Source organism: Medicago truncatula, chromosome 2 (genome assembly GCF_003473485.1).
Source record: "Medicago truncatula cultivar Jemalong A17 chromosome 2, MtrunA17r5.0-ANR, whole genome shotgun sequence".
Lineage (NCBI taxonomy): Eukaryota > Viridiplantae > Streptophyta > Magnoliopsida > Fabales > Fabaceae > Medicago > Medicago truncatula.
Genome location: NC_053043.1, coordinates 41,287,794 through 41,359,462, shown reverse-complemented (window position 1 = coordinate 41,359,462; position 71,669 = coordinate 41,287,794). Strand labels below are relative to the sequence as shown.

Below are 71,669 nucleotides of genomic sequence, written 5' to 3'. Positions count from 1 at the left end.
TCTTGGAAACCCAAACAGAAACCCAAACCATCCCTGAGCAAACTGTTCAGGAGCAAACTGCTTCTGAACAAGTTGCTCCTGACCAAACAACAGAACAACAACAACAACCAGACTCACCCACTATAATAGACTTAACCTCTGACCAACCAACCACATCAAATACAACTCAAACTGAACCTTCACCCATCCCTGACCATATCCTAGAGTCTGAGTATATAGAGGAACAGCTGATTAGACTTAGTGATGAGATTCAGGCACTGATTCTTCGCAGAACAGTTCCTGCACCTCCTATTCACTATTATGATCAGTGGATGGATCTACAGAAGAGCTTTGATGAGCTGCTGGATCAACTCAGAACCAAATGTGTGTCATCTCACTCTGCAATGCTGAAGAAGCTTTTGGATGATATGCATGAAGCAGCTAAGGACAAAGAGCTGAATTATGTACCTCTTCTGGACATCACTCCTTTCTATCCTGAAGAAGAGTATATCACAAGAGCTGCAAGAATTCATGCTGGGCATGTAAGAAGAATGAGGGAAAAGGATGAGCTACTTAAGAAGAAAGATGAACAGATCAAGTATCTCTTAGAACAGTTGTATAAGCAAGCCCAACCTTAGTTGCACACCCAACTCTAGCTTGTTTTTACTTTTGTTCTGTGTAGTCTTATCTTTGTACCTTAACCTTCATTTATAAATATTATCATTGTTTCTGAAATATTATGTTCTATTTTTTTTAACTCTAATGATATTTATTGATTTTAATGTCATATGCTCTGATACTTCTTGCTCTGATACTTATTATGTTTTTATTTGGTTATATGCTCTGCTACTCTGTCTTTTGTTCTTATTCTTTTTGTTGATGACAAAAGGGGGAGTAAATGTATAGTATTTTTAAGGCACTGAGCCCCACTACAACCACTTCTAAATTTCTTTTAAATACTTCTGATTTGATTTTATAAGTATTTTATTGAAATTTAATTAATAAGAATAGAACTTAGGGGGAGCTTACAAACCTCACCTTAAAGAACTATTAGACTCAGGGGGAGCTTACAAACCTCTGTCCCAGTAGTCAACTTATTAATTAGATCAACAACAATTGAACATTTTAAATACTATTAGATCATCAAAAGGGGGAGATTGTTGGAACAAAATGTGTTTCACAATGAACCTTATTAAGTTTTGATGATAACAAGGTATTAAAAATTGTCAATTGGTTATTACTAATAATTGTTCAAGTGTACAGGACCAAAGGCTACTCAAGTTATTTCAATAGGTCTTGGAAGAACAATGGAAAGAAAAAGAAATTCTGAGCATCTGAAGAAAACTGCTCCTGAAGCTAAACTGCTCCTGAAGCTAAACTGCTCCTGAAGAGATGACGTCATCAGAAGCAGAAAGTCATCAGAAGCAATATTTTCATCAGAAGCAAAAGTTTTCATCAGAAGCAATATTTTCACCAGAAGCTACATTTGATCCTTTAATCAAACTGAAGATTCAAAGTTGCTGATTCTCAATTCAGTCTTATCAAAGAAGAACGAAGAACTGAAAGGGAGGTATCAACGGATATATGGATAACACTGAGCACTTGTCTCTCATTAATAGAGTTGACAAAGTACAAGTGTACAACCACTACCTCCACTACTCTGTTTTCTGTCTACGCTACAAGACAAAACAACAGCCATGCCTGCAGAATTTGTACAACTCAAGATGGGAATGAATTTGAAGTTTATTCTTCAAAGGACTACACCCAAATCAGGCAAAGGATCACTGGTGGATAATCAAAGGATTTCAAACGACTCTTTAGACGTGCTGATTATCTCAACGTCTCTTTCACGCCTCTATATAAAGGAGTGAAGACTTGAAGATAAAATAGAGATATACATAAGTTCAAAAGCGCCAAAACTCTGTCAATTTGATACTACAAAGCACACTGAATTTCTGCACTGATTTGATACATCTTAGAAATTCATAGTCTAGAGTCTTTTCTGTATTGTATTGTGAACACCACTGATTGTATATCAAGTGTTCAATTCAAACTCAATTCTCTGTATTTTTGTTTGATTAGAAGTCTCTTGCCTGCGTGCTTGAGCATTAGAAGTCTCTTGCTTAGTGCTTGAGCATTGGAAGACTCTTGCGTGTGTGCTTGAGCATAGTTTTGTGAAGTCTCATACTTAGAAAGTATTGAGCAGTTGTAATCTTGTGATTATAGTGAAATCTCCTTGGAAGTGCAAGGGGGACTGGACTACTTCCGTGTTGTGGAAGGAACCAGGATAACTGCTTGTGTCTTTGTCTTTCTTTTCTCTGCTCTGTTCTTTCCGCTGCATATCTGATTCTGATCATTTCATCAGAAGCACTCTCAAACTGCTTCTGAAGTTTTATCAGAAGAAGAATTTTTTTAGACAGAAAAAGAAAACACAATTCAACCCCCCCTTCTTGTGTTTTTCTCACCTTCACATATGTCTATCTATATTTTTTTCTTATTTCTCAATTGTAAACCTGTTTGGATTTTCAACTTAATTAAACACTTAGAGGATAATGGTTTATCATATAAATGTTTATGTATATGTTATTCCTTTAATAAAAGATAAAATAAAGTCAAATTGTCTATATAAGATATATCTTAAAGAGCTTATTGGAATAAGCTTATAAAAACTTATGGACGTATCTAAAAGGTTTTAAATAAGCTTTTTCAAAAACACTCTTCAAAATACAAATGCTTAGACAAGTTGATAAGTTTAATTAATTATGGTAGATAGTTATCCTGAATTGTTTAAAGATGTTACAAAACACACAAGCATGAAGGGGAAATGGAGTTACATAAAATAAGGCTATTACTTTTTTTATCCTATTACATTCTCACGCGTTTTATTTTTGACTTAATTACTCTTTTGGTCCCTTAACTTATTTTTTGGTTTCGTTTTGATTCCTTAACTATTAAAAGTTTCGTTTCGGTCCCATAACTTATTTTTGGGTTTTCTTTTGGTCCCTTAACTATTAAAAGTTTCGTTTTGGTCCCTTAACTTATTTTTTGGTTTAATTTTGGTCCCTTAACTTATTTTTTGGTTTCATTTTGGTCCCTTAACTCTAATACATTCATCCTAACATAAAGGACCAAAGTGGTTGACGGAGAAAGAGTTAAGGGACCAAAACGAAACCAAAAAGTAAGTTAAAGGACCAAAATAAAACTTTTAATAGTTAAGGGATCAAAACGAAACCAAAAAGTAAGTTAAGGGACCAAAACGAAACTTTTAATAGTTAAGGGACCAAAACGAAACCAAAAATTAAGTTAAGGGACCAAAAGAGTAATTAAGCCTTTATTTTTCTTTACAAAAATGTTTATGGGGTTTCGAATTCATATTTCAGCAGTTGCGAATTTCGCTTTTAAAAACAACAAAAGAAACAAAGTAAAAAAAAATGATAAATTAAATAAACCAATGCAAATGTTTTTCAGATTTTTTGAGAATATGAAAAATAAAAAAAATTAAAATTAAAATTAAAATGGGTCTAAACGATGAAATTTTGGATTTTAAGGGGCGGAGTTTCATAAGAAGTACTTTCTATGGGAGTCTTGATCCTTGGTTTTTTTCTCTGATTTTCTGGGAAAGTTTCGGAGCAATCTGATCAAGTAGCCCGAAAACCGGATTTTCGACTAAGAACAACTAACAATGACCTAAAATAGAAGGATAGGAGTTAAGAAGATTAATATGGTCCTTAAACTGGCTATCCATATTACAAACAAACTCAGAATTTGTGCTAATACAGTTTGGATTATATAATATGAATTGTTTTTTCCTTGAATAAGGGTGTTTAGCGGTGTTCGGATTCTATAATCTGAAGAGAAAAAAAAAGGAACGCATCCTATTTTTTTGGGGGTTCGGATTGTAAAATCCGAATTTGTGAAGAAAAAAAAAAACTCATTTTTTTCCACCCCAAAACAAAGGGGAAACTCAATCCGGATTATAGAGTCCGAAAATCTCTTGATCAATTTCATAAGTAAAAATAGGATGCGCAAGAAATAGGTAGGATGGAAAAAGTAATAATCATAAAATAAATAACTACAAATTTAAAAGCCCAAGCATAAAAAGGAGATCATGGCCCAATTAAAATAAAAATAGAATTTGTGCTTTGTTGACATTGGAAAAAAAATAAAGTAGAAAAGACTTCTAATGTGAGACAAACCTTAGTGCACAAGAAAACAAGGAATGTCAGTCTTTAGGTATCTAGTAATTGCTCACATACATTTTGAACTACCGAAAATATCTTTAACGATAATTAATAATCATTCATAGGAACAATAATTAGAAATGAGTTACAAAGAAAAACGCAGTGCAGAACTGAAATGCAAAACCAAGATACAAAGACGTGTTTAGACACATTCAACATACAAAAATTAAATCATTCAACAACAATTAAATCATCATTGATACACCATAACTTAAAATAGTTAAACAATACACCAATAATTTAAATTCAACAACAATTCAATATTACGAAAATTTAAAACATAACACAATATTATATCAAATAACTTAAAATTCCACAACATGACACCAAATCTGTACTGACAATTTGGACACTTTTAGTTCAAACGAACCCAATGATATGACTTATTATCTTCAAATATCATTAAGAAAAACATGGATACTACACCCCTATCATTCTTAAGCATCTTCGGATGATAAACGGTAGCTCCTTTAAATTATTAGCTCCCAATCTATGTGTGGTACCTGAACACCTACATGGCACGATTTATGATTTTCACCAACATGAACGAATTATTGGTTAAGTTGAGACTTCGACTTATCCAACTTGTCGGTGGGAGTTAAAATAAATAGTAACCGTCTTCTTGAAAGCTTCGTATCTGACATGAGCTTCCACTTGATCAACTTGAGGTATGATTCACTTGAGAGATGGACACTTGTTGGAAATCCCACCCCGAGCGTGAGGGGGTGTTGGTAATCTCATCTTTATTGTGATATGCCTCTAGTTGCCTTCTGTTGGCTTTGAGGGGTGAACTTAATCTCACATCGGTTAGATAGGACTCTTGATAAGAGTTTATAAAGATGAGGCACCCCTCGCCTTACAAATCGGTTTGGTAAGGATGAGTTTTCATGATGTTGTCAACTAACTTCATAGACTTTACCTTTTTGACTCCTTATCTTTCCCGTCCACCTCTTGAGAATATTTTCCTGTGACATTCACCGTTTTGGCATCCTTATATTTGACTCTTCAGTATATCTTGCATTTAGTTCTAACGTTTTTAGAAATATAAAACTGACAGAGTAAGGCAGTAGTTTTAAGGAAACTAGTGGCAACATCATTCACCAGTTTGATATCTCAGTCAATCACAATCATCTTTGAGATATTGCATACAGACTTTAGAAGATCATGACACATTTGTAGAACCCAAGTGGAGTTTTCCTCTTTTTTCAGACGTCAGAAGAATAAAATTAATAGAATATATATTTTGAAGTGACATGTTTTAGTTACTATAGAAAAATTTAGCATATAGTTTTAGTCCCTAATAAATTAAAATTTATCCAATTATACTAAAACTTTTAACTTTTTTAATGATTCTTTACAACCATTTCAAAAACATTATAAGAAACTCTTTCGTAAAAAAGATTATATTTGTTTAACATGTAATGAAACATATATGAATTTTTTACGCATCAAAATTTCAAGATAAAAGTAATAAAAAATTTACTTATCTCTCGGCCCAACCACGGATTATCAGTGCCCCTTTCTCCTAAGAACAGGAGGGTTAACAGAAAAAAAAATATTTAAGTATAAACAAAGTGTGTTTAATATTTTATTCTAAGTTAGTTGGTTTATTTTATGAATACCGATGAAAAGAAACTGTTGTAAACAAAAAAATCTAACATTTGTGATCGAAATTAGACATGGCAAAGGGGCGGGGTGGGGACGGATTTTACCTTCCCCGTCCCCATACCTTACTCCCAAATACTTACCCATTACCCTACCCATATCCAACGGGGATAAGAAATCGAATCTCATCTCCGTCCCCGACGGTTTGGATATACCCACCTCATCCCCATTCCCGAAATGGATAATTTTTTTACTAAAAATAAAAGAATTTTCCAGGCACGAGCACAATTTTGTAATGCATTATCTAGGAAAGAGACGATGTCGATCGATTACTATGGTGATGGAGAAGAGAGAGGCCAAAAGTGTGAGATATGGAAGGAGATAAGAGAGAACTATAATAAGCGAGTGTCATTTGAAAGACTGAGACTCTGTCTGTGTGAGTGAAATGATTTAGGGTTTCATTTTCTATTTATATAAAAGGGGTATATATTTTTCTACATTCAGGACGGGTTTGGGTATGGGTTCGGGGTGGGTACCTTTATCCCCTTTACCCGTCCCATACCCGTGTTTTGTAATCGTGGAAAACCCAAACCCGTACCCAAACTCAATCAAAGTGAGGAAAACCCATCAAAATGGGTTTGGTTAAAGATGACCGAAATAGCGATCGATTATCGGTCTCTATTTGGTTGCTATTTTGCTTTTAATCTTACCCTAAAATCCTCCTATTTTGCTTTTGATCTTTGCAAAGGCTTAGCAAATCGTGAAACATTCCATTTTGGTACGTCTTACTGATACATTGATATCATGTTTTTAAACCCTTTACTTGTTTCTTTCGTTACGTCTTTAATTAGTCATCACGTCACCAGTTTTCTATTGATCTTTTTGTGATTTTACCCACTGATTTCTTAAAAAATTTCTTGACAATATTTATCTTCTAGATGTTATCAATGCAAATTTATGGTACAATGTCGTTTCTTCCAAAAAAAAGTCAATACACGTTAAATAATGTCATTAATAACCGACAAAGACTATTTCACACAATTTAGATAATTACTTAAGGAAATGATAATTGAAAGTATTACAAGAACTCGTTAAAACTATTATTTATATACTTAACACAGATAACCATATATCAAATCTTTAATGGAAGAAGTGCTAAACTTTTAGTATTTGATAATTAAGTTTTAGAAAAAGATTGCCCCTGATGGAAGAAGTCTTGTGGGTTCACGGTTTAAACATTACTACATTATTTTATATATAAAAAATATATTATGTAACTTATGACTTAATGACGTGAAACTATAAACTACTTCTGATATTTCAGATTTGTATCAATTAATTTGGTCTCCACATTCCAAGTTTCAACTAATTAACATTATAATTACTTGTTGATTTATTGGAAGACTTCTAGGTGATATTTGTTTTCTTGTGCATCACAGTACTTACTCGTATAATGTCGTGCTTTCTAAAGCACAATATGTATATATAACATTATGATTAAAAAAAATATATAGATATTATATTGTATACATCACTTCATTATTTATTAAAGTACCTATGCATTTTTTCTATAACTATGAAGTAAAAAAAAAGTAGAAAATATTAATCAAATATATACTCTTGTTGATGATCTTAGAATTGTGTGCTTGAGTGACACTTGAATCCAGAATTATTACGCTTATCTCATTAGACTATTATGTACATATTTTGAGTGAGTTAAAATTGATCATTCTATACAATTGACTTAGACACTCATAAACCTCATATGTACCATATATAATATTAAATAAAATCTCTTAAATATCTTCCTTATGGTAATAATGGATGCCATCTTTACCTGAGATGAATTATAAGATCGAACGAGTATTCAACACGTGATTATGAGATTATTTCATTGATTAGTTGCGTTTAGCGACATAAAAATAAATATTCAAAGTTTTGTATCCACATGGACCGTGCTATGCTAAAGGTGTTCAATAATTAAAATTGTTTTGTGTACGGAAAGTAGGTTGATTTACACATATATTGTATTGTCGGGATCAAGCTTCGTTAACTAATTATTTAATTTCCTTCCTTAATCGATTATATATTTCTCCTATTTCAGTTATACCTTCATTTGTACCTCATCGTGCATTTCTATTGTGTCATATGAATTTTGATGTTAAGCAAAATAACTAATTGATTCAATGACATATAACCAAACAACGTGTGTGTGAATCCAAACCTAACCATATGTATAAGGACTCGATGTTTACATGATTTGGGGAGTTTTCTTGATATTACTTGAAAAGCAAATTAATAAGTGTTGTAAATAAATATGTAAAATAACTGAAATTTAACACTTATCATTCATTTAGTGTCAACCACACTTCATATTAGATGGAAAAAGTTTCAAGTACAAAATTTGTATTATGTTCATCATATGTGTAAATAGATGGGAAGTACTACCAATTGGTGTAAGCTCGAGGTACCATATACTTTTAATGCATTACCAATTTCATATTGGTGTGAGCGTGAAGTATTATGTGTCTTCAAATTTGTCTTTGTGTTGCAAGTTTCATATTGGTGCTTGGAAGTTTGATTTCTCAACAGACTTCTTAACATTATTGACCTTATAAACGCTTTTATGAATATTACTCCCCAAATCATCCGTTTAAATTTTAATAAAACATTAATTATTTTTTCTTAATTATACATTCTAATTAATACTATTTGTATCACTTTTAATTTAACATCTTTCACTTTATATTTATGATAAATAAGTAAATCTCATCTCTTTTATTTACATTTTTTGGGACAAATGGGGTACAATAGTTCAAAATAGTTAATAACTCAACATGTATTCAATTTAAAGTAGTCATTAGTATCACTTTAATTTAAAAATTATGTTTCCTTCATCATTATTTTAAAAAATGTACTCCATCCGTCGTAAATTATAAGAAAACAAAACTCATTTTATTTCTCTCAAATTATAATAAAAAAATCAACTTTTATCTTAGATCACGCAGTTTCAACAAATAATCTTTTCCAAAAAAAACTTATATATATATATTCTAATGATTTTTTTTTTTACCATATTTTCTTTCGTTCTTGTGAAATTAAATGCAAATAGTATTCGATTTGCCCTCTCTTCCATTTTCTCCATAATCAATGAAAATTGTTTTTACATTTTTTTGCGAAATGTATTTTGGTAAAACTATAAATCAAGTGATTGAACTCAAGTGGTTAATAAGTTTGACTCGTGAACAAATTGTTCTATGGAAATCAAAGGGTTAACAAAAAACTGGAGTATAGTTTTTCTGTATTTCTTTTGCTAATCATCGAGCTCTTAGAGGAAAATGATGCTGGTAGTCCAGCGTTCAACAATAAGGTAAATATAGTTTGGACATGCATTGTTCCATCCAAAAATCGAACTTGAATTCCTCCAAACAATCTATCCATTGAACTCATCCTAAACCACTTAAACTAAATTGAATTATTATCAAATTATTATCTCTTAATTTTTCAAAATAAGTGTGAATCTATTTTTTTTTCTTATAATAACATCATCAATAGCCAACCAAAGTTATCTGGTTATTTAAGGAAATACTAATACATCCTTAAAAGTTAAAATAGTCTGAAGCGAGATCATTTATTTTTTTATACTATTTATAGATACAACAAGATTATACTTTTTTTTTTATAGGAAGAATATACTAATGTGTTTTTTTTCCTACAAAAAAACATCAATCCTTTTTTTGAAAGATAAAAAATAATTAACTCAAAACTTCAAAATAGTAATTCATTCAACTAAAATACTCACTTCCATGCATAATGTAAGTATTTAATCCTATAAAAAAATAGTTTTATGAGTGTCATTGTGTCAATGTATTATTATTCAAATTTTCATTTATTTTAGGCAAAAGAAAAAATATATAAAAAAAGAGATAGAGACTCGAGGGACATTAGATCTAACTCAGGTAAAACCCAAAACAGGAATACATCTTTATAAATCAGACCAAGTGGATCAGTCTTAATCTATCACAATAAAAATTCATTGACCACGAGCGCAACCCAGCGAACCTGCATACGGGCAAAACCAGATTACAAAAAATATAAAAAGTGAACATCTGTCAAGAACAGTTAAGGGTTAATTTCAGTGAATGGATTGGCTGTAACACCCCGTTACCCAAAAGCAATTAAATAACAAATATTAATCAGAGTTAAGCACCAAACAGACATGCCACATTGCAAATTCAAAATTTCTTAAATAGAAAATAAAACTATTTAATTCAACATGTTTAATAACTTCAAAATCATGCAGCGGAAAGTTTGCATTTCAATAACAACAACAACAACGGTTAAATTCTCCAACAACATCTTGGCATAAGCCTAATCAACAATAAGTCAACCAACAAAGGGCCACATCAACAAGTTCCAAAAATTGATACATAGGAAGGAAAACAACAATAATATAATATAATAATTCCTATCCCACGTATCAGAGCCCTAGACACGACTCTTGAGCCACCACCGACTACTCAGGATCACCTGCAAGTTACCCATAGGAAGGGCAACATTTTCAAGCAGAAGAGGTGAGATTCACAACAATAAATATAGATATTAAAAATCTTCGATTGAATCTAACACCCTATAACATCAAATACATCATCTTGTAAATATAAATAATTTATTCACAAGCAACAACAACATCATCGGAATCCACCCATCAAGTATGTATATAAATGTACATATTCAGCAACAACTAAGACTCATGCAAATGACATGACAACACTGCTAAGACAACACCTTAGACTCCTCAATAGATACAATTATGCATGTGGTACCAAACAGGACCGAAGCCCTCACCGCTTTTGAATGGTTAAAGCATTCATCAGGACCGAAGCCCTCACCGCTGTTGAGCAACTAGTGCTCCAGGACATGAGTCCTCTCCGCTGTTTTATGCATATGCAATGGACCTACTTGTGTATATCTACATACAACTTGACCATGCATACAAACTCCATATGACTCCACTTAAACAACATGTATGGTTAATAATTACAGCATACATCTCAGTCATCAACAACAACATCAATTAGAGATCCAATCAATCTAGAAATATGCACAATTAAATATAACTATGCTTAAACAACAATATTCCATCACAACCATTCATGCAAGCAAAACAGCACTCAAACTGCACAAAACCCAAAATCCCCATTTTTCACCAAAACCTGTTAAACTCAAAATCAGAAATCAATAACTACACTATTGAAGTAAACCTCACCCTTACCTTAATTCAGAATGAAAAATGCTCAGCCAACGGATTCTCTTGGGTTCTACTTGCTCTTCTCTTCTTTCTCCCAAAACTGTCAGTTCTTACGTACAACTGCTTTTGACTCTATTTTCTAACTTCTCATTTACTTAACTCCCTTTATTTTCACTTAACTCCCCATTAATTTTAATAAATTCTATTAACTCCCCAAACACCAAAATAATTATTATTTCACACTTATTCTAATTATTATTAAAATAAACCATATAATAAAATATACACACCACATAAATCACCAAAATCATATATATATATATATATATATATATATAGACTCCACATAAATCAAATAATTAAATATGACAACTAGGGCGTTACATTGGCGGCCAAGACGATAACAAATCCCTGCACAAGCAGCATGCATAGAGCTCTTTCGAGCACGACAAACCAAAGTGTAAGCGGACAAGTTGCCTTGAAGCCTGTAGATCTCAACAGATCTGGAAACATCAGAGAGTCCAAGCAGACATGCCACCAAACACAACAAGTTACAATCTGATGTGTTACATATCAGATCGAGGGATGAGTCCATTACGCTAGTAACCAAACAGACCCTTTCGTATTTTTGAAACAAACCACGTCCAAAATAGACAAGTCTCCATCCATCCAATCTATGTAACATAACCAACAAAACTAAAAGAAAACAAGAACCAAATCTTCGAAAACACCGGTCATCAACAAACAAAACACAACCGGCGAGCAACAACACACAACCGATAACACAGCGACAACGAAGCTTATACGATGCAACAACGCCACCCACGAATGCCAAAAACCAGACCACCACCACCGTGAAGATCAGATTCGGAACAAACCCCCAAGCACAACAAGATGCAGCAAATCTTCTAACTAGAACCCCTATCATGGCAGCGACTGCGAGGTTACGACGACGAGGAAGGCTGACGAAGAACAGCTCCGAACCAAGACAAAAAGAATGAAAACAACAACTTTGACGGAATGGGAACAACCCGTTGGGATTGAAAGGTGATGCAGAGGTTAAAGAACTCATCGCATCACCATTATTAGTGTCTACATCGTACTGTAGAGGTTTGGATTTGGGGGAGGAGAAAGGGAGGAACGACTGTTTGTGTGGTGGTTTAGGGAGGTGAAGAGATTTCGCAGGAGAGATATTTATTTACTCTATACCATAAGTCTTAAAATAATTGTGTCTTTAATATTTTTTCTATGTCTGAAAATAGTTATAACTTTAGAATACCAATGCAATATTTATTATTAGTTTTCACTATTATACTTTTATTTATTGAATTTCATCCAACTTAACTACTCAACTAACTACAATTAATAAATATATTCTAGTAAATGATTCTAATTTTAACATTAAAATCAACACAATTAAACATCTCCTTAAAAATTGTGCATAAATCTTAGGAAAATGCTAACAAGCCTTACGAACAATGGTTAATGATCCAAACGAAACAGCTTTTACGTAGAAAATGATGGAATTATGATTTTTACATGTGTTTGACTTATATTTTAAGGCAAAATTTCATTTTTAATACTCCTTAAACAATGTCTTTAGGTACTTGTTAGAATGACATTAAATCTTAAACGACAAGAAGTAATCCTATGGTCACATTTATAAACAACTATTCTCTTTTTAGATTCATTAAATAACCAATGTATCAGGACAATATTATAGTCTAAACACATCAGTTATTCAACGAATCTAAAAAAATTATATTTATTTATAGGGTCATGCTAACCAGTTCCCCGATGCATTAGTTAAGGAAGCCAAAAAAGGAAATTTAAAGTCAAAAATAAAATTTTACAAACTTTTAATAAATTGATTACACAATTCTCAATGTAAAATACTAGGCACACATTGCCTTTTTTACATTTCATAAGAAATGTTGTCTGTGTAATTAATGTGTCTGTTTTGTTTGTTAATATTATCAAATTATCATTTGTTTGTATGCGTAATAAATTTGACTTTTTATACTTCAAGATAAGTCAGTAATATTAATTAAAGATATGTTTAGAAAAAAAATAATAAATGCATATAATAATGTAGGGAGCATCATAATTACCTCCTCAATTGATGCTCCAGAACCACTAATTATCATTTCCTTTATTTATAAATGGGATGGATGAAACATACATTAAACATTAAAAAGCATTAATATAACTAAGATTCAAACTCAATAAACTAAACTCACCAACTTCCAACAACACTGAACTTAAGAATAATTAAAAATTGAGTTAGTGTATTAAATCAAAGTATTTTATGTCTTGTTCATTACATCAGCATTATTACAAACTCCCAAATACGTATACATCTCTTTCATCTAATCACAAACATTGTCCCCATCCGAATCTCCACATCAACATTTCCCTACACCCCACCACACCAGATTCCACATCCCCATCATCATCACAAAAATCGAACCGTCATCATCAAACCGTGAATGTCACTCTCCAACAAACGCGCGTGAGAGAAAGTAAATTCAGACACAACACTCTTCTTCTCTCACTCCTTTATCTTTCGTTGAACCCAAAACACTATTCCTTCAAAACAGAGAGAGATTCTAGAGAGAGATTTTAGAGAGAGAAAGAAAGTGTTTTTTTTGAGAGAGAAACTAGAGAGAGAAAGAAAAAAGAGTGTGAGAGTGTAGCTTTCTGAAATGGCCACCATGCCGTTGGGGCCACATCACCACCATCAACCACCGCAACAAGCACCACTACCGTTACCACCGCCGTTACAGTTACAACAACCACAAACCGTGAATGAGACGGTGAAAACAACGGCGGCTAACGGCGGCTCCGGTATGGACACTGATAAGGTGAATTTTCTTTTCTCATTGTAATTAACTACAGTTCTCGTTGCTTGGATCGTTGTTGATCCGCCGTGTAAAGCTCCGGTTGAGCTTCCTCACCGGCGATCTGTTAATTTTCGTTAGTTCAGAAGCTGAGTTGCCTCGCCGGAGTTTGTTCTCCGGTGAAGTTCAAAGTCGTTCTCCGGTGACCTAGTAATAGTAATTATGGTTTCTTATTAAAGAAATGTAAAATTTAAACATAGACAATTTTTTTAATTTTTAATTTTAATTTTTTAATTTTGCTTTAAGGGTTGAGATCTTAGTGTTGAAAAATTGAAGTTCATGGAGTTTTTTGTTGAGTGGTTGAGAAAAAGAAAAAGGAAAAAAAAAATGAAATGAAAAATTGAAAATGTGGAATATTGTTCTTTAATTTAGGCTTTATTTTTCCACTATTTGAAAATTGTGTAGGAAAAGCTGAATATAATGTTGTCTTAACCTAACGTTTGTGTGTAATTGAATTTTTTATCACTCATATTGTTGTAGAAGTTTTTGATGTTGGAATATGTTACAATTTATCTCCTAGGTTGTTTAAGGAAAGTAGTGTTTTCAATTAAGGTAGTTTGTTTTAATTTGGAATTGTCTTGCAATGCCGATATTGATAGATTCTGAGTGGACACCTTCACTTGGGTTCGAACCCAGTATAGTTTGAGGTGGTGTTTGTCACTTCATCTATTGACCAAAAAAGAAGAGTGGATTTAGTTCTATAAGCACAACTTAGTTGGTAGCTACAGTCTACAAGGACAGTATTATGCGGGGGGCTGGGGTTTGAATCCCAAACTCCCCACTTTTCCACATTTAAAATGTGCGAGCCTCAGTCACTAGGCTACTTTTACAAAAAAATAAAAAATAATGTGGATTTATAATGACAATTGTAATATTGTAATTTTTGTGTTGGAGTTGGAATATATTGTTTTTTTATTGACAAAAAGGAAATAAATATATTGCTTGTAATGTTATTTTGGTATAGTTTCTATTTACATCATTGGTTCCTTGCTTAAAATGGAGTTTCCTTGATTTGTTGTTTCAAATGGTTTTAATATGCTTCAGGGAATTAGTGTCTTTAGATTCTCTCTCTTTGCATTGTCTCTTAATTGATTATTAAAGCTTTCCTTTCCCATGTGATGCTTTCTTGTGAATTGTGGTAACCTACTTTATTTGTGCATATACCTTTGAGCTCTTCACACTTAACCCATCTTTGGTTTTGCGTTCTGATTGGTGGCTGTTATCCATTTCTGCTGGTTAAGTTCTATTGCTGTGTTTCTCTTGTCATATAAGTTATAACCGTTCAAATTAATCCAGGATTTTAAGATACGGACGTGTTTAATTTTTTGTAGATAAACTTGCAACACCTTATCTTAATTTGTCATAAGTGAGTCCAAAGTTTTGAGTCTTGACTACTATATTGTCTGTGTATATATTCATGTCCATTAATGATTTTGCTGAGTCATACATGTGATATCTGATAGGCTTGTTAAGTAAATCTTTTTGAACTGACTTATTGATGATAAGTTATTAAGCCAGTTTTGGTAGTTAGTTATTAACTCGATAAGCAATTGCGGGTATTTTATAGGAAAGAGTCTGTTGATCTGTTTTTTATTTCTGTTTTAGGATAATTGATTTACCATATTAAAGATCTATTTATTGCTATTAATTGCAGGAAATGTCAGCTAGTGTCGTTGACAGTAATGATGCAGTCACCGGTCACATAATCTCAACCACCATTGGAGGCAAAAATGGTGAACCGAAACGGGTGTGGGCTTGTTTTAACCTTCTTCATTCTTAAATTCCAGTTTCTAAAAACCATCTTTGTACTTAAGTCTTGATATAAGTTAAAACTATCTTTTTTAATAGAGGATCCATCTAAAAATATGTAGTAGTCACTTTAAAGTTGGGTTATTCAAAATTTTTGCCCTTTTGCCTATTCAAAATTTTTGGTTCATTTGTTGAACCTCAAAAACTATAATTTTGAAGAAGTTCAATGTCCTTGCAATGCTATTTCAATAAAATATTGACAATAACAATTATGGGTTTTAATTTCTCCATTTGTTTCATAAATTTATGCTCTGTTATAACTTGCAGACAATCAGTTACATGGCCGAACGTGTTGTTGGCACGGGATCATTCGGAATTGTTTTCCAGGTAAAGATAAGTCGTAATGCTTTCTCTGATGTCAAGCGTCTCATATTTCTTCACACCCCCGGGTTGTGTATGATGTATCTACCTTTTTGATCTGAAACACAGGCAAAGTGCTTGGAGACTGGTGAGGCGGTGGCTATAAAGAAGGTTTTGCAAGACAAGCGGTACAAAAATCGTGAACTGCAGTTAATGCGCGTGATGGATCACCCAAATGTAATTTCCTTGAAGCACTGTTTCTTCTCTACAACAAGCAGAGACGAACTTTTTCTGAACTTGGTCATGGAGTATGTCCCTGAGACGATGTACCGAGTTCTAAAACACTATAATAATATCAACCAGAGAATGCCCCTGATCTATGTGAAATTATATACATACCAAGTATGACGTCTTCTCTATTTGCATTTTGGTGTGGTATGTTGTTTCTCAGTTTTTCATTTGAAGTCATGTAACGATTGTGTTGCATGTGAACTTCAGATCTTCAGGGGACTAGCATATATCCATACTGTGCCAGGAGTTTGCCATAGGGACGTGAAACCCCAAAATCTTTTGGTAAGTTATTTATTTGCTATTTTTTTTTTTTTGTCGATGATCTGCTTTCTTTTATTTTAAACCTATTGTGTTTTTGTACCATAGGTTGATCCTCTCACTCACCAAGTTAAGCTTTGCGATTTTGGGAGCGCGAAAGTTCTGGTATGTCTGTTTGCATTCTTTTTGTGCATGATTACTTATATATGTATGCTACCATTTTAATGTTGGAATATTGAAGTCATATGCTACCTAGCCGTTGATCATTAGAAAGCTCCTTAAGATCTGTCCATGATCACTTTTATTTTTGTATTAGTGATAATGACATTTCAGTTATTCATTAAAATGTCAATGTTGCTATCAACCTGGGCCCATTCTGTTTACCTATCATGAGATTGAGAATAAACCGGAATGATATTAGTTGGAATTAGATGCCAATTTTGATTTAATTTTGATTTTTTTAGGTAAATGTTAGTAAATTAGTGGTTATGTTAGTTCCAGATTTTAATTCTAGTCCTCCTAGTTAGAATTTTTTCTGTGTCTCAGCTCACCAACCGAGCTGCCTAATTTTGTGTTATTTATATGAAATGATAAAGTATAATGATAATACTTCTATATTAGGTCAAGGGTGAAGCGAACATTTCATACATATGTTCACGGTACTATCGGGCCCCAGAACTAATATTTGGTGCGACAGAATACACAACTTCTATTGATATCTGGTCAGCTGGTTGTGTCCTTGCAGAACTTCTTCTAGGCCAGGTTGTTAAATTTTCTTGGAAATTAATACACGAACATATCTTGTACATAATAAGTCTTTTCACTCTGTTATGAAAGATGCTACTTGAGTTCTCATAGTTTCAAATGTTTCTTTAGCCATTGTTCCCAGGAGAGAATCAGGTGGACCAACTTGTGGAAATTATTAAGGTAATGCCTTGTCTATGTTGATGGTGCCTTAATGAATCTAGTTACAGATATTTATTCTGGCTTCTGTCTTCTTGTAGGTTCTTGGTACTCCAACTCGAGAAGAAATTCGTTGTATGAACCCTAATTATACCGATTTTAGATTCCCTCAGATTAAAGCTCATCCTTGGCATAAGGTAATTGCATACTCTGCAAGTGCTCTATTTCTTTCTAACAACAGATTTTCTGGGTGCTATTTTGTTTGGGTGATTGATGGAGTTGGTTGAATGATCCATGTTTCAGGTTTTTCACAAGCGAATGCCCCCTGAAGCTATTGACCTTGCATCAAGGCTTCTTCAATATTCACCAAGTCTTCGTTGCAGTGCTGTAAGTAGTAGGAAAAACCCATATGTACTTTCATTATATCCTTCCTATTAAGGATGGCACATAAGTGTTTGGATATGAAAATTTACATGAACATAAGCATGCCATATTTTAGTATGATTATTAGTTTCAATTATGTAGTGTTTCTCACAATGGGGGTTTCATTATACTCATATTATTTATGATTTTAAAATTGCCATGATTTTTTATTATTCAGCTGGAAGCATGTGCACATCCTTTCTTTGATGAGCTCCGAGAGCCCAATGCCCGGCTTCCTAATGGCCGTCCTCTGCCTCCGCTTTTCAACTTTAAACAGGAAGTATGTATCTAGTTACCAAATTGGGTTATTCTATTGATAAAATGTTGGGAACTGCGGCAGAAGGTCCCCATTGCAGAAGATCTAAGTTTTAGTTCAAAACACACTTCATTGAGGGAAATGTCATTGCGGTTCCAAACATATCATAAATTTGATAAATATGAGGCTTTTAAATTAGCTAATAAATCTGACGTGTGTTAACTATGACTGCAGTTATCTGGAGCATCCCCCGAACTGATCAACAAACTCATCCCAGAGCATGTCAGGCGGCAGACTGGTCTTGGCTTCCCATATCCCGGCTAGCACATAATGTAAAGAGATAATGAAAGAATGAGTCAACCCTTCTAGTTATTAATGTTAAACACAGGTCCCCTTTATGGTCAATAGATTAGGATTCAGGCCTTATATATGAAGTTTTCCTCCAAACCCCAATCACCCTGTCCCTGAAGATGTATGTATACAACATGTACTGGCTGCTCAATGTAACATGAAAAATCTTGAATCTGTCTAAATATCTCATTCTGGTCATAGCATGCATACACCTTGCATTTATTCATTGTTTTCTGTAGATTTCCATTAAATAGGACAGTCGAAATTATACTGTTTTCCACATTGGTAGGGGTATGGCTAGCTGTAGTTCATAAAAAATTATGGGTCACCTTGGTAGTATTTTGGCTTACTTTTTATATGATCAGATTAATTTTTGTTTGTATGTCAATATGAATATGCTACAACGATGTATTGATTCGAAGCTAAATTTAGCCGTTAATTATTCAGTGGTCTACACTCACGTAAAGGTTCCATTCTGCAGTAAGAATCAGAATTTTTTAAAGGAGAAAGGAATCAGTCCAAAAAGTTGACAATGGAAGAGAAACAACTTATTCGTTGTACGTAGGCTGTTCGACGAGAGTGAAAGTTCTAAGGTTATTGAGGGAAATAACGGCAATGTTACAATGAGATAGGGGTGACAATGACTGTCACATAATATTTATGATGGCGTTGTTACTTGTTACACAAAAATAGGGGCTAGTCCAAAAACAACATCGTTCAAAGTACAAAGGCAACTTTTGTTATCATAAGAAACTTCGTTTTGTCCAATATCTTGATAATGTCAAATAGATATGGGACTTCAACACTTCTTTTTACCAAATTTTAGCTCATATGCTTTCCTTCTCTCAAAAAAGCTCATATGCTTTCCTCTTGCCGTGTCAAGGGTTTTATTTTTTCCCAAAACAATACAATGGGTAACAGTGATGTGAGTGTGGGACACCGAATAAATGTCCGTTTGTTTGAATTGACTTATTTTTGAGTTTATGAAAAATTGTTTATTAAATAAATAAGATTTTATGTTAATTCATAAGTTCTCACCAACGATAATTGTGTCTTCGTAAGTGGTTTTTTTTTTTATAAACAATGTTGTTTTTGGACTAAATGTTTTCACCAAAGAATAAATGTTTTTTTATAAAATTGTTAATACATAAAAACTTATTTATTTATAGAAGCTATTTTGCATAAATTCAAAAATAAGTCCGGATTAGAGGTTTAAACTTGGGACCCATGCTACTGACATTTTTCCCTTCTATAAAACTAACCACTAACATTTCACCATAAACAATACAAAGATAAAGCTAAAATATGGAACCGAACAAACATGAAATTGCAAAGAGGTGTGGCAGCTAACATTTTTTGTCAATTATGAGCTCCAAGCATTTTTTGTTCAGAAAAGAACATATATTATAAAATCAAAATAGTTAATAATACCAGGAAAACCTACATAATTGTTGTTTCGACAACGTTTTGGGATCGTTCAAAGTTGAATGGGATGAATTTTGTTCGAATCTCTAAATTCATCATCAATCTCTATACTTTTCATTCTTCATATATGTGAATGCTTGCAATGCAAGAAAAGTGTCAGTTGGGACAAGCGGAGGAGAAACATATAAAAATTATATTATAAGAAGAACTTAGAAGTTAAAACTACATTAATAATATCTTAAAACTCATCTAAAACTTCTTTTTTTATAGTTTTCATGATGCAATTCTATTTAAATAAGAAAAAACATTAGAAATATTTTAACTGGTCAATCAAAACCAAACTTTATGATGTTGAATTTTTTTGAAGTTAATTATTTTACAATGCCCTCTTGGGTTATTGCTAAATTATTTTGTATTTAATTAGTTTCCTATGCCAATACTAAAACGTTAAGTATGATAAAGACATTTTTATGGTTCATTTATTTTTAAAATAGAGGGATTAAAATCAATGTAAAAGAAATTAATGTATATGTTATTTGCTTCCTTTTTTTTTTTACATTTAAAGTGAAAGCTACAACTTGGTTGCTTTGATATAAACCCACATCCGTCCTCGTAACTTTAGCTCAGTTGATAGGGATAATGTATAATATATACAAGGTTGAGATTCAAACTCTGATCACCATAAAAAAAAAACTCACGTTCGAGTCTAGTACCCGCACTGCCAAACACATACATAGTATATTCTTTAATATTAACATGTGTTTCATAAGTATAAATATATTTGATCAAATGCTAATAATGTGACGACTTACTCAACTCAGCACTCACATGTTGACAAAGATAAACTCCAAAGTAACAAAATTTTCTTGCGTGATGTAATCAAAACACTTAGCAAAAGTACTTTAATTAGCTTTGCGCATGTAAATTAAGTACTAATTTCAAAATTAACACCTATAAAGGATGTTTATCCTAGCTTTACTACTTTTTCTACGGTTGGCTAGGTGTGGACATAAGGCTTTCATCAAAATATGTTTGAAGTTTTTGTACAATTTTGTTGGGTTGTTTGGGGGTAGTGGGACCAAATTGCTCATTCTACATTTCTAAAAGTGAAGGCTGATTTTAAGGTTACTAAAGTTTTTTAGGCCACTAATAAAAATTATTTTTTATTAGATTTTATAAGGAAAAACATGTCATACACATAAAAGAAGGTCGCGTACAAAATTATTTTATGTCTTAATTACTTTTGAAGATTATTGGATTGATTCTAAAAAAGGTATCTATTATTCTAAAAATGAATGCATGAATGACAAAAACTCTCCATTCGTATAAAAATATTCTTTCCGACAACATAAGACCATCTCCACCAAGGAGAGCATAACACAATAAACATTTTTTTTTGTTTTTGAGGGGAACACAATAAATATTAGTTGCCCACAAGAACCCCATCAGGGAGAAAATGTTACTTATTGAGTTGACTGGTTCAAATAAGTATTCACTTATGTGGGTCTATGTATTTTAAATATTCAAATAAATGAGTGTTTTTTTAGGGGTAAGATGAGTGTTTCTGAAATATAATGATATAAAATTATTTATGAGATTTATTTAACTTTCTTTACTCTCTTAGCTCAACCAACCGAGCTATTTATTTCGAAGCTAATTCAAAATTCAACTTAGTTGCTTCCAACAACGAGATTATTCTTGTCATAGTTAACCCAAGCAAACAGAATGAGGTTTCATTTTGATACTTTCAAGTGTTTGTTATTTTTTTTCTTTTTCATTTTTGAGGGGAAGATGGTTGTTTTCGTTGAGAGGTCTTCCATGTGTTTTCTTTTTTCTGATTGAAAAGTCTTTTAAGTTTTAGTTTTCGCTTTAAAATTATATTTGGTTTCTTAATAAGTGCCTCGTAGAAATTTATTTGTATTTGTATATAGGACACCTTCTTATACCATGCTTACAAAAAGAAAAAAGTCTCTTGAAAATATATTTTAGTCTCTCTCAAAAGGAAAAGCTGAATTCACTTCACATGTCCGTGACAGAATTTATCTGCAGATACTCGTGGGTACAAATATTTTTGACATCCCTAACTGAAGGGGGAATTTTTTTTTAGATGTGATAATTCAAGTATCTTCTGACTTAATTAGAAACCTTGGGTTTGAATTCAGGTATGAGAATACAATAAATATTAAAATTTTTGAGGAAAATCTTTATCATCTATTAGGGTCTTACTTGACTTGAGTTGAGTGATAGATATATGCAGCTGCACTTAAAAAATATCTAAAAAACGCAAAAATAAAAAACTTAAATAGTTTATCAATACGCGACAACTTGTTATGGTAGCACAATGTGTGTCCATAATCGAATCAACAAAAGGTTACAATATATAAAGTGATCAAATCAAAACAAAACAACAAAAGCAACATGATTACTAGGTTGATATCTCAAGACAAACAACAGAATTATGCTATCAAGAATTCAACTCAAAATATAAACTAGCATAGCTTTTAATCACAAAAATAACTAAAACTTTCACTTTATCCACATATTTGTTAACGATAACTCCTTGTTGCGGAAACTACGAAAATTTATCTCTTCTAAATGTTCTGCACACAAGTCAACCAAACCATATTCAGATTGGATCAAATCTTTTTAGAACACACAACAGAACCACCAAACTAGATACATAATCAGAAAAAGATATGGGAAGAATACAATTGTTTGTGCGAAATCTTTGAATGAAAAAGTTATAAAATCACACTCTTACTCTGAACTTTTTTTTTTTTTTTGTCAAACAGTCTGAGACTAGAAATTCATTTTTAGGATGAATAACTGGGGCTTGAAATTATATTGCAATAGTGGTATAAAAAGACTTATTTAACCCTTAAAAAAGACTTATTTAAGGTTATAGATAACTATGTTAAAATAAATTTAATAATTAAACACATAATGTTGTCGTAAATTTTTATTTCAGAAACTAATTTATTTCGATATAACATGCAGAAATTAAAACTATCATAAAATGCATGCAAATCAATTTACCAAGGAGAAAACATAAACTTTATGATTTTTTGTGATCTACATCATGTTGATCTATTAAAGATGATTGAAATACAGAGATCCATTGTTAATAGCTAACTTCTCGACAATAATCTTAAAATACTAATAGAAATCTTGGTATACGATTCATTGGTAGGATGATAGTGTATATGCATGATGATTGCTAGTTTATTTTTGAAATTAAACAGCAAAAAGATTTTATTTATATACTACTACTAAGTTAGACCAAAGAATGCTCAAACACATATACCAAGGAACACTCGTTGCTTTGGTACTCGTTTTAGATTTTAATGTAAATTTAATTTTTAAAAAAATTAAAACTATCAAACTTAAAATTTGAACTATCCGATATTGATCTAACAATCACAGATATATTGATTGTGTGATAGCATCAAAATTTTGACCGGAGGCAATCATGGTCCGTTAATAAACTTTATAGCTAATGTCAATTTTATTTTATTTTTTTAGTAAAAAATTATTAGAAACACTGAGTTCCACCCCTCTCTAGAAAAGAAAAAGGAAATAATTTTAAATTTTATAACATATTGCCATGGAATTTCCGGTTACCTTCCTTGTTCCTACTTATTTTCTTTGAAATGCCTTCCTAGTTCCTATATATATACCAGCCATTGCATTTGCTGCATGCATATTAGTTTTCCATATACATTGCATACATATTGATATTAAAAACTATATAGTAGTACCAATTAAATTAAAAGATGTCTTGCTTTAACCAAAAAAACCAGTATAATATTTTAACTTTGTTTTTCATTCTCACTTTGTGGACATCTCTTGTAATTTCTAGCAGGTTGTTGGAGAAACATGAGCAGTGGATGGAAGAACATGGTAAGTTTTACAAGGATGCTGCTGAAAAGGAGCAACGTTTCCAAATATTCAAGGAAAATTTGGAATTCATTGAATCATTTAATGCTGCTGGGGACAATGGTTTCAACCTAAGCATTAATCAATTTGGAGACCAAACCAATGATGAATTTAAGGCTAATTATCTTAATGGTAAGAAGAAGCCATTAATTGGTGTTGGGATAGCAGCAATAGAAGAAGAATCAGTGTTTAGGTATGAAAATGTTACTGAGGTTCCTGCTACCATGGATTGGAGAGAAAGAGGAGCTGTTACTCCAATCAAGCATCAACATCTTTGTGGTAAAAATTAAAAAATAATAATTAAGCCATGCATATATATATGTATGTATATTGTTATAAAACTTGCCATCAAATTATTTTTGCTCAAAAGAGTTTAGCCGCAAAATTCATGTTAGAAATGCAAAATTCCAAGCTTAAACTCGCATCTCGACATATCAAATTTTTTTAAGAACCTCGACATATCAAATGTCTCTACAATTATTATCTAAATTATATTTATGAGATGATTTAAATATATTTCTTGTCTCTGCGAAATGATTTGATCATTGTATTGATCAGTCTGTCCCCCACTAAATATTTTCTATGTTTGGTCTATCGGTTATTCTATTTTTTAAATTTGTCTTTATATAATGCTTACATTCAATTCTCTAATGATTATAGTAACAGAATTTAAGGTTAATACTTCTAAGTTCTAATATCTATGCTTCCAAATTGTAATAATAAAAAAAAAAATCAAACAATACATTTATAAATGGATTCTTTGATTTTTCTTTTTTCTATTGCTTTACATTTTTTTTAATGTTTTTTTTAAATGAGAGTAGCAAAATAGTTTAAAAAATAAATACCCTCAAAAGTTATAATTTTTTTTATAAATTAAATATATAAATTGTACAAAATTATTTTATAATTAGAACAAAGGGAACTTTTAATTACACGTTGTTTTTAAAAAGCTTTTTAATAAAAGTTATCCAATAACAAAAATAGGTTTGACCTCAAAAATTCAAGATCCAAACTAGACATGTTAATTGTGATATGTTTATTTTCAAGCTTAACTGCCGTTTTGAAAGTCTGAAATGGCATGTGAGCCTATTGACAAGCAATGTTTGGATAAACCGTTTATTTTTGCAGCTCATACTAAGTGCTTATGAATAAGATAATCATATATAGCACGAGATAAAATCAAATCAAATTGTTTTCATAAAACTTATAAATTGTTTTTATAACTATCATGGATATCTTATACAAATAAGTTGAAAAACAACTTATGAATACGTCATTAAACTATATTTTCACAAGTTCTTTGAAACAGTGTCATAAATGTTTATATCAAAAGATAAACTCAAATAAACTATTTCAAATATGCTCTTAAAGACTTAATGTTTTGTCTTGTTATACCTATGAGAAAGCCTAGTATAATGACATGTTTTTTTAAAGGTAGTATAATGACATGTTAACCAACTTAAAAATTTATTTCATATTATCGTATTTAAATAGACTAATAAATCAATACGATAGTGAGATTAAGTTATATTATGAAATTTAATTTCATCTTTTAAAAAACATTACTATATATGACATCATATTTTAAATCTATTTCACAATAATACCTTCAAATATGCTAAAAATGGATTCGTGTATGCTTACATAAATGAAAAAAATTCGCAAATGTATTTTTTACGAGAAAGTGCAAAATATAAAAATAATCATAATGAAAAGTATTATTTATATTTATTTAAGTAGAGAATTTTCGTAGGCCTAATGGCATGTAACCTAACTTTTATAGCAAAATAGGCTTATAAAAAATTATTGACTGTTGTCTAGTTAAAAAGGTTTGGTCTAATCCCCGATAGGCATTAAACCCAAGTTGGTTTGCTGAATTTCCACCCAAAACATAACCAATTATGAAAACATAGAATATGTTCTAAAAAAAAACTTAGAATTTTTTTCAATTCAACTTAAACAAAGTAATATTTTGCAGCGCAAAACCTTATTTAATTTTAGGAAAATGTTAACCAGTATCCCGTGACACTTTTTAAGACCTTTAAATGATTACTTTATATGAAAATATGTGTAATAAATGCATTAGAAATCGAAATATTTGATCTTTTTAGAAAATAATTTCTTCTTTTGAAATCCTTAAAGAATGTTTGAGAACCTTCGTTAACAAGACCCTTAATTTTATGGTGTATCATAGATAAATTATGCTAATTAAGATGATGTTGATTCTTGTTTATAGGTAGTTGTTGGGCATTTGCAACTGTGGCTGCAATAGAAGGTATTCATCAAATAACCACAGGAAGATTAGTATCACTCTCTGAGCAAGAGCTAGTGGATTGTGTCAAAACTAATACAACTGATGGATGCAATGGTGGTTATGTAGAAGATGCTTGTGATTTCATAGTTAAAAAAGGAGGAATAACAAGTGAAACAAATTACCCTTATACAAGGGTTGATGGTAAATGCAATGTTAGGAAAGGAACCTACAATGTTGCTAAAATTAAGGGATATGAGCATGTTCCCGCCAATAATGAAAAGGCGCTCTTAAAAGCGGTGGCAAATCAACCTATAGCGGTTTATATCGCCGCGACAAAACGCGCTTTTCAATTTTACTCAAGTGGAATTTTGAAAGGAAAATGTGGAATTGATTTAGATCATACAGTTACTATAGTTGGTTATGGTACCAGTGATGATGGTGTGAAGTATTGGCTAGTGAAAAATTCATGGGGTACTAAATGGGGTGAGAAAGGATATATCAAGATTAAGAGAGACGTGCATGCCAAGGAAGGTTCATGTGGAATTGCTATGGTTCCCACTTATCCAATTGTTTAAGTCTTCTTATACTAGTTTGATGAATTGCTTGTGTTTGAATTAGTTATGTGTGTGAGTGTTTGAATAAATAGCTAGGGTGTGTAATGTAATACTTGAGATTTTTCTCATGAATGATATGAAATGAGTGAGTTTGTTTCACTTCAAAATGAGAACTAAGTTACCATTGGTATCACTCAATAACCCATTACTATATAGCTAACCAACAAATCCCACATTAGGTAAATGTCAATATTAAAATATTTCTATTTTTCGTGCATATGTGTTTGCTTTTATTAGAAGTAAAAATAATTTAAGAAATATAAAATTATTTCGATACATTTGAATATTTTTTAGTATAATTGATCTTGGTTTTAAATTGTATTCTAACTCGATCTTTGGGATTTGGTTGTTTTACCTACAAATTTGATTTTTTACCCCTCTCAAATTTATGAATCAAAATCATTAATTGGTTGAGATGTAAATAAATTCTAATTAAAAATTGTTTCATCTATGAATCGAAATCAGATTCTTCTGAATAATTTATCATTTGATAGAGCTCATTATTTTTAGTTTTATAAATGATGTCGTAGTATATATAATTTAATAATTATTTTGTCTACTATTCCAAAAATAATTTCTACTAGTCCTGTCAATGGTAGGATGCAAATTATATTTTGCTTTGAAGCAAAGCAATTAAACAGGTTTGGACTCACTTGCAAAATAATTGGGAGAGAACAAAGTAACAAGCGTGCACGATATGACTACGGTATTTGAATGGGACGGTAGACTTATCACTAATTTGTAAATATGAATTCCATTGGTTAAAAAAAAATATAAATTCAGTTGGATACTTTGATAAAAAAAAATTAAAAAAAATTGGCCGAATTAACTCCAAAGATTTGATATAGTGGTAAAAAGATAGGTCATAAATCTGAAGAACGCATGTTCTGACGCTGAAATACACATAATCCATACAACACCTATGCTTCATAGTATGCTAATACTTCTAGAATCATTTTTCAGTATCTAAGAATGTCTCTTGGTCGGGCCATGTCAGCAATTTAACCTTCTGTTTTATGAGCACGTGTCATTCATTTATGCTCATTTCAAGCAAGTTACATGCAAATTGTCCCAAAAAAAATATATGAAATTCTACTTAATCAAATTATAAATTCAACATTTAGCAATTTCAAAACATAAATTTATTTTTCAACTTTATTCTATTCGGCAGAATTTTTCTTAGAAGAATAATGGCTCAATTACTGTCTCCATTTTACACTGAAGCTCTCAAAATCAACAATCCATCACTGAATTTATGTTCAAAAACCTCATGGAGGAAGTTGACAAAGCATGCAAGTCCTTGTTCCTTAGCTATGGAAAGTGATAAGAGAAGAAAGTGTGGGAGGTTAAGAGTTGAAGCTGAGGATTCAGTTTATCCGGTTGATACTACTGCAGATGACTATTATGCTGTTCTTGGTCTGGTAATACATCAAATTATGTCTTCTTTTGTCATTTTCTGCAAAAATAGTTTATGCTTTCATTAATAATTATGTTTGATCTTATTGTTTTTCTTATAGGCTGATGTATAGTTAGACCCTTTTGTTAAGTTGGGTGTAATTTGATTAATCTTATGTGTATTAAGATATAGAGATGTGTTATTTTGAAATATTTGTCAACAAATTTTTAAAACAATTTAGATGGTTAATCAAGTTCAGTTGATAGTTAATAAATATAATAAGGTGTTGCAATTCATATATCTATACCATATATAAAGAAAATAGGGGATTTTAGGCTGACTTTTTCATTATTCAAGTTATACCTTTGATCAATTTTTTTTCTCTTCTATAATCATGTTGTATTGTTGGTTTCATTAAAAATATAAGATTATATTATATCTTGGATCGTTGGTGTTTCTGAAAAAGATAAATATGATTTGTTGAGTTTATTATAATTTGAAATTCACAAGCATCTAATCTTTATACTTTTAATCAAAATCAGAATTCCATAGAAAACACCACTCATAAAATACAAGCGTTACCGCAATAAAAAGAGCATAAAGACGAGCGCACGTGAGTCTCCGTCTTTCCGCTAGTTAATATAGTATATTTGAACATTTGAAAAATTGTGGTTAATCATGTTTAAAAATGTTGTTAATTACGGTCAGTGGATGATTAATGAGTTTCTATAGCTTGTTATATTCATTAATCATCATCCATCCACTAAATGTAATTCGCCACTATGCTAAGTTGCTAACTGTTTTAATTATTGTCAAATTTGTGTATCGAAATATTATTTTTTGTAAGATATATAGCATTTCACATTGTTAAAAATGCATTTGCGGTCGTGTTGCAGTTGTGTTGTTAACATTAAGATTATAGAAATTTGCATTCAAATACAGCTGAAGCATATGCAATTGCAATGTGGTCACGGTGACATCAAAAACCTTGGCATCACAGCCGCAAATGCAATTGCTGATAGTATTTTAGACATTTGTATTTTCTAATAATTGGTTAGTAATTTTGACTAGTTTCCAGATGCTACACCAGAGCAGATCAAGAAGGCCTACTACGATTGCATGAAAGCTTGTCACCCGGACTTGAGCGGCAACAATCCTGAAACGACTAATTTCTGCATGTTCATCAATGAAGTTTATGCAGTATGTTCCATTTTAAATAAATTGAACTTTTAAGCTAGATGAAAATTTTGTAAAAGTATTTATCTTTTTCATGTGATTTTATTGGAAACTGACTATTGTAGGTGCTCAGTGATCCCATTCAGAGAAATGTTTATGATGAAATTCATGGCTATTCTTTAACTTCAACCAATCCTTTCTTCGATGATTCTTGCCCGAAGGATCATGTTTTTGTTGACGAGTTCAGTTGCATAGGTACTTCACTCACTCACTCACACAGTCTTATATACCTTCTTTAGTTTTGTTTCTACCAAATGTTACAGAACTTATAAGCATATTTTGGTCCTTGAATTGTAGCATTGTATCAACCTAGTCCTACACATTATAAATATTCCAAAATGGTCTCTGGAATTGCAAGATATTAATCAGATTTGTCCCTTTGTCTTGATATGTTATCAAATGCATTCCAATTGAAGATCGAACTTGATTAGCATCTTAAAACTCCAGAAAGACATTGAAATGACGTCAAAGTTATCTATTAAGCTTGCGTGCCATAGATAGGGCTTCATTGTCTTTATCTATAAAGCACCAATCATACATCCATAAAGCTTTGCAATGAGAAATCACAAAGGTTAACATATAAATATATTCCAATTCCAATACCAAATCCTTCAACAGGCTGCAAAAATTGTGCCAATGTAGCACCTGATGTGTTTGCAATGGAGGAAGATTTTGGAAGAGCCAGAGTATTCAGCCAGCGAGGGAACCCTGAGTTAGTTCAACAGGCAATTGACAGTTGGTATGTCTATACTATACGCATCACTTTAGTCACCTGTATTTATCAGTCATTTCTGTTATTGCTTGTGAAGCCAACTAAGCTAATGATGATTAATGGAATTAATTTAACGAAAAAAATTCCAGCCCTGTTGACTGCATTCATTGGACATCTGCTGCACAGCTATCATTACTCGAAGATGAAATGCGCCGTATAGAAAGAGTCAATGTAAGGCCTTGTTCCTTATAACATATATTTCTTTCAATTTTTTGGATATAATCTCTATATTCGCAATATAATTTCAACATCTCTTTTGATGTACATTCTTTTTGAAGTTTTAAAATTTGAGTTTTGAAATGATTTTCCTGATAATGATTTTCACCAAGTCTCTTAAATATGAGCAGGTTGCCCTAATGCTTTCAGGAATGGGATCAGCCTCGTTTGATGTTTTCAGAATGGTAAGAACAGTGCTACAGCGACACAGTTATTCGGAAGGTTCATAAGTTTTCTTCTTGTGGACTTCATGTGTTTGCAATGATTGTATGCTTGCATTTTCTATGACCTAATTCAAAGACCAAGCAAAAATAAAACATTCTTCATTCTAACTCCCAATTTTCATAACACTGATTATAATCCATGTTAGCATTTCAATTTTCCATCATGTAGTCATAAATTTCCCGTCTCTTTTCTAGTTTTGATTGAAAACCTTTTTTTCCAATGTCCAAAATTGCTTCTCTCATATCTAATATGATGTGCATGTACTATTGACAGGCGAGGTCGCGATGGGAAAAGAGACAGTCAAAAGTCTTGGTTAGAACTCTTATATTCTCAATCACTTTAGTTTTTGCTTTATAAATGAAGATTCGCGTCATTTTGACAAATAAATTTGACAATAAATTTCAACAAAAATTTGGATGCTTGACCCAGTTTCAATATGTGGTTAAAATTTCGCACAATCAAGTACTACTTACTAGTTTTCTTGCAGGAACAAGCAAAAATGAGAATGATGAGGCAGGAAAGTTCTGGTAAAACAGATTCTTATTGGGACAATCTTTGGGGTCAACCAAAAGACTATCAAAATTCAGGTATTGCGGATTCGAAAGCACGAAAGGGATATATATAAACTTAAACTAATGGAAATCAATAATCATATTAATTATTTCCAAATGTTTGTGTTTTAGCCTAATCGGTGCTGTATTGTTTCAAGTCTTCATTTCTTTCTCTTTGAATAAACAACTTAATAAGTGCTTATCATATAAACACTTACGTATAAGCTAGCTCTATAACCAAGATAAATTAAAGTCAAATTGTTTTCATATAAGCATATCCTATAATAGCTTATGAACATATCATTAGTTGTTTCCATAAGATCTTTCAAACGGCCTTATAAGTGCTTATTGCTAGTAGATAAGCTCAAAAAGCCAATCCAAGCAACCCTCGAGTCTTGATCAAGGAGCATTTACATTTGTAGTTTCTATATTTTTATACTTCTATAAAGAAAATTTGCTGCTATTATATAATTATTAATATGTTATGGCAGTTAGTGTGATATGAGGATTATTGTTCATTATTCTACTCAAGTTTTTTAAACGGTATCATTTTGCAGAAGATGAAACTAAAGAAAGAGCGGAAAGAGCCGCCGCAGCGGCACGGCGATGGAGGGAATACTCAAGGAAGGGTGTTGATAAACCTCCCAAATTTAAACTTCCAGAGGCAGAACCTAGCAAGGACAAGTGACCAAAACTTTCCATAAACCTTTCTATAACATTCAGTAGAGATATTTATTTCTCACTCAATTAGAAATAATTGTACATGCAGTCTAATTAAGGTGTATATATATTGATCAAGTAATAGCTAGAATGCACATTTTTCAAGGTGAATAAGTGTGGTGTTCGGAGTTTGAATTCTAGCCCCTACATATACATGTCTCTGTCAACTGAATTATGCTCACGAGATCATTTATATTCAAGGTATTAGTAGAAGATCATAATATTTTAACTCTTGGTATACTAAGAATTGTAAAAGTGTCACAATCCAATCATCATCTTGTGACCACACAAATCAATTCACATCTATCATAACCCCTCAAATATCTTATAGAAATTATAATTTAAAGATTTTTAGGTAGATAAAATATGAAAAAAGAAATAATAATAGGTCAAAAATATTTGAATGATTATTAAAATCACTTGCATTAATGTGAACCCTTTCCCACATGGAATTGGAAATTCTTGTTGCTATTACAGATAGACTAGTGTGAATAGATAAGCACAACTCATGAATCACTCATAAATTTCTACGACTTAAGCAAAGTCATAAAAGAATACATATTCTAACTTATATATTTATTAAGAACATATTAAATTTTTATTTGATAGCTTCATCTTGAATCATGGAAGCAGAATTTTCTTTGACAAGTATCCTAGCATGGACTTCCTTTCCATATCTGTAAATAAATCTCAACTGGGTTTTCTCTTTTATTTTATTTATTTTCAAAATCAATAATGCAGACCAAACTTTTATTACAAACAAGGAAGTATATTATTAATTCCCTCAAAAAAAAAAAAAAAGGAAGTATATTAATTAGGTCACCATCAATGACGTCCATTTTGATTTTTACGTATGGAAATTGTAAAAGATACAAGATATGACGAATAATAAAAAACCAACTTGGCTCATTCATTATTTAATGTCAATTATTATGTCAAAAAAATAATTATAATCTCATTTCAATTATAGACACTATATTGCGTTTGAGTTAGTCATAGAAGAACAGGTATGCATCCTTTGGGGCAGAGTATTCAGTCAAAGATTCATATCACATTAGTTCAACAATTATAATTATATATAATTTCATAATTATATTTAACAAGTGTAATATTCCAAATAATCTTTAGTTTCAATTTGGTAATGTTAAAATTCTTGAGAAAAACTTTTGTTATTTATTTGTCCTATTTGACATGAAGATAGAAGTTTATAACAATAGACTTATGTATATTATAATTTTTTAAATTTTGTAAAAATACTTAAAAGTGAACTTGTTCTAAAAATTCAAAAACATAATGATTAAAAAGTTAGAATCTAACATCTTTAAAAAATTTGTTTTTATCAATATTGCCAAAGCAATCATCAAACCTCTTTTTCCTATGGAATTTAATATGAGTGGATAGAAAGTGGTGTTAACACAACTTTCATTTTCATCTTTTGATTAAAGTGAAATTCCTATGGGTCTTTAACTCTTGCTAATAAAACACTAACTTATAAGTGGGAGCATTCAATCAAGTGAAAATAATTACTAACTAGTCACGTTGTTTATATCTTCATGTCTCTATCATTTAGGCCTAACCTATCTTGTTATTAACTAAAAAAATTATTAATCAGCCAATTTGGGTTGGTATATGAAAGCACTGTGTCAACCATATCATTGCTACCCTATTGAATTGTTCAACTATATATCAAGGAATGGGAAAACAAATAATTAAAATAAGCATGAAGGGAAAGTGTCTTAATGCACCACGATTAAGACAAAACAATAGTCCTTGTGGGAAAATTTATGATCAAAATTTCTTTGAAGAAGAGAATTCAAACTCACAACCAATTGAATTGTTCAACTATCAAGGAATAAGAAAACAAATAATTGAATAATCATGAATGAAAAGTGTCTTAATGCACTACCATTAAAACAAAACAAAACAAAATTCCTTGTGAGAAAATTTATGATCCAAATTTCTATGACGAATAGAATTCAAACTCGGTATCTAGGGTTTAAAATGCGTAAACATCTTGTGCATCAACCACTTACACTAGACTTGTAGTAATTTTTAATCCGATTAATAAGAAGTATGGTCTTATAATGTGGTCGCGATACAAAGGAATTTTAACTTTATATAATCAGATTGCATCAGAAATTTCACTTGCATTAGTCACTTTTTTTTTTGTTGCATTTTTTCGCAATATAGAAAGGGTTATGCTAACAAGTGCCTAAGGGCATTGTTTAAGGAATACATAAAAGGAAATTTTGTCGCAAAAACAAAACGACATTCATTCATTCAAATTGATAGAGTACATCAGATACAAAGATCGCTAAAAACGTAAAGGGTGAATATGCGAACAAACTCACAGCACCCAAGTTAATAGCATACAACGACAAAATGCCTACAAATACCCATGCTTCAAGATTTAAGTCACAGAAATACCCATGCTTTAAGATCTGCAAAGTTGACGCCCAAATCATTGGTTGAATTTGTAATGGACTGATGTTGATCTTTCAATAGGAACTAAATGAACACCGTGACAAAACGCAAAATCAAACGCCGCACAAGACGATGAACAACATAATGCCGCACTTAGACGACGAAATCACAAAAAACACAAGAAAAAAACTTGATTTATGTGAAAACCACTTATTTAGATTTGAAAAGGGGGGGAAAAGATGGAGAGGGGTGATTCTAGGTCAAAAAATAACCTAAAACCACCCCTCGATGAATGAAGGAGAAAGAAAGTTTAGAGAGAGGTTGGAGTTTCTCTCACTAGAAAACTAGGGCCGGCTGTAGAAAGAAAATGATTTGATCGAAATTATTACAAGTCAAAAACTTGCGATAGTCATAATCACAACTTCTTATGTAAAGTTACTTCTTCTAGTTTCTTAAACAATGTCTTAAGACCACCTGTTAGCATTTCTCATATATAAATGTATGTGACATAGCCGCATCCGCAACCATAATTTAAAACCATAATCAAAAGTATACCTTTCCTTGGATATTTTTTGCTGCATTTTGAAAGAAGATTTTAAACTAGAAAAAAAAAATACAAATTGGATACAAAAAATACCTTAGGAAATGTACATTAATCAAATCAAATATATACAATTAAGACTTTTCCATAGAAAATCAAGAAGATTGAACTTTGAACATCCACAAGACAAGAAAAAAGAAAAGAAACTTGCTAATTGTTATCTTACAATGGATGCAACTGTGTGAGCCCAAAACTTAAGATTATCCTTCATATCAATCTCATTGCCAAGAGTTGGTACCCTCCAATTAAGCAATGGATTAACAACTTTCTTTTGCTTTATAACACCCCAAGCCTCAGATAAATAAGGCCTACTAATCACACTTTCATCAACATTGTGTTGGTTTTTGCTCAACCCTGGTATCAAAGAAACCAATCCTGAATCTTTATCTTCCTCAGAAAACACAAAACCTAAATCCATAAACCCTTTTAGCTCCTTAAACTCAAGCTCTGATAAACTTCTAGCAGTTTTTCTTCCTTTCCTTAGCCTCGTTCTATGAGTACGATGACTCACCTTTTTCGTATCGGTTACTTCTTTTTCTAGTGTGAATTCTTCCACTTCTTTGCCTGAGATAATTGGTTTCAACTTCTGTGATGTGAGGACAGAGTTTGGTGAAAGAGAATCAGAGAAAGAACCAATCTTTGTGCCTAAGTTTTCGTCGCTAAAAGACCTTACTTGAAGTGTTGGAATTCTTAAGAGTTTTGTGTCTAAAAAATGAAGTTCTTCCACTTGAGACATAGAGGTTGAATCATCTAGTAATGTTGTTGAATGTAATGGTGAAGATGGTTTTTTGTTGTTGGTGAAAATTGATGTCTCAAACCAGTTGATATCAAACAGTTTCAAAACATGTTCTGCTGCCATTGCTTTGTAAGAATTGAATGGCTTGGAAGAAAAGGATTAGGTAGTGGTTTTGTGATGATAATAAGAAGAAAATGGTTCAAGGAAAATGTATTTATGTTGGATAGCATTACATTGTGCACTCGTGAATATATGTTTATTAATTAATGAATAATAATTAGTGGGTAACTCATAGTAGGGCTATAATGTAGTATTACTTTTTCCTTAAAATAGTATACTTTAAGAAACAATTGTTGTTATCTATATGGTGTTTTCAAATTTCAAGAAACATTTTAAGCAAAAAACACATGAGGCTCTATAAAGAGAAAGTCAATTCATATTTCAAGATTACTTTAACTATTTTTGTCAATTATATCTTTAACATATGAGTTACTATCTCCCTAGGTAAATATAGGATATCTCATAACAAAATCAGAAGAATTAAGAAAAACCACAATATATTTTGTTGTAGTATGACTCAAAATTTGATGGATGAAGAATATTGTTGCTAAAAATATAAAAGATTTGTTTCAAATATATTTTGTGCTGAAAATATATTTATGGACAATAAATATATTTTTGTATCGTATAAAGAACGATTTGATGCAAATATATTTTGAAAGAGAATATTATATTTTTGATGCAAATATTCTTTCACTGAAGGAGAAAAAAAAACGAATCTTCAGTGTGGTATTTGCTCCAAATTTATGAGTTATACTTTTACTATAAATATAGACCTTGTATAAGGCTAAACTTTGAGAGAGAGAGAGAGAGATAGAGGGGGCTGAAACAAGGGTTTAGAAAAGCAACAACAAAACTAGGGTTTATATAGAGTTTGTCTCTTAGGAGCAAACACTAGGGTTTGTGGGTTGATTCACCTTGGGAAACACTATTAGGATTGGAGTCTCTTGGTTACGGGAAGAGATTGGGACTTTGGGTAGAATTAGGTGGGAGACTTATTCTTGTAACCCGTTGATTTCTCTTTGTAACGAAACTCATCATATAGTGGATTGGAGGGCTGCTCTCTCCCCCAGACTAGGTCAGATTGGACCGAACTGGGTCAACAAATATCTTTGTGTTCTTCTTTTGTTCTTCTCGCCGTTGTTTTCTACTTTTGACTTGTATTTAATTATTCCATACGCTTTGTTTTGGTTGCTTAATTATCTCTTGCTCCACACATCAAGTTGTTATTGGTGTGATTTTTGATCAGATTCACAACAATTGGCGCCCACCGTGGGGCAAGGATCGAAGGATAATTAAGTATCATGGGTTCAAAGTGGGATATCGAGAAGTTTACCGGAGATAACGATTTCGGGTTATGGAAGGTAAAGATGGAAGCGGTGTTAATACAGCAGAAGTGTGAGAAAGCTTTGAAGGGTGAAGGTTCGTTACCGGTCACCATGTCACGAGCGGAGAAGACCAAGATGGTGGACAAGGCCAGGAGTGCCGTTGTCTTGTGCCTCGGGGATAAAGTTTTGAGAGAAGTAGCAAAGGAAGCAACCGCGGCATCGATGTGGGCAAAGTTGGAATCTTTATATATGACAAAGTCTTTGGCTCATCGGCAATTCCTAAAGCAACAACTCTACTCATTCAGGATGGTAGAGTCAAAGGCCATCATGGAGCAACTTACGGAGTTCAACAAAATCCTAGATGACTTGGAGAATATTGAGGTGCAACTTGAGGACGAGGATAAAGCTATACTCTTGTTGTGTGCTCTACCGAAATCTTTTGAATCGTTCAAAGATACCATGCTCTATGGCAAGGAAGGCACTGTTACCTTGGAAGAAGTTCAAGCAGCTTTGAGAACCAAGGATTTGACCAAGTCCAAGGACTTGACTCATGAACACGGTGAGGGCCTAAGTGTCACAAGAGGGAATGGTGGAGGTAGAGGTAACCGGAGAAAGAGTGGAAACAAGTCAAGGTTTGAATGCTTTAACTGTCACAAGATGGGTCACTTCAAGAAGGATTGTCCGAAGATTAATGGTAATTCCGCACAAATTGTCTCTGAGGGTTATGAGGATGCGGGTGCTCTGATGGTGTGGTGTTGTTTGGAGGAAGAAAAAGGTGATGTGTCTCACCTTGGGATTGATGCCTAGTGAAGCGGTGGTCGTCTGGAGAGACGTTAAACACTCAACATCAGCCTGGAGAGGCGGTGGTAAGAATACTCATGATCTACCTGTTGAGGTGGAGTTTCAAGGTTGAAGACATAGTGGGATGTACGCATTTGCTAGTTGAGGTAGAGTACGCTCAGCGTGAGGTGGAGTTGAACACACCGGTAATGGTACGACTATGAAGGACCTTGGGTGCTATGCTCTATGGTGAGCAAGGGATTTCTTCATGAAGTTAAAGAATGTATAGCACGACTTGCGAGATTATTCTAAAAGAATGCCAAGGGTGATTGGATGCAAGGTGATCTTCAATGAAGCAGGAGATGTTCTGCGTTGAAGATGTTATGGTGAATGCTTGTGGGACTACCTGAAACTCCTAGTGTAGTTGGACTGCAAGGACCTTCGAGAAGGCGGAAGACATTCCGAGGGCTGAAGGGGTTGAGGTGTATACTTGTGGATTACTCTAAAAGCCAAGGGTGATTGGGTACAAGTAGATCTTCAAGGAAAGCGGGAGATATCTCGTATTGAAGAGGTTATGGTATAGTCTTGTAGAACTACCTGAAATTCCTAGCGTAGTTGGACTACAAGCATCTTCGAGAAGGCGGAAGACATTCTGATGGCTGAAGAAGTTGAGGGTGTAAACTTGTGGAGCTACTTGGAGTAGTGGGAAGCAAGGGTTTGAGCAGCAAGGAGGTTGATGATTGGCATCATCACTAATTTAGAGTCAAGGTGGAGAATGTTGTAGTATGACTCAAAATTTGATGGATGAAGAATATTGTTGCTAAAAATATAAAAGATTTGTTTCAAATATATTTTGTGCTGAAAATATATTTATGGACAATAAATATATTTTTGTATCGTATAAAGAACGATTTGATGCAAATATATTTTGAAAGGGAATATTATATTTTTGATGCAGATATTCTTTCACTGAAGGAGAAAAAAAAATGAATCTTCGGTGTGGTATTTGTTCCAAATTTATGAGTTATACTTTTACTATAAATATAGACCTTGTATCAGGCTAAACTTTGAGAGAGAGAGAGATAGAGGGGGCTGAAACAAGGGTTTAGAAAAGCAACAACAAAACTAGGGTTTGTATAGAGTTTGTCTCTTAGGAGCAAACACTAGGGTTTGTGGGTTGATTCACCTTGGGAAACACTATTAGGATTGGAGTCTCTTGGTTACGGGAAGAGTTTGGGACTTTGGGTAGAATTAGGTGGGAGACTTATTCTTGTAACTCATTGATTTCTCTTTGTAACGAAACTCATCATATAGTGGATTGGAGGGCTGCTCTCTCCCCCAGACTAGGTCAGATTGGACCGAACTGGGTCAACAAATATCTTTGTGTTCTTCTTTTGTTCTTCTCGCCGTTGTTTTCTACTTTTGACTTGTATTTAATTATTTCATATGCTTTGTTTTGGTTGCTTAATTATCCCTTGCTCCACACATCAAGTTGTTATTGGTGTGATTTTTGATCAGATTCACAACATATTTGTTACAAATTTATTATCGCGAATTCAGACCCTTTTGTCATTTAACATGAGACACTTGAAAATATTCCCACCATAGGAAAGTTGTTTTTAACCATCAGATTAAATGAAGTACATAGTTTTATCATAGACACTCAACACACTATCTCTCACCACTATTCTCTTTCCTCCATCCCCACTCATCCACCACCAGCAACACATCTAATCCACCTTCCCAAATCTCCTTCTTCCCTTCCCAATTGCATCTTTTGTTCAGAAAAAATTGTGTTCATAGATCCAAAACAAAACACAAATTCTATTTCAATCTCATATTCAATCTAAACACAACAACAATACTGTTTCAAAATATTCAAACTCATTCCTCAAAATCTGAAGAAATTTAAGATTTAAGATTTCGTAATATAGATCCATTAATTCGTGTTGGGATAACATCATTTTATATTTGAACCGTTTTCGTTTTCTGAAATTGAGTTAAGCTAGTTCTGTACAATGTGAGTCTAACATTGCCACCAAAATTGAGTTTATTTAAACCGTTGAAGATGAAAAAGATAGAAAGAGAATGGAGAAAGTGAAGAAGAACAACTTGATGTTTTTTTTTAAGAAGAAGAACAACTTGATGTTTTTTTTTAAGAAGAACAACAACTTGATGTTGTTGACGCCATAGATGCATCAATCCAGTCATGTCCATAGATTGTGATGTTGTTGTTGGGGATGGAGGAAAGAGAAGAGTGGTGAGAGATAGTGTGTTGAGCGTCTATGATAAAACTATGTACTTCATTTAATCTGATGGTTAAAAACAACTTTCCCATGGTGGGAAGATTTTCAAGTGTCTCATGTTAAATGTCACCTTTGTCAAAACCAACAAAAACAAAGATGTGTGGAGCAAGTATCAATGACAACTAAAGAGTCCAAATATCAACACTCATATCTAGCTAGATCTAATCTTTCAATCATGTGTAAAGCAAAACCACAATCAAAGCAAAGAATAAAGATTAATGGTTTATAGGAACAAACACATCAAGGTTCGATCATCCAGTTCGGCCTAAAAATGACCTACATATGCAGAGAGATCAACTCTCCAATTCATTATCAAGGAGTTTTTTCAAAGAGATATAAAGGTTATGAAATTAGCTTCAGCAAGCTCTCCAAGAGCAAACCTAATTTGTACCCTTATCCCACTCTCTTCCCATGAACAAAAGTGTTACTAAAGTGACTAAGTGATAAATTTCACTCTCAAAGATGACCCATTAGAATCTCTCCCGAAAATCACTTACTCTTATCCAAGACTCCCCTATTTTGATTCTTCAAGATTTCTCTAATAAAATTGAAAACAAAATTGTTTATATAGAACTTGTGTCATGTGCCTCGTGCATTCTCCACGTGCCTCGCGCAAAACTAGGTGATGTGGGCACACATAAGGGTGTGAGCTTGGCACACATGACAGCAAAAAATATCCAGAAAACCCATCACCCACGCTGCTCGCGCATGGGTCGGAGACTGATTTTTGCTAACCTTCTCTCACATATGATGAGATTTTAAGTCACAAACTCACAATCAATATTATTCAAGAGATGTAAATTTTTTTTAAGACAAATGTTAGTGTATTAATTGTTATGTTAGCATTTTTTCTTTTCGGGAGTCGGGACTTGAACCTTGGATCTTTTAACTTCTCAACTCTTTTACTCTCTTAACTCAAACCAAGTGAACTACCCAACCTCTCATTCAAGAGATGTAGTTGATTTGTGTTCTTATTATAGTGTTATTTTATTCTTTGACATAATCGTAGTATTTATAGTTGATTAGAGAAAAGAATAAGAAATAATTAGGGCATATTGATAAGAAGAAGAAAAAAACACTCTTGTGAAGAATTTGTCACCCATTAGATCTCATAAAGTTCAAGGAATTAGTTTATGTTGTTGCATGCGAATGATATTTCATTTACAACCAAAAAAAAAAACAAATGAGGCTTATACAATAAACAACTGTAATTTTGAGTAAAATCCATATTAAATAAGAACTCAAATCATTACAAACAACTAATTCGTGCAATTTTGACGACAAATTTTATCGTGCACTTTAGCTTTTTCCTTGTGCCAAATAGCTTTGATTGTTTTCAGACATATTTTTTTAGAAAATTGCTTTTTAAACACCTTCAATTGCTTACATTACATACATCTTAAAATGCCAAAAATATCTCCATCGGCCCTAATTGCTTACTTTTTTTTTTATCGGTTCCCAATTTAACCGTGCAATCAATCTAACAATCCTTTGTTGCCTTATTTCAAAGTACTCCCCCAAATCTTGATACTGTCATTATGCAGAAAAAGCAATCATCATCTTATATTTTACTAGTTGCCTAACCTCTTTATTAATTATTCTTTCCATAAACTAATACGCACGTGATATAAAAATATTAAGAGTTTTGTAAAAAAAATAAAAAAAAATGTTAAGAGTCAACAAAGGTGTATTTACATGATCGAAATTATTTTCGAATCTTTTGCTTTTAGCAAAGGCCTATCCAACACGTGAATTTTGTGGATGAAGCTCTGAATTATTGATTATTATTATTATTGCATAAACATTCTTCATTCAAACTTACCAACTCTTAACCTTGAACTTTGTAGATTACCATTTTTATTACTCTCAAGTTTTATAATAAGCTAGAAATTTCTTTTTTCAGATTAATTGAATAGTTGGTATATATGATTTATATTATATTATAAACTAATACGTTAATTATTCAATTTGCTTATTACTAAGAAACTAGATTGAGAATTCTAAAGAAGAAAATAGAGAGAATTGTGTAACTGATTCTGTTGTTTCTCAATGAATCTATTACAATAGAGATCGATGAACGATATTTATAGAGAAGCTTAAGACTATAGCATAGGCATAGCTACTATGTTCATCCATGCATGATCCTAGTTATGTAATTGAATTACAACTACTTCTAATTGTCTCTAACTGTCAAAAAAGTTGTCAACAAGCTGTTGATAGATGGCATTGATGAATGTGGCAACTTAGTTGGCACTAGATGAGATTACTTGTTCGTCAAGTAATGTCTTTTTTTCATTCAATCTTAACACACATATTTGAGAGACAAAATAAAGAATATTATTTTTCTTTTTTATGAAGTTAAACTACACGGGAGTGTATCGGACTTGAGACAATTATATTGTTTTACTTTGGAGTATATCATTTTACTTGAAAAATGGTCTACAATACAAAGAGGCATACGCGATCAAAAGTATTACTATGATTAACCTAATTCATATTGGACGACCTCACAAGGCTATGAACAATCAATCATATTATTTACTCGTTTACACCAAGCTCGCTTGAATTCAAGAAATTGTGAGTAGAAGAGTGATAGTACACGTAAAGAAAATATTGATTTTGATTTATTTTCTAATGGAATATAATTCGGCTAAGGATATGATCTCACAATCCAAAATAACAAAGATCTTTGAACTAACGAAACTCGAACTCATGATCTCTCAAATTCAGTGTCCATCTTTTTACCACTAGTTATGAATTTTAAATTATGAATTTATGAAAATATATTAATTCATTTTCTGACATCAACCGAAACAGGATAATTAAGTGGCTATTTCAGGACTCTTTACGGTCAATTATATCATTAGTTTTTGTACAGAATCATATTAATATTTTATGGTCAATACTCAGAACTCTTTAATTTAGAATTGTGACTTTCTTATTTAATTTTTCAACCACCCCGTCCAAGAAAAAAGACAAATACATTTGTGCTTAACCAAATCATTATTTTTATTATAAAAAATAATCACTATTTTAATCCCAGTCGGAAGGTAACTAAAACCAATATTTGTGAATTCATGTCAGACCTCTATAGTACTTTCTCTCACACAAAAATAAAGTCTTGACAACACTACCTACGATAATAATTCATTATCAAAGATTTAGCTCATATTTTTACGCAAAAGAAAGGTTGTAGAGGGTCTTATGCTACAGAACTCTAATCATATATTAAAAGAAAGAAATACAGAGATAGAAGGAGGACAAAATTAAAATCCTCAAAAAAATTAAAAGCAAATATAGAAAAAGATAAAGCAAAAAATGAGATATGAGACCCGCTAAAGAGCTAGCGAGACGAACGGCTAGAAGCATCCACCTTAAAATCTTTGCTTGCGTCAGATTGATGTTTCTTGCTCTTCTTCTTTCTAGGGAACACTAATTAAAATGGTTGGTGTAACACCCCGATAATTTATATATATTATATTTGTTCTTTTAGAATTTCTCTGACTTATTATTTATTCAACTACTTATTTTGTGTTTCGAGTATTCAAAAAATTTATGACTCTCCCTTTTAATTAAATAATTATAACTTAAAGTTTATTATTTTATTGATGAAATATGACCTATGAGATTTTGATTAATTATGTATGAATATATTTCTGTAATCTATTTTATTTATTTTAATCAAGTTGGGTGGCAAGGATAAAAGTAATTTTTATTCATAGCATAATTAAGATTATTCATTCTTATGTTGATTACTTGACGATGTTTTTCTTCTATTCTAAATATTTATTGATTCATATTATTTTAAGGTATTACCATCCTAGTAGAAATTAGAAGAATTTTTATGGTGACTTAGATCTAAGGTGCATAATATGAGAACTTAATTGTCATTCCTGCTCAAAGTCATCGAGTGCATGATCATTACCGTAATCTATAGGAGTGACCGCATCACAACAAGGGCCAATATATACGCATATGACCAACAATTCTAATATCGGGTCATAAATATGATTATGTAACCTGAACGAAATAGAAATTGAATTTGTGAAGCACCTTCATAGCCATTTGGATAGCAATGATACATTGATCAAAAACTGAAAAATTCTTACTCCAAGACATCCTTCTTCTTTTGAAAGATGCATCATGTCTCAACTGAACCTAGTTGATCTTTCTATGCACCAGACCACCTTAACAAATAAACCTTCTATGAATTTAACAAAATTCATTTATCACCCCTTCATAGCCTCTTGCCAACCATAAATCACTAGTTGGACTTTTGTTAACAATGACTATCATGGACGTTCGAGAGAAAATACATATACACATCCCCTTCATTCATTTCTCTGAAATCTCATCTTATGAAATATACTCTAAATATTTTCAATTTATTGCGTCATAATCTCTTTCAAAATCAACCTTCAATAATAACACTCATCCCTCTTTCATTTTGGCAAATCGAATATTTCATTCACAAGTAACGCTCCTTCTAAAAGTTGTCTATCATGAATAGTTTGGTTTTCAGAAATCATCGTCTCTTGAAATACCTTCAATTTATTCGCCAACATTTATATAAATGAAGGCAATAGCTAAAGGAAAGAAAAATGAAGTTTCTCTTAAGTTGGATATTAGTAAATCTTATGACAGATTAGATTAGAAGTATTTGCATGATATCATGGGTCAAACGGGTTTCTCATCTTGATCGATTAACGGGATCATGCTTCGTGCTGAGACGGTGGACTATCGGTCTATGTCAATGGAGCAACTGTAGGACCTATTATGTTGGGTTGTGGTTTTCGATAGGGTGATCCTCTTTCACCCTACCTTTTCATTATTTGTGTTGAAGGTTTATCCTTCCTTGTTCACGAAGTTGATCATCGAAATGATATTAGAGGTATCATGATTTGCACGGGTGCGCCCGTTACTTCTCACATATCCTCTTCACAGACGATTGTTTTCTATTTTTTGGAGCATGTGAAGGTGAGGCGGTTGTTATGGAATATATATTGGTTGTTTATGAAGAAGCTTCGAGGCAAGCTATTAACTTATAGAAAGTAGAATTATTTTCCAGTCAAAATACACCAGACGACCTTAAGGATCTCGTTGCTAATACTCACATCGCACGTCTGTCAAGTGTTAGGTACTAGTAAATATCTTGGATTGTCGTCAATGATAAGGAGAAGAAAATATGCAACTTAAGTTTGTTAAAGATCACATTTGGAGCAAGCTTAATTCTTAGAGTAGTAGGTGTCTCTCACAAGCGGGTCGAAATATTCTTACTAAATTAGTCTTGCAGTATATTCTCTCTTATGTTTTGAGTGTATTATACTTCCTGATTCACTTATTAATAAGATTGAGAAAATGATGAATTTTTTTTTGTGGGGTCATAATTCATCAAACTCTCAAGGATTGCACCGGTTGTCATGAGAAAGACTTTCTACTCCTAAGGTTTTTGGTGGTATGGGTTTTAAAAGTCTTAAGGCTTTAACATGGCTATGGTTGGCAAGTAGGCTTCAAAATTGGTTTCTAATGTAGACTCTCTTATCACCCGTTTACTCAAAGCAAAATGTTTTCCTAGAGGTGATTATCATGGAGCTGATTTAGGCAATAATCACAATGCAATTATGTTTGGCGAAGTATATATAGTGTGAATGGTGTGATTCGTCAAGGTTTTCAATGTAGCATAGGAACGGGAGAAAGGATTCAAGTATATGGTACCAACCTTGGCTAGTTGGCTTCGTATCTTAACAACTACTCATCATTTGGAGTGTCCACATATCACTGTTTCAGATTTAATGGTCACAACTTAACTCAGAAGCAATGAAATATGGAGCTAATTAATGGACTCTTTGACCATAACACAACCATAAGGATATTTAATACTCCATGACATGCCTACTTGGAAGATTAATAAAGATGGTGGTTATATGGTCAGGAGTGTGTACATGGAATTCATGAATCATAATTTAGAAGCTCAACAACAACGTGTGTCGGGAATTGGAACAAAATTTGGAAATTGAAGTTGCCATTGAAGGTAAACAACTTTATGTGGAGAATTTTCCGCAATTGCTTGCCTACGAGAGTTAGATTGCAAATGAAAGGTGCTTAGCTCCCCGATCAATGTGCGGTTTTTGAAGAATATATTGAAGATATCGATCATATTTTCTTCAAGTGCAGTATAAGTGTTCTTTTCTAGCAGCGTACCGATTTATGGGATGCATTGCTATCCATTATCGATCATGAGGCAAGTTTCTCGGGGAATGTGTTTGCTGTTCTACAACACTTTGTGAAAGCGCGGCAACAAGCTTTTGGTGCGACTCTCTAGAGTATTTGGACACATAGGAGCAATAAAGTATGGAACAATATATATTAACGAATCAGCTTAAACAATTTGTGAACAAGAAAACTTTCTTCTTAATAGTCGGTTGAATGCCTAATTATGCGTAATCAAACTACTGAGCAATCGAATACTAATGGTGAAATGCAATGGCATAAACTGAGTCCTCACATATACAAATGTAATGTAGCTACCTCCTTTTCTTATGTTATGAACAAAGTTGGTCTTGATGTATGCATTTGAGATGATGACGGTTGTTTTGTGTTGGCCAAAACAAGATGGTTGGCGCCGCTTCGTAAGATTCAGTCGTGTGTGTAGACAATTCAATTTTTTATATGCTAAAATTGAATTATTTAAATTTAGTAAATAGTAAAATTTGACGAAAAAGGAAAGTAACATAAAAAACTTGATTTCCCATTTATTTATATATATTATGAGAATCTTGGGATCACAATAAAATTAACATCACGTAATAGAAATTCTAAAACAATCCCTCAAAAAAAAAAAAAATTCTAAAACAAGATTACCTAACCACTACCTCTAATTTGAAAATAAATGTTACATTATGTTCAAATAGCAATCAAAGAGGAAAAAGAAAACCGTGAGAGTGAGAGATACACGAGTCTTTCATTTTTTAATTTGTTTAAGTGAAAGTATGATTTGTTTTTCCACGTAGAGTGCCAAAAGTGCTTTTTGCCTGCCGGATTGCCATAATTTTTTTTAGTGAATATAAAATAAATGAATAGATGATAATTAAGACACAATTTGATAATTAAAATTTTCTTTTATCAAATAAATAGACGTTTCCATCATGAGCTGAATAATAAGTGGTGAATTTTGGTTTCTTAACAATTAAGCTAACTCACAAGGACAATAATTCACATGTTTTATTTAAGCTAAAATGTGCATTTTTTTCAATGAATGGTTGCTTTTACATTTGGACATATTTGTACATCTTGATGTGCAAACATATATCGAAAGATTTTCTACGTAAGGCTAGTTGATTAATGTCTTGTTTAGGAAAACCGATGCAATTTGTTGCATAGTGTTTTTGGACAAAATGTTAACAGTGTACGTCTCTGCATATCCCATTTTTCATTTGAAAATGTTATTTGTAAGCACTATATACAAAGTTTTTTTTTTTTTACAAGTAGACTAAATACAATATTGGAATTTTAGAATGCGTCCTTCATAGTTCCATAACATCAAAGTTTTAGTATAAATTTCAGAAAAATTTGCATTCTACGTAATTTGGTATGATCGTACTTATGAAACCTGAATTTGGTATGATCGTACTTATGAAACCTGAATTTGGTAGGATCGTACTTATGAAACTTGAATACTTTAAAATTTGGTGACATATATTGTATCGGATATCGATCGATTGAAATTATTTTTCAACTTTTTAATTTTTTTATCAAATACTTAAGAGTTACTTCACGAATATTTATCCTAAAAAATATTAAGGGTATGATATAAAATATGCAAGACAAGGTTGATAGAGTTCTCTCTCGATTAACCAAATATTAAATTTATTTTATGATGTCTTGTTGATATCCTAAGATAGAGATGAATTACAATATATTATGACTTAGAAGAAAATTTTACCTTTTGTATTTTGATCGAATGTATTTTTTTTTTTGTAAATTATCATAAATGCATATTCTTTTAAAAGTATTTTACATGTATATAATTTTAATAATATTTTTTTATTGTATCTAAACTTTTTCATGTCCTAAATTTCAAAACTTTTATTTATTTAAGTTTAATCGTATCACATCTGGATTGGATCCCTGCTACCTAAATATCCTGGCTTCATAGCATAATACACACCATTTCCAATTTTGTTTTCTCACTTCGGTTATGTTTTTCTCAATTTAGATGCCCCACCAACATAAACAACCTACATTTGAAAATAAGACCATAATGAGCACATAATATAGAATATTTCTACTAACCCTAATCATACACATTATATTATTTTATACATAGGACCCAATAGTCATAGATCATGACGTAACAACCAATGAATGAGTAGAAGCTTATGTTTATCATGAACCTTACTATATCAAATAAAAACCTTTGATTAAAATGTTAATTAATTCATCTATTTGCTTGCACGTCCATAATAAACTAGCTACATTGCCAATCTGTCACCATGGCGGCTCATATTAAACAACAATCTCAATCCTCTCTTAATCTCTCTCAATCTCACTCTCCTCTCCTCAATTTTCCGGCCACCCCTCTCTTCTTTTTCCGGCGAGCCCAATTTTCTTATCACCATTTCCTACACTAATTAAGAACTTCAAAAAGGAGAATCAAATTTTTTTTTTTCTTCTATAAGCAATCATGTACAAACGTAGATTCAACACAAAACCATTGTATGTTGCTGACCGAGAAGAGCCTGAGCCTGAGCTCAAGCTCGAGCCCATCTTGGAAGATGGTCCTGCTTCTCCCTCTTCTTGTGAAGACACAAAAATTGAAGAATCATCGCCCAAGAAAAGGTATGAGCCTTTTTTTTTATGGATTTTGTTCAAATATAACTGACGCAGTTGTAAAATGATTATTAGTAGAACTGTTATCAATAATAATTTCTCCTTTTCCAATTTAAACAAAATGAATTTTTATTTTATATTTTATTTGGTTTGAGAATTGGGAAGTTAAAGTAGTTAACCGTTGAAGAATTTTATGATACACATAGGAGGGAGATGAAGAAGAGGGTGGTGACTATACCAATTGCTGACGTGGAAGGATCTAAGAGTAGAGGAGAGACATATCCACCGTCGGATTCATGGGCTTGGAGAAAGTACGGTCAAAAGCCCATCAAAGGCTCCCCTTATCCAAGGTACTATAATTTCTAATTTCTAATTTCTACCTCTACACTAGTTCATAAACTTCATCTAATTAATTAATTTTCATTATGATATATAGCTAGATTAGCTTAAGTTTAATTGGAGTGAAAAATGCTAAACATGGTTTTGGAATACGAACTAAATTTAGAAGTGCATGGCGGAATTGTGTGAAGGATAGTGGTTGTTGCCACCATTAAGCGTAGGATAGTAGGTTGAGAGCGGCTGTGCTAAAATGCACATTATGGATTATGGATTGTAGTGGTGGTAGTTAGGAACTTTGGTTATTTAGATAGCTCACGCGGGCTCTAAACCGCGTTGGTTCACGCATTTGATAGTACAAATAATTAAGAGAATATAAAAATCTAAGATTTATTATTATTGTTTTCAAAGAAATTTGGCTATTATGGTGAACAATAGAGGGTTTGGGGTTTAAACTCCGGTATATATTATGTAATATTTTTATCAATAAAGTGTCTATTTGAATATACTCTAGTTGATAGAGACATTGTTAATGAAGAGAGTTTAAATTTTAAATTTCACATGTATTCATTTTATTATGTGAATTTTTAGTCTGTGATTATTTGACGAAAAACAATTTTGTTGTTGTTTTTATAGTTTATCTTATCCACATTTCAACGATTTGTATAATGAAGTTACAACTTCAATCGAGTTTATAATTATATTCTATAGTCTTACAAACTAATGTTTTAAGAGAACATGTTAAAAAATCTAAATGTAGCAATTTTGTATTAAAAAGAAAATAAAATTCTAACTTTAAAAAAATTGAATAAGCAATTTTTAAAATATGTTTCTATTATGAGTTATTTTTTAAAGAAATTATTATGAGTTTTTTAACATGTGATTTTAGAATATGGGTTAGTATTTTATCTATGTTTTATGGATTGTACATATGATGTGGCCCGAGCAAGGGCCTGTGAGATGAAAAATGCTCTTCTTCTATAAAAAATTTGTTTGCTCCTAATCAAATTTTCAAACATACCTCTGCGTGACTTAAGACAGGGTGCGGGAGTTAACTCTCGCAAGTTATAAACTCAGCGCGAGTTAACTCGCGCAGGTTATAAACCATGCGTGAGTTAACTCATGTTGGGGTTCAGTGTGAATTTTCAGCTGACTTAAATCACGTCAGAGATATTTTTGGAAGTTTGATTTGGAGTGAGCAAATCTTGTTGGGAGAAAAGCATTTTTCCTATGAGATGTGCATGTATGTCTTTTGTGCAACATTTGCTTTTACGGGTAGCACTTGGGTGACATAGAATTTTGAGACATTGATGACATTGGTCAATTATAATGTCAGAATCCTTGTGAAAAAAGAAAAGAAAGAGGTCACTTATAACATTGTAATTGACTAATATTACCTATGTCACCAATTCTATGTCATTCAAGTACTACCCAGCTTTTACCAATACAACTACTACATGTAAGTATTTTTACTTTGAGAAATGATATTTGTACAACCATTGATGACATTGGTCAATTATAATGTCAGAATCCTTGTGAAAAAAGAAAAGAAAAAGGTCACTTATAACATTGTAATTGACTAATATTACCTATGTCACCAATTCTATATCATTCAAGTACTACCCTGCTTTTACCAATACAACTACTACATGTAAGTATTTTTACTTTGAGAAATGATATTTGTACAACCATTTTTGTTCAACTTTTGTACAACTTTCTTTTTCATACTCACATTATCTTTCCATTCTCTCTCTTCCTTTTTCTCTCTTCATTGTTTTTGACCAATGAAAAGATAGCACAACAAGGTTGTCCCAAAAATTGTAGCAAAAAAATTGTTCAAATATCATTACTCTTTTACTTTTATTTTTGACGGACTACCCTACATGTAAGTACTTTTTTTTTTTTGAAGGATTGTAAGTACTTGTATTTTGTTCAAAATAAAAAACATATATGTACTTGTGTTAACTTGCATAATTAATCAATCAAGTTATGACAACTTTGTTTTGGATAGCAAGTTATGATAACTTTGCACCTAAACAAAAATAGGAATAAAAAATTGATTTGGGATTGAGAGTGTGCTCATCCTCAAAGTCTCATGTTCGATTATCTTTGGTGTCAATTTAAGTGGGTTAATTTAGCTTCTTCAAAAAAAAAATATATAAAAAATAATATGTGAAGGAGTAGCAGCATTGGTACGAAATGTTAATATTGCTTGGAATTTTATAATAAATGTCAACTTTTAAAAATTTATAATGTAAATCTCCAATCATATGTTATTGTGGTTTTACCTTGTTATATCCTTCATAAAATTGAGATGTTTAGATAATGATATCAAAGAATTCGATATTTATTGTGTGACATTTTTAATGATATTAACATTTTTTTTCCCTCTAAAAACAAATATTAACATTTTTTTTGTCTTAAAAAGTTAAGATAAGACAAAGCTAAAAACAAAAACATAAATATCAAGTATATATGGTGATGTACGCGCTTAAGATGTGTCATGATCCATAAATGTGTCACTTTCCCTTCTTGTTTTGGATCATCATCCCAATCAACATCACCAACATTTTTTAAACAATTTCATTCAAATTTTCTCCTCATAACGTACAATTTTAAATTAATTAATCATTTAATTAACGAACTTGAATCTGATAATGCAGGGGATACTACCGATGTAGTAGTTCAAAAGGTTGTCCAGCAAGAAAACAAGTCGAAAGAAGCCGTGTGGACCCCACAAACCTCCTCGTAACCTACGCCCATGAACACAACCACTCCCTCCCTCTCCCAAAATCTCATCATTCTTCCACCAACGCCGTCACCGCCACCGTCACGGCTGCCGTCGACACTCCTTCTCCCGTCGAGTCTCCGGCCGCCACTCCCCAGCCGGAAGATCGGCCCATTTTCGTCACTCATCCAGACTTTGACCTCACCGGCGACCACCACGCCGTGTTTGGATGGTTCGACGATATTGTATCTACTGGAGTTCTCGTAAGTCCGATATGTGGCGGAGTAGAGGATGTTACGTTGACAATGCGAGAGGAGGATGAGTCGTTGTTTGCTGATCTCGGAGAGTTGCCAGAGTGTTCAACGGTTTTTCGACAGCGGAATATTCCTAGTGTGTTTCAGTATAGCGGCATTACAGGATAACATAAACATCATGCGAAAATATCAGTATTATCAGTTGAGTTAGGTCAATTCGACTTTTCCTTTTGTGTTTAGCTTTGCATTGTGATTATAATACTCATGGCCTGAAAATCGTGCGGTATTAAAAAAGGTTGAATTATTAGAAAGATAGAATTGAATAAGTTTATGTTACAGATCATGGTTTAATTTTTTAATAATAATCTTGCTTTGTACATTTGAATAAATAATTAATTATTAGCAGGCTACAGTTCTGTATTATTGATCAATCCAATAGTTTTCTTGTTTTGTACACATTAATACATTTGAATCCTCACATGCATCGCATTAACTGAAAGTCTACTATTATTGTTTTGAGATTCTTTTTCTCCAGCAACAAACAAGGATCTAATAATGGAATTTCAATTTAATATTAGTAGTAAGTTGGATTAACTTTTTTATAATAAGGATTATGCAATTTCATACAAAATCAAGTGGGAAATACAATATGGTAGATGGTAAAATAAAAATAATGGAAATTAGTTGTAAATGAATGCTGGCACTTTTTTAAAGGAAGAGCTATATTATTTAAATCTGAAAATTTACATACAGAACTTTCTTTACTTAACACGAAGATGAAGAAGCAATGTCACATGCAATTAGTTAGTTCAAAGATAAATACCAAAGCTACTTGGAGAACTTGAAAGAGTGCCAAATGCAGTGTAGCACAAATAAACAACCAAGATGAATGTAAGTTTTAGTGAAACAGAGATAGTTATTTTGAAGAAAAAAACCTTGTTTAAATGCTAATAATTTTAAGCAAAGTTTATTTATATAAATATTTATACATTATTTTATTAATTTCACACAGTTCTACAAATGATCTGTTAGCTAAGCCAACGATTTATTGATTCCAGTACCTCGACCAAGATTTTTTTTCCTTTAAAAAATAATAACTTAACCAAGATAATCAGGTTTGGTGCAATAGCTAGAACATGTATATGGTCTTAACAGTATAACGAAACTAAACATAAGGGTTTCAAATCTTTGATTCTAAACAATGACATTCAAACTGTTATTTGCTGCACCATTACTGGAGCATAGCAAATATCAAAATCCTGCAAATAAAACTTGACCTGTATGAATTTGGGTAGTCCTATTTGTTAAGTACAACTTTAAAAATACCGCTATAAGAAAAACAAATCCTGCAAATGATGCTTTAAACATTATCCAAAACCATATGTAAGACTAGCCTTATGCTACAAGTTGAAATCCCAGTTCGAGTGCAGACATTTACAAGATGACACAGGCTATCGAACCAACTGACATACATGAAGCACCTAGTTCGAGCAGCATCCAAATCTCTTCAAAACCGAAGAATCCTCTTTCACGTTTATTGTCTGTCCTACAGACGGGACTGACGAGGAACTGCCACCTTCGCCCGCTTCAACTGCTTTCTTGCTCACTATGCGGTATATCTGAGATAGAACCTCAGTGAATGCATTTTCTACATTGGTTGCTTCCAAAGCAGAAGTCTCCATGAAGTAGAGAGACTCCCTCTCTGCAAAAGACTTTCCATCTTCTGTGGGGACAGCAACAAGGTGTCGGAGATCCGACTTATTTCCAATAAGCATGACCACAATGTTGGGGTCTGTGTGATCTCTCAACTCTTTCAACCACCTAGCAGCGTTCTCAAATGTAGCACGCCGTGTGACATCATAGACAAGTAAAGCACCGACAGCTCCTCGGTAGTAAGCACTAGTGATGGCACGGTACCTATTACAGAAACACAGTTCAAGTATTTTGCACAGGTTCTTCAAAAAGAATCGATTACAAAGAAATTTCTCCACCCATTTGTAACGGCACAACTAATTTCTTTCCAGTATTTTGCAACAAAAATGCACAGACCAACTCAGTTTCTTCAAAAAGAATCGATTACAAAAAATTTAAGTCTAATAAGTAATAACTAACAAGAGAGAGTAGGCTGCTTCAAAACTAGAACCATTACCGCAGAATATATTTTCATTGAAACAAACTTTCTGTGAAAGACTATCATTGAGTAGATGTGATAGAATATCATCATTAGATACATATGTCAAGCTAGATATAGCTATCTTTTGACTTTTCCTTCATTCTATATCTTTTTAAGTAATAGCCTGTTAGGATACAGAATAAAGGGGATTGGAGTAGTTAGAGCATTTGGTTAGTTAAAGCATCATCTTGTATAAATAAGAGGATGCAAGGATAGAGGGGGTCCATTGAGTATGGTAAACATTTAGTGAATAGAGCAGTGGCTCTGTTGTAATAGGGGAAATACTTGGATGAGAGATCTCTGTCCTATTCTCTCTCTGTCTCTCTCCCCTATTCTTTCAATAATTGTTTCTTTTCAAATATAGAGAGTAATCTCTATTCTGATTTCCCCCCATTTATACAAATCATTCCCTACCATTTAACTAACTGTCCCAACTACATGACTTTCTATATCCTATCATAGTCACACATTATAACTAGTTAAAGTATCATTGAGATAAATTATTTTGGATACAATTACAGGTAGATACAAATTAGTGGACGATACATGTGAAACAAGTAATCGGCTGCATCCTACTATCTTTTGCCATATGAACACCTTACAGACCACCTAGAAGGTTTGTCAAACGTGAATCGTGGAAAATGGCGGTTTGTTCAGTTTCTGCTATGCTATAGTGATATAGTTGCTAATTTGCTATTTGACAACACTTTGAACTAAATCGCGTATCGTGAAACAATAGCAATTTGCTAAAATTCCATAGCGCTATAGTGCCACTATTTTACAACACTGCCACCTAGATAATAAACATAAGTTCATCAGGATTACATAGATTAGTAAGGATAACTGGATAAGGGTTGCAAAATGCAAATATATATTCGGAGCAAATTGTGCAGTTGTCCGCACAAGTGAATATGATATTATTTATGACTTATGACATAAATTCTTTTGATACAAGTTCAGTTTTTGATGGTTGCATGTACATGTATGCTAACAACGAGATAAAAATCAAAAAGGTAGGGAAAGTCATGATACAAATTGCTGCTAGGACTGTAAAAACCATAACTTTTAGTAATATGGGAGAATTTGAGAAGAAAGAGATATGTTGCTGGTAGAATTCGAGAAACATTTTGCTCAGGAACAGCAATGAGCTTGAGCTAACAAGTATCAAAGGGGATTCGAGTCTCAGATTGGGTATAGGGCTTTTTTGATTTGTAGCCATATAATTGCATTCCTTGATCAAAAAGCCTAATGAGAAACCCAGCCCGGATTTTTACAGACCTTATAAGGTGTTGGAAAGGATTGCCAAAGTTGCATCCAGATTGGAATTGCATTAAAATGGCATAGTTCGCCCGTCTTTCATGTCTCCTTGCTGAAGAAAATGGCAGCTAAGCAGCAGCCCCATGCTATCAAATGAATACAAGTTGCAGGTCCAACCAAAATACATCTCAGTACTAGACAGAACCGTACTGGTACTTAAAAATTATTGGCCCACTGGCCGAACCTCCTTGATTGTGAAACCAACCGGGATGCTACTTCTAGTGTTAAAGGCGCCTTCATCTCCACCTTGAGGACAAGGTGACTCTTTTCGGAGGAGGGGAGGTATTGATAATTAATATATATAACGGGAGAGGTAAGGGGGAAGAAAAGGTCAATGGCCTCCGAAGTATTTAGGGTGGGGGAACTGGAGTACTAATACGTAAAAAGGAGTCTATTGTTACATTCTAATGGTGTTGCATCATCCCACATTGGGTAAGGAATGGAACTACGGTTCTTCAATAAAATTTCCTATTCCTAATCCAAACCAACTATATAACAGACCCATTTGGCCGGGAAACCATCTTCTCCTACGATTTCTATTATTTAAATGATAATCACCAGAAGAACAGGAGGAGGAATTCAAACTATAAACTGCTATTAACTAGTGCAATTCATTGCAACTAGGTTTAGCAGCTCCATACCTACCTCTACCCTTTATATATGTGGAAAGCTGTGAAAAACTTACAAACACAAGAACGTTGGACAAGACATTGACACTAACACATCGATATTGGTCATAATTTAAGAAAATGAATTAATTGAATGTAATCACATGTGACGGTGTCGTGTTGTTGTCGGACACCGACACATGTCAGACATTATATACGCCTTTGATCACATGTGTTGGTGCTGCAGAGGTGGGAAGTGTAGATATCTAGTGTACAAGAATACACAATAAACAAGTAACCAGCAGTATGCCAACTATATAAGCACTATGTAGTATCAGTTATTAAGCCTAAATTCACCAAAGATTACATGCAAGGTAGTTAATATCGAGATTTTACGCAGAATCTAGAAAGAGAAGTAAATTCATAAAAGCGCGTAACATGAATGGTGAGATTATACAAAATTCATAACACCCATATTCATATAAATTCATATATTTATGCATATAAAATATTAAAAGATGGAGAAAACTTCAAATCACACTTCAAGACTAGAGTCCTTGTATTAGTAATAAATTAAAAGTTATAAGTATAAGTCGTTCAATAAATAAAGTCATACAAAATAACTCAACTTCACAAGTCTCAAACAAAACAACTAAAACTAGTAAAAAAAACACCAAGAAAATCTAATCCTACAGAACAGAAACAGGGAGTGACACACAAGAGAGCATGTTTTGAACTCCTAAAAACCCTATTTTTTTAGATGGACCCACAAAAATAACTGGGTTTTTTTATGACCCGCTGATAGAAAATATATCGTTTTCTCAACCCGCACACAGAAAAAGGGGTTTATTTAACCCCCAGCGTGCACGGCAGCCGTCGTAACGGCCACCCAGTAATCGCAGATCATACGAATTTGCAATTAACCAGTGGGATTCCACCCGATTTCACCAAAACCTGATTGTGTGTGTACTCTTAATCGCCGAGGTAAGTATAAACATTGAATCATGCGTTTTTACAATCAAACGCATGATTTTGACTATCATGGTTACAAGGATTAATAATGATAAGATTTGCAAAGAGGGATGTATATTCAGGGCCAGTTGGGTTGTTGTAACTTGTACATAATTAACAACTTATTAAGCATTAAAATTACTAATTTATTAAAAGGAGAATCATGACTTTCCAAATAGTTAGGCTCAAAATACTTATATGACATTGACCATGGTCATAAAGCAAGTTAACAAGTTTATGTCATCTGTTTTCTCAAAAAAAAAAATTATGTCATCTTTGGATTTTAAGGATCAAGGGTAATAGCCAAGTGAATAAAGCTGACATTCCTTGGTGGAAGATTTCCTAAAAAAGGATATAACTGGTAGCTTGAAATTAGCATGGATGATTATCAACTGTTTGGCAATAACCAAGAATCCTATCTCTAATAAGAACCCAATACAATGAAATTTCTAAATAGTGTTTCTGGGTTTAGAGTACTTCGACTTTCTTCACTCTTTAGCGTAATTTGTAAACTGCACACAATTACTTATTTTCAGCCTTTTTTTGTCACAGAATATTTACACGACAAACTAAAAAGAAGTTTCAACCTAATCAGAGGAGTATTTTTCAAAGGTATAAACTTGAATGCAGTGCTGTCGATTGCAAATTGCAAAAAATAACAGTTTATTCAAATCCTGCTACGCTGTAGTCGTTTAGCAACGCCACAGGTGCAATTTAACAGCAGTTTGTACTAAATAGCATATCGCATAATAAGAGTCATTTTTTCAAATTCCCTATACTAGGTCTGCTGCTATAACCGCTATTTGACAAGATAGCTTGAAAGTGATTTTAAACACCAGTAATTTTGCAAAAACTTATCCCCAGTGTCAAGTCTATAAAAACATTTGAAATTTACAAATCCATAAAATAGCAAAAACACTTAACGCCTTTGAAATAACATTATATAGTGTGATCAATAAATGTAAGGATTTAATTCATATACTCTGTCGGACTAGGCTTCTCTGCAGTCAGGATTCCATGCATTTGGGACATTGGTGTCATTCGACAAAAATTGGGTGGTCCAGGTTTAAGTTCGGTATTTTTAATTATAAAATTTAAATTTAAATCTGCATTTTTCAGACCTAATCGGACAGCCACGGATGTCCCAAATTATTGAATACATGATTCTCCACTGCAGGGAATCTGAATTCTACACTGTCAGTGTAGAAGAAAAAAAATTATACTGTTGACAATCACTCATTACCGTCAAATAAACAAAAATGTTTGACTTCAATCATAATTACTTCTAAAGTTCAATTATTGTGATCATTTTGACAGCGTATCAAACTTAAACTCAAAATTTAAACAATCATACGAAACGAGCTTGGTCTAAAATCCTAACCCTAAAAACTACTACTACATAGTATCAACTAACTTACTAACATTTTTTCTATGAAAATAAAACAATCAATTGAGAAATAAGAACCAATCAACAAGGGTTCTAAGAAACAAACACAATCAAATTTCAAATAAATACAAAAAATTAAACTAATGAAAAAGCTTTAAAAAGGGAGAGAAAAAAAAAAGACCTTTCTTGACCAGCAGTATCCCAAATCTGAGCCTTAATGACTTTAGCATCAACAGTCAAACTCTTGGTAGCGAATTCAACACCAATAGTAGATTTAGATTCCAAATTGAACTCGTTTCTAGTGAATCTAGAAAGCAAGTTGGATTTACCAACACCTGAATCACCGATTAGAACTAGTTTGAAAAGGTAATCGTATTCATCGTCTGCTCTGTATCCAGCCATGGTTGAAGAAGAAGAACTGTAGTAGAGTTTGTTTGAACTAATTGGATTTGATTTGATGTAACGGGAAGAATGAAGGAGGGAATTTCGGTGAATTGGAATTGGAGTTTTTTAGGGAAAAGGAATCAAAGATGAAAATGCTTTGTTACGGAAATGGAGCAACCTGGATTTTGTGCGGATCGTGTAGATAGCCACACTTTTCTCCTTTTTCGACCTGTAAGCCTCTCCTAAACAATCATGATTTTTAATTATTTTAATCAAATCATTTACTAATTATTTTTTTAGAAGAAATCATTTACTAATTATAATTATTAAGATATTCCATTAAAAAAAAAAAGATATTTATTTATTTAAGTTGACAAATACGTTGATACAAGTCTTCATAAACCCAACTTAGTTGGTAGGGACGTTTGCATTATACATGAATATCTAGTCAATAGACTATTGGACGAAGAAAAAATATCTTGATACGATATAATTTCACTAAAAATAAAAATGATGAATATACTTACAACATCTATGATAATATTATTATAAAACGGTAAAGTACATGTGTCAACATATATGATTGTATTCAAGTGATTAGAATAGACATATTTTTGGATATGTAACATGAACGACACAAAAATCATTAATTGAATCGATCGAAAACAATTTGATAATATAAACCGAATGAACTTTATAACAAGACATGAAAGCCAAAAACATCGGACAAATACGCCGAACAACAATATCACACTAAAACGACGGAATCACAAAATAAAAAACTTAATATACGCACACATCATTTATTTAAATAAAAACAGAGCAAACAAAAATGATTTAGATGTATGATTTCGGATAAATTATTGACTAAATCACCCTTCTCGCCATACGAAGGGTGAGCACCGTAACCTATAAAGAAAGGCTTACGGCCTCACTTCAAAATCATTCACTCAATATTCCACAGTTTGACAATCCTATGAGAGAGTTAAAGGGCAAAAGCGAGAGGGAAACATTGAAGTCTTGTAGATCAACTTAGGTGTTACAACATCTTGACATTATTTCAAATGTCTTGTAAGTTAAACAATATATGTAACTAATTTGTCTGTGTTGGAATTTAGTGTAACTAGTTAGGGACTTAACATAAATAATTGGTCTGACGGACTATAAATAAAGCTTATTATTTATATGTTCGGTAAGCTTGAAAATAGCATTAGAGTTTAGTAAATGTGTGTTTGTCTCTACTTTAACGTGAAATCAAACATGTTATATGTTATATTAGTGTTTTATTAATTTAACTCAGTTGGTTCGGACAATGCATAATATATGCAAGGTTTGGAGTTCAAACTGCAGTCACCACAAAAAAATGTTTTATTCCTACTCTTAATGGTTCTATTAAGTGCAATTCGAGATTGATCTTTTGATTTGAAGTGTGTTAGACATAAATATCCATTCTAAAAGACATGGTTAAAGACACTTGTAAATGTTAGTTGGGAGACATCGAATCAAGTTTACAATCACACACCATCAGAACTTAATGCTTCTCATTTAGCTACCAGTGTCTGCCATATAGTTTAAAAACTCCTATCTCTAATTGAGTCAATTTCAGATCCTTGAAAGAGTTATGGGAAGTTTTTTTTTTTTATTTTTAAGGAGAGTTATGGGAAGTTATTAGTGCTGATTTTTTGAACTTCTTTAGTGACTTTTAAATTATAATTCATATTTAATTTATATTTTGTTAAAAAAAAATTTAATTTTTTTAAAAGATTGTCATCATATTTGACCTACTTCTAAAAAAATATCATTAAAAAATATGATTGTTAGACATGAGGGTTGAAAAAGTAAGGATGACAAATGGTGATAAAAACTTTTGAGAGATTAAAAAATAAGAACATTAAAACAAAATATTGATATATTTATCTATATTATCTATACTATATATAAAGAAAACTACCCTTTCAGCACAATTTTGGGTTGGAATTTTCTTTCCAAAAATATCCTTAATTTTTAATTTTAATTTTAATTTTAAATACAAATAACATGTAACAGATAGATAAGAATAAATTTTAATTTAAGGAGAAAACCTACACACAATTCTTTATGAATTGTTCTTACTGTTAGTCAATTATAAAATAACATGTGGATTACTAATCCATGTCACTAATCGTCCCCGTTAACCCTCTTTTACCTCCGTTAACCCTCTTTTACCTCCGTTAACCATAGATCACACCCACAAAAAAACTAGCACAAAACAAAAACTTATGTTACTTTTTTATCAGCCGATTTTATGTTGTACATCTGTGTTGTTCCCTCAATACAACCGACAAAGATTGCCAAGTATTTTCATATCTTCCACAAAAAACAGTATTTTCCATATTATTTTATTACTTTCACAAAAACCAGTATTTCTATATTATTTTATTAAGTTACTCTTCCTTGACCTTTGATCAATTGTAACAAACGTGAGCAAAAAATAATGGTAAAGATTGAACTTTAAATCCTCTAAAAGAAATTAGTAACAAACGTGACCAAAAAATAATGTTAAAGATTGAACTTTAAATCTTCTAAAAAAATATTAGTAACAAACGTGAGAAATTTTTTTTGTTAAAGATTGGACTATAAAACAAAGGTTAGTAACAAACGTGAGGAAAAAATCATGTTAAAGATTGGATTTTAAATCCTCTAAAAAAGATTATTAACAAACGTGAGCAAAAAATAATAATGTTAAAGATTGGACTTTAAATACTCTAAAAAAAATATTAGTAACAAACATAAACAAAAAATAATGTTAAATATTGGACTTTAAATCTCCTAGAAAAAAGATTAGTGACAAACGTGAGCAAAATATAATGTTAAAGATTGGACTTTTAATCCTCTAAAAAAAGAATAGTAACAAACGTGAGCAAAAAATAATGTTAAAGATTGAATTTAAATCCTCTAAAAAAAGATTAGGACTCAAAACATTTTAGAAAGAGATTTGTTAGCACTATATTAAATAATAATAAGTAGGGTTCTCACAGTTAATAGTTCGTTCCCGTATTGTTTAGTTTTTCTCAACCTCTCTCAGCTCTCTGCATCAGAATTCAAAATTAACATGTAAGTTTTTTCTTTTTCTCTCATGTTACAACTAATCAAAGTCGATTAATTTTATAAAAGGTTAATAGTACTTTTCACCCCTGTAGTATATGTCATTTCCGGTTTTCGCCCCTATAAAATTTTCGGTTTGATTTGTCACCCTCGTAAAAAAAAAACTTTTTCCAGAAAACACCCCTAATAGGCCATTTTCAGAAGAAAAAAAAAATTCAAGAAATTTTGATTTTTGAATGGCCTATTAAGGGTGTTTTCCAAAAAAAAATAAAAATTTTACAAGGGTGCAAATCAAACCGAAATTTTTATACGGGCGAAAACCGGAAATGACATAAGATACAGGGGTTAAAAGCACTATTAATCCTTTTATAAATTATATTTTACTTTGCTTGTTTATAAGTGATTATGATTCAAATTGTTTACGATTAATTTTAAGGATTATTTGACTTTGCTGGTTTACGATTGCTTATACAAACTATGATAGCGTGACTTTTTTTTTTATATAAAGAGAAACACGATTTTTTTAATTATTATTAAATAAAGGGAAAATAAGCAAAAACAACCCCTACCGTTAAGCTCCTTCCACTGCCGTTTAAAGGAATAAAAGCATCGTTTTTTTCCTGTGATTTCAAACGTTCTGCATGTATACAATTGATAAACTGCTCCTATAGCCCCCATCCAATATCCAACAAAATACAGTAAACTCAAAGTTTTAAAACTATTTAAACAATTCAAAATTGTTAAACCATAATCATACTCATGTTACCAACAACTAAAAACAGAAACACTATAAGGCTCCAAACCACCATTTTTATTTTTGGTTACATTACCATTAAAAGAGAGGACCGCTAAGAAGTATGGATATGAACATTGACACCAGATACAACACAGATACTAACACATCAATAACGTTGATAATTTGAGAAAATCACATAATTTAGGGTAATTATATTTGTGGATGCGGATGCAACACGTGTTTGAGTAATATCATAATCCGAATCACAATATAAAAGAAAAAAAACTATAAAAGTGGAAATAGAACCGGTGGATTAAAGATAGATAAATAGGGTAGAAAGAAACAAATGGTCACACTACCATATTAACAGGAACTCCTAAACTCAATTGCTCAAGGAAGTATCCCACCATATAGTTTAAAGGTAAAAAAAGGTGCACATTTGATGTTGTTGCGAAACATAGACCCTAGATATGGCCTGTGTAAAGGGACACGATTGTTTTGTTGTGGTTTATTTAAAAATACGTTGAATGTGGAAATTCTAACAGGAAGCAATGTTGGAAAAAGAATATGCTTGCCCATAATTAAATTAAAAACAACTGGGAGTTCAGGACTTCCCTTTGTGCTTAGTAGAAAACAGTTTCCTGTTAGCCTAAGTTTTGTTAATACCATAAACTAGTCACAAGGGAAAAAGACCATTCCCAATGTCGGAATCTATCTTCCACAACATGTTTTCAGTCATGGTTAGTTATATGTAGCTTTATCAAGAGGAGTTTCTCAAAATTCAACAAAAATTCTCATTAAAGAAGTGAAAATAGAAGGAGAAGATGAAGACTTTACGAAAAATGTAGTTTTTAAAGATATTCTTTTATCGCAATCATAACAATGTTTCTTTTACATAAAATGTCATTTTTACATATATGTTATGATGTTACTAATTACTATTAGAATAAATAATAAATGATCATTATTTTATCTTAATTTTATATGCAGGCAAACTAAAATATGTTGAGTTCAAAAGTAATTTTGTTATATGGTTTGACAATATTTTGTTTATAAATCAATAATTTCCATTAATATTTAAAAATTTAAATCAAAATTATACAAACAAACATAATAAAATAATCACATGCGTTATCGCAGTAGAAAGAGCAAACAGACGGGCACGATAGTTCCCGTCTTTCCGCTAGTATATCTAAAGTAAATAACACATTTCAACTATTTTGAGCTGACTAATGACACATATAACAAATAAATAAGAATAAATTTAAATATTAAAAAAATGTAACAAACACGATATGAATATTTATATGTTTGATTTTTTTTCCTTTATCATTTAAAAAATGTAACAAACTAGATGAATATATTTATAATTACTTTTTCATTATCCCAATTATACCCTTAAAACAATTTATAATTATATATATATATTTTTTTATATTGTTGGTACCATTGAAATAAATAATTGTCGTTAGTTTAGTTTGTTATAACTTGAAAATAATAATTATTTATATTTTTTTAGTTTTAATATAAATCAAAATATTATTAAAAAAAATATCGTTAATAATTTTTAAACGTTAGCGCAGTAAAAAAAGGGGGAAAGACGGAGGTGGTATTTCTTTCCGCTAGTTTATATAAGGCAAACAAATGTTACTTTTAAATTACTTGTCTCTTATTCATTCACCATCGCCCCTCTGCTAAAGAACGATGGAAGATACATCATTGAAAACCTTCAAAAGACGACGAAAAACAGAACAAATCAACACCGACTGGATAAACACCCTACCAGACTCACTCCTCTGCCATATACTCTCCTTCCTCCCAACCAAAATCACCGTCACAACAATCCCTCTCGTCTCTCGCCGTTGGCGCCATCTTTGGGAGAATCTCCAAGTCTTCGATTTCTATCTCAAATACAACAAACACACCATCAACAACAACGACTTCAGAAAATTTGCAGCTTTTGTTAACTCTGTGCTGTCTATCCGTAGGTCACGTGATATTCGAAAGATGCGTCTTTCTTGTGGTCATTCTGAAGTTGACCCTTTCTTCTCCAACTCTATTGACTCGTGGATTCGTAGCGCCACTGGCTCTTGTCTACAGGAACTGGATATCACTTTGTTTTACACTGACCGTGAATATGTTTTCTCTATCTTTCTCACCATTTTAGCTCCTTGCACTAACCTCGTCTCTCTCAGGTAAGCCAATCTTTCATTCTTCAAATATTTTAACCATACAATTACTAGACAGTTGGATTGTGCTGTATGTTTGCTAAAAAAACAGCCAATTACGAATGAACTTGCAACGATAGTTATGAGCTACCTGATTGAATTTGTAGTGTTTGGTAAATTTAACAGTTCAACTAGCTAATGACATAAAAATGATATATTTAATTAAAATTTCAGGGGTAAAATTGAGATAAATAATGGTAAGCTTTAATCTATAAGCTACTCGAATTAGCTTATCAAAAATCGTTATAAGCTAGTAAAAACAAGCTTTAAGCTCGTGAGAGAGCGACAATTACCAAATGGAGTCTTTTTTAATCAAATGAGCTTACAAGACATAAGAAATAAGCTCATAAATATGTCTTACCAAACAGACCCTTTAATACTCTCCATCCGTACTATTATGAGAGACATTTGTGTCAACTAAGTTGACGAATGATGTATTTGGTTCAGAATTTGAATCGTATAAGACAAATTTCGTTGACATAAATGTCTCTTATAAATATGACAAGAGAGTATTATAAGGATAACTACTCACACATTTAGGGTTACTTATGGCATCCACAATGGAGCTCCGGTGGCTAAATGGATCACACATTTAATTTTACCTAATAAGTACCATATTCCTCCAACCAACACATCTATTTTTTTTTTTAACTAAATGGGTCATACAATTAACTCTATAATGACATTTCGACAGTATTCATTTATTTTAGTAAAATTTATTAAATGGAGTCTTCATAAAATGAAGAGTGTCCTTCCATTCCACGGGCAACACACCCAATATTTCCATTCCACAGTAAGGTCCCTATTTAGCTCGGTGCTAAGTAGGTGAACCACTCACCATAATGGATGCTTTAGGGTCATACCACTTGTCAAGAAGTTAAAAAGGGAAATTAATGAATAGTTTTATGTAGAAAAAATCAACTTATAAGGTTTCAACGTGTTGAATGCATTATTCCCAAGATAAACTTTCATTTTTTATCTTCTTAACTAGTGTTTTAGGACGCATTTAGGGCACTTGTTAGCATTTCCTTTAAGTTAAATGTGATATGACGTGATACATGATTATAACCTAACATAACAATTATGTAACGTGCTTACGTATCCCAGTCTCTGTGGTGATATCTACGTGGTATTGGAACGCTCTTCAGCGTTTTTCTTACCATCATTGAAGAAGCTGCAACTAGACATTGGTTATGTTGAAATGAATTCCATGGATAACCTACTCTCAAGCTGTCCCATCCTCGAGACACTAGAACTTTCCATTTCTCCTGATCGTTTGGCCAGACTTCGTGTGCCACCTTCCTTGAAGAGGTTGAAATTCACCGTTGAGAACAACTTTGGGGCCTACCTTGAGATAGACGCACCAGGTCTCAAGTATCTTAGCCTCGTCAATATCACATTTGGCGATGCTGCCACAGTTGGGAACTTAGACCAAGTGGAAGAAGCATATCTTGATGTATTTTCCACTCCTGAAAATGAATCTGTCGACCCTTTATTCGATCTCTTCCGAGCTCTCTCTAGAATTAAACATCTAGTGTTGTGTTTATCAACAACCAAGGTGAGTTATGTTTTCATTATTTGTATTATATGTAGTTTTATGCTAATATTACATAAGCACTTACTGTTGTCTGTGTACAAGCAGTGGCTATTTGCTGCCCCTGTTATGGATCTCTCGGAATTTCGCTATTTGCTTCATCTAGAGGTCATTCTGCCCTCTTTCAGCTTGAGTTTTCTGTTGAGCTTACTTCATAAATGTCCTATGCTTCAAGATCTCATAATTCAGAACGACAAGGTTTGTCAATTTAAATTGAAGCTTTGGTGTGTTCATATGTTGTTTATCATTTGCATCCTAGTTGAGTCGTTTCATGTTTCCTACAGCGTCTAGCTCCACCAACTTTATATGGATTGGCCGCAAAGACTAAAAATGTTCCTAATTGTCTCGTTTCCCACTTGAACTTTATTCACTTCAAAGGATATCAAACATTTTTGCATGAGATGGAATTTGCTGCCTATGTTTTACGAAATGGACTTGTTTTGAAGACGATGCTTATTTCTGGTTTATTGTTGGACAAAAAGGAGAAGTGGGAGAAGTACCTAATTCTAAAAGAATTTGCAGATATACCAAAGGGCTCTGCCAACTGCCAACTTAAGTTTGATTGAGTTGTACCTCGTCTCCTTAAGGTGCATACTCTTACTGTCTCTATTCTATGTGGCGTACTAAATCAAAGATGATGTTTAATCTGCAAAATTAGGTGTTCCTTCCCTTCTTTTTACCTGCATGTCACCACATTTTCAACTGTTATTTGTGGTGGAATGGAATTGCATAATTTCATAACCCCATACTTTGATGAATTATCACCTTTTGTTATTGAAATACCGTCTTTCTGTAATAATCTATTTTTTTTTAATATTTGTATTCAAGTTTGCCCTTTAGAAAATCTAAAATAAGATGAAACATCATTTGTTGTACTAATGAATTTCATTTGGGAAATGAAATTATAGTGTAATGTTTTTGCCATTGATCAAGTCTTAAAAGAGATAGTATACCCTGAATACATTTTATGGAACCATATTTTCTTTTGCACGAGTAGTATTATTAGTGTAATTTACTTTGTTACGATTTTAGAGATATTTTTTCCCTCTTAAACCTGAAATACACCTTGATTCTTAGAATGTGTATAAAGCAAGTAGTTTTGCTTAATTAGTAAGTATACCAAGTCAAGGTGTATTAATGTTTAATGCTTTGTTTTCTTAAAAAGTCACTGCCGTCTAAATGTTATGCAGTAGTTTAGCTTTTGTTGTATGGCAAGCTATTCTAGCAAATTTTGAGTACAAAGTTCACACAAGTAGATGATGTTTTTCATTTCAAAGTACTATAGCCTCTGTTGCAAGTTTGGTACTGAAAAATGAAATTTGTGTTTCAAAGTTTGTGGAAACAAGGGTAAAACCCCCCTTCCAAGTTCCAAGTAAATTTGTTACATATGTTGCTGCCATTGTTAACTTGCTTAGTCTTGGTTTTTAGATAAGTTAATTGATTTATATTGTTACATAGTGCTAAATGGAATGCTTTGTAAAACCTAGTTATGTCTATGGATTGAAATTACATGAATCACTAATGGTAAATTTATGTTGCAGGGTAAAGTAGTGTACCGATTAGGCATTTGCAAATTTTGGTTGGTTATATATTCTGTCTTCACTTAATTGTTCAGAATAAACTTGTAACTTTTTCCACTTTATGCTTGGCAGTGTGCTTTCCGGCGTCAGTTCTGGCTACGCTAAAAAGTTGACATTCGGAGCATAACATATAGTTTGGATTTTTCATTTCAGCAAGTTCACAAGCCTCCGGCGGTAGCAACTACTATGTAATATGTTTTTAGTATGGTCATAATTATAGCCAATACAGAAATATGGCCTATTAGTACTTGAAAACACTCTTTGCTTTTTTTGTAGAAGCTAATTTTTACAAGTCTAACTACTGCTATTAGGTAGAAGCACATGATCTTTTGTACTGTTTAAATCAAACTTTGATATTTGATCGTATTGAAAAGGCTAAGCTACATGATTTAGTATAATCAGTTGACAGACCTGCTGCAACCACCAACGGTTACATAACTTTTCATAGTGGAATAGAATGTGCCACCCGTCCTCGACAGCCCCTTCACAGTGCGTCGGAATGCACCCTTTGCATATGCTCGGGAGGAGTAGAGACTCTCTAAGCACTATTCCAATCTCCTATGACATGAAAAGACCATCCCTCATAATAAGTTTATATCCGGATTCAACCAAATAGCATCCATTATGATCCGCAATCCAAATTAACCCGTTCTCTTGCCCTGAATTAAGGGGATGCCATGATATCCTTTGCAGCCTCGTTTAAGTTAAGGGACAAAATATATTTTAAATTTTTCTTCCACCAAAATCCATCCCTCTCCTAGTCTTGAATCAAAAACAATTTTATATCTTTCTTATCACAAGGCCTTACTTTCCATCTTCTCTTCCTTGAACCAAAGATACCTTATTACCCAAACTAGAGATATAAATCAGTATCCATATAGACATGAATAATATGATATTCATGCTTATTATGTTAGTTGAATATGATATATGTGTCCGTTTCATATTCATGCGGGCAATCAAAAAATTGTTTTCTTAATTACCTAAAAAAATGAAGGACAAAAAATCATCACATTCATCTCTATCTCTATCTATATTATAATTAAATGTTTCGGGGCATAATCATCATTTGAAATCACCATGCTCTTATTCTTCTACAACGACAATTTCAGATCAATATGTTGAGATAGAGTAGAGATGAATGATCCTATCTCAAAAGTAGGATCATGGGTTGTTGCCGGATGATGACGTTGGTGCTTCCCGTTTGTGGTTTTCTTGGTTTGGAGTTACATGGGAAACAGGTTCATGGGGTTCGTTGAGTACAAGTCATGTACATTCAACTCAAAAGTAAAAAAAACTTCATAAACATTTAACATGTTGAGGTGCAATTGCACAAACCCACATTTCCTTCTGCATTGTTGACTTACCTTCCGCATGAATATATCAATTTCTCTCCCTTCAACGATCCCATCAAGTACTTATTTCTTTTTCCGCATGAGAAACCATTCTTATGGTGGAATTTATAGAAGATGGATTCAAAGTCAAAATTTTCAGGTAAAATCATTAAACTTCTTACCATACTATATGAGGTTTTTGTTTGCCCCGTTTTATTTATTTATATCATTTATTTTACTCTTTACTGCTTATTCATGAAGAAAACCACTGCTTTCTCTAAATTATGTAATTCATTTATTTAATTATTATAATAAATTTTTTTATGTATCGGTGTTGATGTCGAGTGTTTTTTTACATAAGCAATGTCGACCTGTCGGTGTCGTAGTCTGTGCTACATAGGATGTTAGAGACTAAACTAAACTGATTGATTTTCATATACTTTAAGAACTAAATTAATGGATTTCCCATGGTTAAGCACTATTGACTATATTTATACAGTATGGGGACTAACTTGGAGAGAAAGTGCTAGTTTAAGGATCAAATTGATGGTTTATTCAGTAATTTACATATAACATTAGTTTTTTAGAGTAGGCCTTCATTTCGGTTCCTAAACTACGTACCGCCACTTTATTCTTTGGTCCTTGAACTAAATAAATGTAATAAAAAGTCCCTATACTATTCTCAATCTATCAAAGTAGTCTCTGAACTATTACTTTCAGTTTCTATCCTATTTTCAAAGTAAATAAGGGACAAACATGATGAATTGAGAATGTTGTAAGGACTATTTATTGTATTTTTATAGTTCAGGGACTAGGAACTAAATTGAAAGTTAACTCTTATTGTCATTAATATTTAATTGATGAGATGCATTTTCATTTCTTATATCACCAGACATGTTGCTCTCATAGAAGTCCATGCTCCTGCCACTGTTTCGACCACAGAGTCGTTTGACATCTTCCGATTTGATCCATTTGGGTCAGGGAGATATAGGTTCTTCCAGTGATTCCAATAGCATCCAAAGCTATAGATATGATGTGTTTATCAGTTTCCGTGGTGCTGACACCCGCAGCACTTTTGTTGATCATCTTCATGCTCATCTAACAACTAAGGGTATTTTCGCTTTCAAGGATGACAAAAGACTTGAAAAAGGAGAATCCCTTTCGCCGCAACTTCTACAAGCAATTCAAAGTTCTCGGATTTCTATTGTTGTCTTCTCTAAAAATTATGCGGAGTCAACATTATGTTTGGAAGAGATGGCCACTATTGCTGAATATCATACAGAATTGAAACAGACTGTTTTCCCTATTTTTTATGATGCCGATCCATCTCATGTACGAAAACAGAGCGGGGTGTACCAGAATGCCTTTGTTCTACTCCAGAATAAATTCAAACATGACCCAAATAAGGTTATGAGATGGGTGGGAGCTATGGAAAGTTTGGCTAAATTAGTCGGTTGGGATGTTAGGAACAAGTAAGTGTTAAGTCTATTCTCTTGAATTATTTTACATTCATGACATGACTTTGTGGTGTTCAATTGAGTTTTCTTGTGCAGCAAACTACTTTACAAATCAAGCCTGTATATTTTATTCTCCCCCATTGGAAGTAATTGTACAATATTATCAATTATGATAGAAGTTATTAACTCATTTCATCATAATATCATATCTTCAAATCTTCACGCGCTAGCATATATAAAGTAATCCTTATTATTTTTGTCCTGACATGACTTTCTGCTTGTTTTCTTTGGTAATAATTTAGTGTTTTATTTCCCTCTCTTTCAGGCCAGAGTTTCGAGAGATTAAGAATATTGTTCAGGAGGTAATAAATACAATGGGTCATAAATTCTTGGGGTTTGCTGATGACCTTATTGGGATACAACCTCGAGTAGAAGAATTAGAAAGCCTTTTGAAATTAGACTCAAAGGATTATGAATTTCGA

At 32.4% G+C, this 71,669-nt stretch overlaps 8 protein-coding genes across 9 annotated transcripts in view; 6 read left to right on the top strand and 2 right to left on the bottom strand.

Annotated features, from left to right (window-relative positions):
- The first annotated feature begins 13,665 nt into the window (after positions 1-13,665).
- LOC11406396 (shaggy-related protein kinase eta) lies at positions 13,666-18,949 on the top strand. Its single transcript, XM_003596664.4, has 12 exons — positions 13,666-13,940; positions 15,631-15,723; positions 16,053-16,112; positions 16,215-16,487; positions 16,584-16,658; positions 16,743-16,799; positions 17,256-17,396; positions 17,511-17,561; positions 17,639-17,734; positions 17,841-17,924; positions 18,139-18,240; positions 18,451-18,949. The coding sequence occupies exons 1-12, from the start codon at positions 13,782-13,784 to the stop codon at positions 18,538-18,540; spliced, it is 1,281 nt and encodes a 426-aa protein (XP_003596712.2). The 5' UTR covers positions 13,666-13,781; the 3' UTR covers positions 18,541-18,949.
- A 4,770-nt stretch (positions 18,950-23,719) lies between these two features.
- Positions 23,720-26,813, top strand: LOC11405574 (zingipain-2). Its single transcript, XM_003596663.3, has 2 exons — positions 23,720-24,207; positions 26,165-26,813. Exons 1-2 carry the CDS (start codon positions 23,766-23,768, stop codon positions 26,755-26,757), a joined length of 1,035 nt encoding a protein of 344 aa, XP_003596711.1. The 5' UTR covers positions 23,720-23,765; the 3' UTR covers positions 26,758-26,813.
- Positions 26,814-27,643: 830 nt separating this feature from the next.
- LOC11407463 (chaperone protein dnaJ C76, chloroplastic) lies at positions 27,644-32,090 on the top strand. Of its 2 annotated transcripts, none has more exons than XR_005644191.1 (9): positions 27,644-28,217; positions 29,264-29,392; positions 29,494-29,623; positions 30,047-30,167; positions 30,290-30,371; positions 30,567-30,601; positions 30,915-30,953; positions 31,129-31,228; positions 31,750-31,892. XR_005644191.1 is itself a non-coding variant. In XM_003596662.4 (9 exons), the coding sequence occupies exons 1-9, from the start codon at positions 27,987-27,989 to the stop codon at positions 31,878-31,880; spliced, it is 1,017 nt and encodes a 338-aa protein (XP_003596710.1). In that variant the 5' UTR covers positions 27,646-27,986; the 3' UTR covers positions 31,881-32,090. The 2 variants fall into 2 exon arrangements, 1 of the variants encoding a protein (XP_003596710.1); XM_003596662.4 differs by having other exon boundaries at positions 27,646-28,217; positions 30,548-30,601; positions 31,750-32,090.
- Positions 32,091-34,950: 2,860 nt separating this feature from the next.
- On the bottom strand, positions 34,951-35,974 carry LOC11407945 (uncharacterized). The gene has a single exon (XM_003596661.4). It carries the CDS (start codon positions 35,794-35,796, stop codon positions 35,095-35,097), a length of 702 nt encoding a protein of 233 aa, XP_003596709.2. The 5' UTR covers positions 35,797-35,974; the 3' UTR covers positions 34,951-35,094.
- A 12,483-nt stretch (positions 35,975-48,457) lies between these two features.
- LOC11410007 (probable WRKY transcription factor 69) lies at positions 48,458-52,750 on the top strand. The gene is made up of 3 exons (XM_003596659.3): positions 48,458-48,985; positions 49,183-49,326; positions 51,976-52,750. The coding sequence occupies exons 1-3, from the start codon at positions 48,831-48,833 to the stop codon at positions 52,460-52,462; spliced, it is 786 nt and encodes a 261-aa protein (XP_003596707.1). The 5' UTR covers positions 48,458-48,830; the 3' UTR covers positions 52,463-52,750.
- Positions 52,751-53,415: 665 nt separating this feature from the next.
- Positions 53,416-59,426, bottom strand: LOC11408702 (ras-related protein Rab11D). Its single transcript, XM_003596658.4, has 2 exons — positions 58,972-59,426; positions 53,416-54,211 (listed from the first exon to the last, which is right to left on the bottom strand). The coding sequence occupies exons 1-2, from the start codon at positions 59,190-59,192 to the stop codon at positions 53,776-53,778; spliced, it is 657 nt and encodes a 218-aa protein (XP_003596706.1). The 5' UTR covers positions 59,193-59,426; the 3' UTR covers positions 53,416-53,775.
- Positions 59,427-64,645: 5,219 nt separating this feature from the next.
- On the top strand, positions 64,646-68,794 carry LOC11410709 (F-box/FBD/LRR-repeat protein At4g26340). Its single transcript, XM_003596655.4, has 5 exons — positions 64,646-65,189; positions 66,330-66,780; positions 66,865-67,014; positions 67,101-67,403; positions 68,469-68,794. Exons 1-4 carry the CDS (start codon positions 64,699-64,701, stop codon positions 67,380-67,382), a joined length of 1,374 nt encoding a protein of 457 aa, XP_003596703.1. The 5' UTR covers positions 64,646-64,698; the 3' UTR covers positions 67,383-67,403; positions 68,469-68,794.
- A 1,837-nt stretch (positions 68,795-70,631) lies between these two features.
- The window catches only part of LOC11416628 (disease resistance protein RPV1), a 3,260-nt gene continuing 2,222 nt past the window's right edge, over positions 70,632-71,669 (top strand). Inside the window, exons 1-2 of the mRNA XM_024777134.2 lie at positions 70,632-71,202; positions 71,513-71,669. The exon at positions 71,513-71,669 is cut by the window's right edge and continues 384 nt beyond it. Of these exons, the coding sequence (XP_024632902.1) occupies positions 70,646-71,202; positions 71,513-71,669 (714 nt within the window). The 5' untranslated portion in view covers positions 70,632-70,645. The remainder of the gene's footprint in view (positions 71,203-71,512) is intronic.

Excerpts from the sequence above, each read along its gene's own strand:
- LOC11408702 (XM_003596658.4), bottom strand. The coding sequence starts at position 59,192 with ATGGCTGGATACAGAGCAGACGATGAATACGATTACCTTTTCAAACTA. Across the intron at positions 54,212-58,971 it reads GATACTGCTGGTCAAGAAAG|GTACCGTGCCATCACTAGTG; the intron begins GTCTTTTTTTTT and ends TTTCTGTAATAG.
- LOC11410709 (XM_003596655.4), top strand. The coding sequence starts at position 64,699 with ATGGAAGATACATCATTGAAAACCTTCAAAAGACGACGAAAAACAGAA. Across the intron at positions 66,781-66,864 it reads TGTGTTTATCAACAACCAAG|TGGCTATTTGCTGCCCCTGT; the intron begins GTGAGTTATGTT and ends GTGTACAAGCAG. Across the intron at positions 67,015-67,100 it reads TCATAATTCAGAACGACAAG|CGTCTAGCTCCACCAACTTT; the intron begins GTTTGTCAATTT and ends TGTTTCCTACAG.
- LOC11407463 (XM_003596662.4), top strand. The coding sequence starts at position 27,987 with ATGGCTCAATTACTGTCTCCATTTTACACTGAAGCTCTCAAAATCAAC. Across the intron at positions 30,372-30,547 it reads GCCGTATAGAAAGAGTCAAT|GTTGCCCTAATGCTTTCAGG; the intron begins GTAAGGCCTTGT and ends AAATATGAGCAG. Across the intron at positions 30,602-30,914 it reads CGTTTGATGTTTTCAGAATG|GCGAGGTCGCGATGGGAAAA; the intron begins GTAAGAACAGTG and ends TACTATTGACAG.
- LOC11410007 (XM_003596659.3), top strand. The coding sequence starts at position 48,831 with ATGTACAAACGTAGATTCAACACAAAACCATTGTATGTTGCTGACCGA. Across the intron at positions 48,986-49,182 it reads GAATCATCGCCCAAGAAAAG|GAGGGAGATGAAGAAGAGGG; the intron begins GTATGAGCCTTT and ends TGATACACATAG. Across the intron at positions 49,327-51,975 it reads AAAGGCTCCCCTTATCCAAG|GGGATACTACCGATGTAGTA; the intron begins GTACTATAATTT and ends CTGATAATGCAG.
- LOC11406396 (XM_003596664.4), top strand. The coding sequence starts at position 13,782 with ATGGCCACCATGCCGTTGGGGCCACATCACCACCATCAACCACCGCAA. Across the intron at positions 16,800-17,255 it reads TTGGGAGCGCGAAAGTTCTG|GTCAAGGGTGAAGCGAACAT; the intron begins GTATGTCTGTTT and ends CTTCTATATTAG. Across the intron at positions 18,241-18,450 it reads TTTTCAACTTTAAACAGGAA|TTATCTGGAGCATCCCCCGA; the intron begins GTATGTATCTAG and ends CTATGACTGCAG.
- LOC11405574 (XM_003596663.3), top strand. The coding sequence starts at position 23,766 with ATGTCTTGCTTTAACCAAAAAAACCAGTATAATATTTTAACTTTGTTT. Across the intron at positions 24,208-26,164 it reads CAAGCATCAACATCTTTGTG|GTAGTTGTTGGGCATTTGCA; the intron begins GTAAAAATTAAA and ends TCTTGTTTATAG.
- LOC11407945 (XM_003596661.4), bottom strand. The coding sequence starts at position 35,796 with ATGGCAGCAGAACATGTTTTGAAACTGTTTGATATCAACTGGTTTGAG.